The sequence below is a fragment of the Neolamprologus multifasciatus genome, chromosome 3 (assembly GCF_963576455.1).
Source record: "Neolamprologus multifasciatus chromosome 3, fNeoMul1.2, whole genome shotgun sequence".
Taxonomy (NCBI): domain Eukaryota; kingdom Metazoa; phylum Chordata; class Actinopteri; order Cichliformes; family Cichlidae; genus Neolamprologus; species Neolamprologus multifasciatus.
In genome coordinates, this window is record NC_140441.1 from 30,095,420 (window position 1) to 30,167,508 (window position 72,089).

The 72,089-nt window shown below is 38.7% G+C and overlaps 3 protein-coding genes across 11 annotated transcripts in view; all 3 read left to right on the forward strand.

Moving 5' to 3' along the window:
- The first annotated feature begins 7,705 nt into the window (after nt 1-7,705).
- On the forward strand, nt 7,706-44,665 carry LOC146522501 (adhesion G protein-coupled receptor F4-like). Of its 9 annotated transcripts, XM_085144497.1 has the most exons (30): nt 7,706-8,050; nt 8,171-8,482; nt 13,416-13,445; nt 14,188-14,343; nt 14,440-14,607; nt 15,396-15,425; nt 17,622-17,777; nt 17,877-18,044; nt 18,338-18,367; nt 18,756-18,794; nt 26,187-26,342; nt 26,439-26,606; nt 28,911-28,940; nt 31,192-31,347; nt 31,444-31,611; nt 32,641-32,670; nt 33,000-33,017; nt 35,122-35,492; nt 35,596-35,648; nt 37,183-37,304; nt 37,401-37,613; nt 39,169-39,372; nt 39,529-39,660; nt 39,779-39,972; nt 41,520-41,696; nt 41,781-43,154; nt 43,250-43,291; nt 43,845-43,895; nt 44,015-44,081; nt 44,387-44,665. In XM_085144497.1, exons 7-30 carry the CDS (start codon nt 17,627-17,629, stop codon nt 44,443-44,445), a joined length of 4,173 nt encoding a protein of 1,390 aa, XP_085000623.1. In that variant the 5' UTR covers nt 7,706-8,050; nt 8,171-8,482; nt 13,416-13,445; nt 14,188-14,343; nt 14,440-14,607; nt 15,396-15,425; nt 17,622-17,626; the 3' UTR covers nt 44,446-44,665. The 9 variants fall into 9 exon arrangements, with proteins under 9 accessions (XP_085000623.1, XP_085000632.1, XP_085000639.1 ...); XM_085144506.1 differs by lacking the exon at nt 33,000-33,017; XM_085144513.1 differs by lacking the exons at nt 31,192-31,347; nt 31,444-31,611; nt 32,641-32,670.
- Nucleotides 44,666-45,985: 1,320 nt separating this feature from the next.
- LOC146522502 (uncharacterized) lies at nt 45,986-48,345 on the forward strand. Its single transcript, XM_085144579.1, has one exon. The coding sequence runs from the start codon at nt 46,020-46,022 to the stop codon at nt 46,809-46,811; it is 792 nt and encodes a 263-aa protein (XP_085000705.1). The 5' UTR covers nt 45,986-46,019; the 3' UTR covers nt 46,812-48,345.
- A 15,353-nt stretch (nt 48,346-63,698) lies between these two features.
- The window catches only part of LOC146522503 (uncharacterized), a 36,778-nt gene continuing 28,387 nt past the window's right edge, over nt 63,699-72,089 (forward strand). The window contains exons 1-4 of the mRNA XM_085144553.1: nt 63,699-65,281; nt 66,610-66,630; nt 67,678-67,833; nt 67,930-68,097. Coding sequence (XP_085000679.1) covers nt 65,224-65,281; nt 66,610-66,630; nt 67,678-67,833; nt 67,930-68,097 — 403 coding nt within the window. The 5' untranslated portion in view covers nt 63,699-65,223. The remainder of the gene's footprint in view (nt 65,282-66,609; nt 66,631-67,677; nt 67,834-67,929; nt 68,098-72,089) is intronic.

Consider the following 72,089-nt stretch of genomic DNA (forward strand, 5'->3'; position numbering starts at 1 on the left):
CTGTGCAAGAACCACACTGTAGAATATTTGAATGGTAAAATGTTTGCATCTTTCTCTTTAAACGCAGCTCAGATCCAGAGAGCTATACATTACTTTTTAAATAACTTATAAGATTAGAGATTTCATTTAAATACCTTAAAGGAACATTTTAATAGTTTCAAATGAACATTTATGAGTGGGACATGGAAGATATTTTCAGAGAGGGAAAGTCAGCCTGACATCTGCGTGTGTGTGTTCCTGTCTAGCTATCTTTGTGAGGACCGACATCTTCATTCTACTACACTTGTGAGAACCAACAGTCACTTGTGAGGACACACAAACCGGTCCTCAAAAATTTGAAGGCTTGTAAAGGCATTCTTGATGCTCAAAATGTGGTTTTAGTGTCAGGGTTACAATTAGGTTATGGTTAGGTTTAGGGTAAGGGTTAGGGTTAGGCCAGGGTTCGGCAACCCGCGACTCCGGAGCCTCATGCGGCTCTTTAGTCTTGATTTTGCAGCTCTGGGTGGTTTGGGAAATTAAATTAGAAGTATTTAGCTGAAGTGTATTTTATTTGTGTTTAGTTCTTTTTTTAACTTGTAGTTCTAAATTGGAAGATCATTGTGATTTTGAAATAAAAAAATTAAATTATATCTTATTATTTTTTTCATCGCTCAAAATAAGCGTCACACTCGCGGAAGCCGGTATACCCGCCGAAACGCCGTGCATTTATCGAGACTTTCGACCCCAGGTAGGCCAATTATTGATCTTCTGATCCTTATTATGTCGTTAGCTGTTCTCCACCGTGAACTATGTTAAAAACAAACACCGCTCACGCCTCACAGATGACAGTTTACAGTCCTGCATAAAGATGAAAGTGACTTCGTACAGCCCCAATTTGCAGGCACTGTGCGCAGAGGTTCGGGACCATAAGTCTTATTGTAAACATATCACTGCAGACCCGACGATGTTTGCATGAACATGCTTTTCAGCATCTCTTTATCGACCGCTTTTCACACACGGTTGTTGTACGCATACAGCCGGCTGTAGCTTTTCAGTTCACAGCCCGACAACACAACAGCAGAGAGAGCACAGACTTTGAGGCGGCGAGGCGTGATTGCAGGTGCTGCTCAGGTGAGTTCGACTCCCATGCAGCGGCACTGCAGACCACGCCCCGCCACACACATTAACCAGGTAAAATACATATTTAGGCAGAATTATGCAAATATCTATTTTTTTTTTAGCAGCATAGTGCTTTTTTTCCAAACATTTTTTAAAAGTCAGGTTAAGGCTCCAAAAGCCCAAAGGCGATATAAGGGTGGCAGCTCACAACAATTTTTGTTTGCTACATGGATCATTTTAGTTCAGCTGGGTGTCTTTCCTTTTGTTATATTTCTTTAAGAGTTCAAAATGTGTTCATTACATAAATAAAATGTAATTTTCTCTGTAGCACTTCATGGAGTTCATAAGCAACATGCCTTAGTTGCTCTGTGGATTCTTTTAAAAAGCAGTTAAAAAAATTTCTGTTCAAACAAGCCTTTTGTTGATCTACGTATTTTATATTCTTTACATTATTTACATTTGATCTTTACATTGTGTATAATGTCTACTGATTGTATTGTTTATTTTAATATTTGTGTACAGCGCTTTGAGACTGCCTGTCTGTGAAAAGCGCTTGATAAATAAACTTTACTTACTTACTTTAGTTGTTCACACAAAGCATAAAGGTAAAAAAAACAATATATACAATGTTATCTTCATTTTAGATGTAAAAAAGTATTTGCGGCTCCCAGTGTTTTCTTTTGCGTGGAAACCGGGTCCAAGTGGCTCTTTGGGTGTTAAAGGTTGCAGACCCCTGGGCTAGGGAAAGCATTATGTCAATGAAGGTCCTCACAAAGATTGCTGAACGGGCTTGTGTGTGTGTGTGTGTGTGTGTGTGTGTGTCTGTGCGTGAGTGTGTGTGTGTGCGTGAGTGTGTGTGCGTGTTCAAGGGAGACCATACCCCTGAAAGATTTGATAAAATCTGCAACTTGAAGTTTTCTAGTTCTTTTCAGGTCTTGTAATTGAAACAATTCAAACAAAGTCTCCTGCTTCAACTTTCTTAATGTGGATGTTCTGCAGTCCTCACAAACTCTGTCATAATACAAATTTGGGAGCTGAATGTCTTTCTAGGTCAGGAGTGAATCCATTGGACCTTTTATAGACTGTTTTATTAGTGTTAAAGCTGTGTGGACTGACAGTATTACACCTTTCAGTTTACCGTTCTGCTATAACTTGGAATCTATGGCTGGAAACTGAAAGTATTCTATGTTTGGTCCCCTTCATATCATCTCTATGTTTTGTTTTCAGCTGTGTCCATCATTTTAACTGGATCTGGATCGACTCGATGTTCTGGAAGAGTTGAAGTTTATCACAATAACAGCTGGGGAACAGTCTGTGATGATGGCTGGGACTTAAATGATGCTGAGGTGGTTTGCAGACAGTTAAACTGTGGGTCGGCACTGGAAGTTCCTCAATCAGCTCACTTTGGTGCAGGAACTGGACAGATCTGGCTTGATCATGTGACCTGTTCAGGAAGTGAAAGTTCTCTAACTGAGTGTCAACACAGTGGATTTGGATCAAACAGATGTGAACATGGTCAGGATGCTGCTGTCATCTGTTCAGGTGTGAAAACTGCTGGATCAACATGATATTGCAAGATAGTCTTTTTTTGAGGTAAGGCTGTATTTAACTGTTTTTCATGTTCTTTGCCTTTTAGATCTGATCAGGTTAGCTGGTTCTGGATCGAGCCGATGTTCTGGCAGAGTTGAAATCTTTCACAATAACGTCTGGGGAACAGTCTCTGATTATAACTGGGACCTAAATGATGCTGAGGTGGTTTGCAGACAGTTAAACTGTGGGTCGGCACTACAAGCTCCTCGATCAGCTTACTTTGGTGCAGGAACTGGACAGATTTGGCTCAGTGGTGTGAGCTGTTCAGGAAATGAAAGTTCTCTAACTGAATGTCAACACCCTGGATGGGGAAACTCCTACTACTACAACTACTACTACTACTACTACTACTACTACTACTACAATAGACATTATTCTGATGCTGGTGTCATCTGTTCAGGTGACATCACTTTTTGGCATGGAACATACTGCATGTTAATGTATTTTTGTGTGATATGTATCTTTGTTTTCTTTAAGGGACATATATTAAAACATAGTTTGTGTCACGTGTTTTTCATTAAAAGGTCCAATCAGATTAACTGGATCTGGATCAAGTCGGTGTTCTGGCAGAGTTGAGGTTTACCACAATAACAGCTGGGGAACAGTCTGTGATGATGGCTGGGACTTAAATGATGCTGGGGCGGTTTGCAGACAGTTAAACTGTGGGTCGGCACTGGAAGTTCCTCGATCAGCTCACTTTGGTGCAGGAACTGGACAGATTTGGCTTGATAATGTGACCTGTTTGGGAAATGAAAGTTCTCTAACTGAGTGTCAACACAGTGGATTTGGATCAAATGGATGTGAACATGGTCAGGATGCTGCTGTCATCTGTTCAGGTGAGATATTCTTTTGATCATCTGATGAATGTTAATCACTGTAAAAATAACTTTTTTTTAGACTTCCATCTTCCACTTATTAGTGTGTTTTATAATGAAATACAGTGTAAACAGTCAAAGTCATCTGTGCAAGAACCACACTGTAGAATATTTGAATGGTAAAATGTTTGCATCTTTCTCTTTAAATGCAGCTCAGATCCAGAGAGCTATACATTACTTTTTAAATAACTTGTAAAATTAGAGATTTCATTTAAATACCTTAAAGGAACATGTTAATAGTTTCAAATGAACATTTATGAGCGGGACATTGAAGATATTTTCAGAGAGGAAGAGTCAGCCTGACATCTATGTGTGTGTGTGTTCCTGTATAGCTATCTTTGTGAGGACCGACAGTCACTTGTGAGGACACATAAACCGGTCCTCAAAAATTTGAAGGCTTGTAAAGGCGTTCTTGATGCTCAAAATGTGGTTTTAGTGTCAGGGTTACAATTAGGTTATGGTTAGATTTAAGGAACGGGCTAGGGAAAGCATTATGTCAATGAAGGTCCTCACTAAGACTGCTGAACGGGCTTGTGTGTGTGTGTGTGAGTGTGTGCGTGTGTGTGTGTGTGCGTGAGTGTGTGTGTGTGTTTTTAAGGGAGACCATACCCCTGAAAGATTTGATAAAGTCTGCAACTTGAAGTTTTCTTAGTTCTTTTCAGGTCTTGTAATTGAAACAATTCAAACAAAGTCTCCTGCTTCAACTTTCTTAATGTGGATGTTCTGCAGTCCTCACAAACTCTGTCATAATAAAAATTTGGGAGCTGAATGTCTTTCTAGGTCAGGAGTGAATCCATTGGACTTTTCATAGACTGTTTTATTAGTGTTAAAGTTGTGTGGACTGACAGTATTACACCTTTCAGTTTACCGTTCTGCTATAACTTGGAATCTATGGCTGGAAACTGAAAGTATTCTATGTTTGGTCCCCTTCATATCATCTCTATGTTTTGTTTTCAGCTGTGTCCATCATTTTAACTGGATCTGGATCGACTCGATGTTCTGGAAGAGTTGAAGTTTACCACAATAACAGCTGGGGAACAGTCTGTGATGATGGCTGGGACTTAAATGATGCTCAGGTGGTTTGCAGACAGTTAAACTGTGGGTCGGCACTGGAAGTTCCTCAATCAGCTCACTTTGGTGCAGGAACAGGACAGATCTGGCTTGATCATGTGACCTGTTCAGGAAATGAAAGTTCTCTAACTGAGTGTCAACACAGTGGATTTGGATCAAACAGATGTGAACATGGTCAGGATGCTGCTGTCATCTGTTCAGGTGAGAAAACTGTTAGTTAGTCTGTTCATTTGTGTCTTCCATTAAGTCTTTTTTGATGTAAGGATTTATTATAATGTTTTTCATGTTCTTTCCCTTTTAGATCTGATTAGATTAGCTGGTTCTGGATCATCTCGATGCTCTGGCAGAGTTGAAGTTTATCATGATAATGTCTGGGGAACAGTTTCTGATTATAACTGGGTCTTAAACGATGCTGAGGTGGTTTGCAGAGAGATAAACTGTGGGTCTGCACTAGTTGCTACTCCATCATCTAAATTTGGTGCAGGAACTGGACAGGTCTGGCTCAGTGGTGTGAGCTGTTCAGGAAATGAAAGTTCTCTAACTGAATGTCAACACACTGGATGGGGAAACTACTACAACTACTACTACAGTTTACATTCCTATGATGTTGGTGTCATGTGTTCAGGTGATAACACTTTTTCATATGAAAAAACTGCATGTTAATGTATTTTTGAGTGTTATGCATCTGTATTTTCATTAAGATATGTATTGAAATATAGTTTGTGTTATGTCTTTTACATAAAAGGTGTGATCAGATTAACTGGATCTGGATCAAGTCAATGTTCTGGTAGAGTTGAAGTTTATCACAGAAACAACTGGGGAACAGTCTGTGATGATGGCTGGGACTTAAATGATGCTGAGGTGGTTTGCAGACAGTTAAACTGTGGGTCGGCACTGGAAGTTCCTCAATCAGCTCACTTTGGTGCAGGAACTGGACAGATCTGGCTCGGTGATGTGACCTGTTCAGGAAATGAAAGTTCTCTAACTGAGTGTCAACACAGTGGATTTGGATCAAACAGATGTGAACATGGTCAGGATGCTGCTGTCATCTGTTCAGGTGTGAAAACTGCTGGATCAACATGATATTGCAAAAGAGTCATTTTTGAGGTAAGGCTGCATTTAACTGTTTTTCATGTTCGTTGCCTTTTAGATCTGATCAGGTTAGCTGGTTCTGGATCGAGCCGATGTTCTGGCAGAGTTGAAATCTTTCACAATAACGTCTGGGGAACAGTCTCTGATTATAAATGGGACCTAAATGATGCTGAGGTGGTTTGCAGACAGATAAACTGTGGGTCGGCACGACAAGCTCCTCGAACAGCTTACTTTGGTGCAGGAACTGGACAGATTTGGCTCAGTGGTGTGAGCTGTTCAGGAAATGAAAGTTCTCTAACTGAATGTCAACACTCTGGATGGGGAAACTCCTACTACTACAACTACTACTACTACTACTACCACTACAATATACATTATTATGATGCTGGTGTCATTTGTTCAGGTGACATCACTTTTTGGCATGGAACATACTGCATGTTAATGTATTTTTATGTGATATGTATCTTTGTTTTCTTTAAGGGACATATATTAAAACATAGTTTGTGTCACGTGTTTTTCATTAAAAGGTCCAATCAGATTAACTGGATCTGGATCAAGTCGGTGTTCTGGCAGAGTTGAGGTTTACCACAATAACAGCTGGGGAACAGTCTGTGATGATGGCTGGGACTTAAATGATGCTGGGGTGGTTTGCAGACAGTTAAACTGTGGGTCGGCACTGGAAGTTCCTCAATCAGCTCACTTTGGTGCAGGAACTGGACAGATCTGGCTTGACAATGTGACCTGTTCAGGAAATGAAAGTTCTCTAACTGAGTGTCAACACAGTGGATTTGGATCAAATGGATGTGAACATGGTCAGGATGCTGCTGTCATCTGTTCAGGTGAGATATTCTTTTGATCATCTGATGAATGTTAATCACTGTAAATAACTTTTTTTTAGACTTCCATCTTCCACTTATTGGTGTGTTTTATAATGAAATACAGTGTAAACAGTCAAAGTCATCTGTGCAAGAACCACACTGTAGAATATTTGAATGGTAAAATGTTTGCATCTTTCTCTTTAAACGCAGCTCAGATCCAGAGAGCTATACATTACTTTTTAAATAACCTATAAGATTAGAGATTTCATTTTAAAAATCTTAAAGGAACATTTTAATAATTTCAAATGAACATTTATGAGCGGGACATGGAAGATATTTTCAGAGAGGGAAAGTCAGCCTGACATCTGTATGTGCGTGTGTGTGTCTGTGCGTGAGTGTGTGTGTGCGTGTTTAAGGGAGACCATACCCTGAAAGATTTGATAAAGTCTGCAACTTGAAGTTTTCTTAGTTCTTTTCAGGTCTTGTAATTGAAACAATTCAAACAAAGTCTCCTGCTTCAACTTTCTTAATGTGGATGTTCTGCAGTCCTCACAAACTCTGTCATAATACAAATTTGGGAGCTGAATGTCTTTCTAGGTCAGGAGTGAATCCATTGGACTTTTTATAGACTGTTTTATTAGTATTAAAGTTGTGTGGACTGACAGTATTACACCTTTCAGTTTACCGTTCTGCTATAACTTGGAATCTATGGCTGGAAACTAAAAGTATTCTATGTTTGGTCCCCTTCATATCATCTCTGTGTTTTGTTTTCAGCTGTGTCCATCATTTTAACTGGATCTGGATCGACTCGATGTTCTGGAAGAGTTGAAGTTTATCACAATAACAGCTGGGGAACAGTCTGTGATGATGGCTGGGACTTAAATGATGCTGAGGTGGTTTGCAGACAGTTAAACTGTGGGTCGGCACTGGAAGTTCCTCAATCCGCTCACTTTGGTGCAGGAACTGGACAGATCTGGCTTGATCATGTGACCTGTTCAGGAAGTGAAAGTTCTCTAACTGAGTGTCAACACAGTGGATTTGGATCAAACAGATGTGAACATGGTCAGGATGCTGCTGTCATCTGTTCAGGTGTGAAAACTGCTGGATAGAGGTAATATTGCAAGGTAGTCTTTTTTGATGTAATGGTATATTAAAATGTTTTTCATGTTCTTTCCCTTTTAGATCTGATTAGATTAGCTGGTTCTGGATCGAGCAGATGTTCTGGCAGAGTTGAAGTTTATCACAATAATGTCTGGGGAACAGTCTCTGATTATAGCTGGGACTTAAACGATGCTGAGGTGGTTTGCAGACAGTTAAACTGTGGATCTGCACTAGAAGCTACTCCATCATATAAATTTGGTGCAGGAACTGGACAGGTCTGGCTCAGTGGTGTGAGCTGTTCAGGAAATGAAAGTTCTCTAACTGAGTGTCAACACACTGGATGGGGAAACTACTACAACTACTACTACAGTTTACATTCTTATGATGTTGGTGTCATCTGTTCAGGTGATAACACTTTTTGATATGAAAAAACTGTATGTTAATGTATTTTTTAGTGTTATGCATCTGTATTTTCTTTAAGATATGTATTGAAATATAGTTTGTGTTATGTCTTTTACATAAAAGGTGTGATCAGATTAACTGGATCTGGATCGACTCGGTGTTCTGGCAGAGTTGACGTTTACCACAATAACAGCTGGGGAACAGTCTGTGATGATGGCTGGGACTTAAATGATGCTGGGGTGGTTTGCAGACAGTTAAACTGTGGGTCGGCACTGGAAGTTCCTCAATCAGCTCACTTTGGTGCAGGAACTGGACAGATCTGGCTTGACAATGTGACCTGTTCAGGAAATGAAAGTTCTCTAACTGAGTGTCAACACAGTGGATTTGGATCAAACAGATGCGAACATGGTCAGGATGCTGCTGTCATCTGTTCAGGTGAGATATTCTTTTGATTAATACCCTGTTAATATAAACTTTAATCGCCTCCGCTTCTCATTCATGTGCTTGCTAAGGCTCAGTGCTACTAATCCAAAATACTCAAAGCTTCATAGAACTGAAACAAACATTTATTTTTAGGTCCAATCTGCTGCTGATACATACTTTATGTTTCTGAACATTAAACTTGTTGCTGCCTTTCATAGTGTGTAACTTGAAGGCCTTGAGTACTTTCTCCCACACTGAAAACACTGGAATGATCAAATTATTTGAACATTACCTAATAAGACTGATTCAGGACAGACAATTAGTTATTCTAAACTTTCCTAGCAGTCCTTCACAAACAGGGAACAGTCTGTCTATTCTCTCCATCTGTCAGCTGCTGCTGGCTCTTCCTCCTCCTCTTCCTCACACACTGCTGAGTTTGTCCTGGTGGATCATCAGGGGTGCAAAGCCTCACAGATGATGTGCAGCAGTGGGTCCCTCAGTCTGTCCTCACTCTGGACACTTGCAGTCGTCACACATGGAAATTAAATGTGTGATAAGCTGCAGGATTCAAACACAAGTGTAACTTATAAATACATCTTCATACTTTTATTCCACAATCAGAGAGAAAGAAACAGAGAGAGAGTGCAGGACAGACAGACAGGTGACAGTCTCAGGTGTATACACTGCTACAAAACAGCACAAGAGAAGGAGGATTTAGTGTTTGTGTTATTACGAAACAAGAAGAGTTCCCAGATGGTACAGTGGACACATGTGTTACTCCTGTGATTAAAGCATCTTTCTTTCAGCTTAACGAGTGAACCGTCAGCTCGTTCAAACACACGTTAAAGTCCGTTTGGCTCGACACCACCGAACAGAAGCAGCAATATAACATAGCTAACATTAACAGTGCAGTGAATCCTGCTTGTGCCGTGATATTCAGGACTGCAAACCGAGCAGCATCACTGACTTTCAGCTTGTTGTGTTTGTGGATATATGACTGACTTTAATTATCCATAAAAGCATCACATTCTCTGTAAGATTAAGGTCAACTATTGAACGGCGTATATTTTAAAGTAAAGGCTTTAAAACCAAGTAAACACAAACATCACTAATGTCACACAACTTTGCCGACATGTGGCCAACAGTAATGTTTTAATGTTCTTCATTATTAAACGTTTGCACATAAATAAGTGACATAATATTCAGTACTTACTTTTAAAAGTTTACTCTTTGGCCACTCTGCTTCAGCCATTGCCGTTTTTTTCGGCAAAGTTATCCACACCCACCGCCGCGCTGTGAAGTCTAGGACATGTTGGGCCATGAAGGCTACACCGCCACATCCTTAAAATTCAGGGAAATGAAGGACACATTTGAAGGCCGCATTTCGAGCAGCCTTTGAATTGGGACAGCCTTCGTCGCGTCGCTGTGACGTAATCGGCCTTAAAATGCGGCCTTTAAGGCTGCAGACCCTGATTCGGAATACAGCCCATGTTTCCTCCGCGTTCCTTCCTTTTTTCCTTTGCATGTCATCCCGTGAGTTTTGGCTTCAGTTTCATTTGTTAGGTTTTCCAGTTTAGGTTATTTCTTAGTTCCTTTCCTCACCACCTCTACTTTTGTCTGTAGTTTGTCCACTCATAAATAAGAGCTCACTCACCTCATCAAAGTCAGTGCCTGTATCTTGGGTCCTAATTTCCACACCCCACATGGCTTGCCCTGGCAAACCATGACAGACATGGACACTCATCAGCGAGCACCTTTTAATAGAAAGAAACCAGTGAAGTGCGAGAGCGAAGTGCTCTAATAGGGTGATATGGTACTACAAGGTCATCAAGATAAGATGGGGCCTGATTATTTAAGACCTTGAGAGAAGCTAATTGAGTCTAATAACACATTAAATGCTGCGCTGAGGCTGTCATTTTTAGCATCTACATGGATAAATATAATTTTTTTTGTCTGAACTGAGACTGTCTCAGAGAGACCTAACATTTAACTGTTTTACTCTTTGGTGCTGTTGAGAATACTGTATTGAAAGCCAAACAGCATTTCAGCACAAACACTCAATAAGAACTGTCAAGTACAACTGTGGAAGGGAGATTATTTGGGCTTGTGTTGCAGCTCCAGGACCTGGGCACCTCGCAGTCATTAAGTCAATAATGAGCTCCTCTATTACCAAAATCAAATGTAAAGCCATCTGTCTGATAGCTAAAGCTTGGCACAGACTCTGTCGCGCAGCTCTCATGATTCAGTTTAATCCAATTATTCAATTATTTATATTAGCAAGCACCACAGAGGAAGGGGTCTGAAAGCTGAAGGCTTTTCAAAAACCTTTGGGGCTTCTTCTTAGTGGAGAGCTCTGTAAACCAATCACAAGTAAGCAACTTGTAGCTGAAAAAAATAGAAGAATTTTCAATTTGTTTGACCAAAACATTCCAGTAATGAGAAAACACTTGTGTGGTAACTTGGATTTAGCTTTAAACATTATTTGCATTATTTAAAAAACACACAAAATCATTACATTGTATGGGACCTTAGAAACAGTGGCTCAGTGTTATCATAACAACCAGCATTGTTTATGACGCTATATTAATGACAACTGGAATATTATTGTTTTAAAGGTTGATCCCCACAATATAACACAGGACGAAAAATGAGGAAGTATAAGTGAACAGTCATCTTTAACCCAGGTCAGTCACTCTGAGGGAAACACAAGCTCAAGCAGCTCTGGGTTTAGGAAACAAACTACATTTACTCATCTTGTGCACAATATTGCGCTGACATGACGTTATATCGAGCGGCAGCTGCCCAAGTTAAAGTGTGACTATCATGGGCCTGTTTCCTGAATCAGCAGCAGGTGCTTAACAGCTGACAGGCGAGTAGGATGTATGCAAGTAAACTGAGGGTCTGTCGAGCTGATCGCTGTTGTTGTAAGAAAAATGCCGGCTTGTTATTTATGTTGCAGAGACATAAAACCAGGCAGAAATCTTCAAGAACATTGGAGCACTTTAGCAAAGATGTTCTATGCTGACAACCTGACCTGATATGTGAAGATTATGCCACTACATTCGCAGCTAAAACATTAAAAGTATACCAAAACTTAAAATGACAAAACTTTTTTGTTAATTTATGCTCCTTTCATTTCAATAAATGATCATTAAAGGCACCACAAACAAATAATATCTTAGTACCGTATTTCCCGGACTACAAAGCGCACCTGAATATTAGCCGCACAAGCTAAAATCAGGGGAAAATCATGTTTTGTACATACATTAGCCGCACCTGACTAAAAGCCGCAGGTGTTTCAATGTTGACACACCCCTTTTATTAATATTTTGAAAAACAAGTTAGGGGTACATATTTGCATAACTTTTTAGGGTATATGTACAAGCAGCGGTAATTACAAGTACAAAACATGTACTGTGCTTCATAAACGAGTAACAAATGTAGTACATAACAATAACCTACAGCACACCAGAAAAATAGATTCAGCCTACGTTTTAGGTTCAGGTGCAGTGACACGGCTTTAACAAGAAGAAAAGTCAGTCATTCACCACCATCTTTCTCTTCTTCCTGCGCACTAAAACCACCAAAGTCCTCTTCTCCAGTGTCGGATACGAACAGGCTCAGGATGGCTACGTCATCCACTCTCCGCTTCTCTCCTTTGTTGTCACTTTCAAAACCAAAGAAATCCTCGTTGTCAGTGTCAGAGTCGAACACCCTCAGAAGGGCTGTGGCGGTGTCCTCCTCTCCATCATGCAGCAGTCCAGCCCTTCGAAATCCGTTGGTGATCATGGATGTTTTCACACTTTTCCACGCTGTCAGAATCCACTGGTCGAGTTGAGCATAACTTGCTTTTCGCAAGTTTATCGCCGCTCGTCATCCACGCCTCCCGCTGAATGCGTAGCGCTACTTTGAAGTTTGTTTTTCGCGCTACTTCGTACGGCACTACGTTGCCTGGTGGATGGACATGTGACCAACATACCACTCTTGAACCCCGATCCTTCCGCCAGGCAACGTAGTGCCGTACAACAGCGGAACAAACAAAACAAATCGTCTTACGATATCACAAAAATCATAACAATCCATAGAAAAGCCGCACCTGACTAAAAGCTGCAGGGTTCAAAGCTTGTGCAAAAAGTAGCGGCTTACAGCCCGACAATTACGGTGTAGATTTTCCCAAAAATATTGTATACAGTACTGATAGACCTACATTTCCTTACACTGAAAATCTTTCTGTACACTACCACCATAAAACATCACACCAATTTCTTTGTTCTATAAAAGACTCGTAATTCCTAACGAAAAATCTGCATTTTCTATTTGTTACTAAAGGCTCACTCATGGCTATCACTTCAAACTGATGAGTTAATGTTTTTAAATAATTTTTAGTTTTAACAATAATAATAATACTTCTACTATTTAAATGCAAGATATAAATAGCATCCAAATTTATATTGTTAAATTGATTGTTGGAATAATGTTCGGAATGGTTTGTATCATTACAATAAAAATTTGCATCAAAATCACTGTTCAGTTCTGTTCAAAATCATTTATGTTCAGTTGGATCAGCTGCAGCTGCCCAGCCAAGGAAACCGATGTCTTTGAGCTCATGCCAGAGAAGGTTTGGACCTCTGTAGTTAGTGAATTAGTGAGCTCTTTAGAAAGATCCATTCTTTCATAGATGCTATTTTTAACAATTTTAACAATAGATGCTATATGCTATATATATATATATATATATATATATATATATATATATATATATATATATATATATATATATTATTATTATTATTATTATTTTTTATTTTTTTTTTTTAAATCAAGAGATATGGGCCTGTACTTCTGTCCAAATAGCAAATTCTTAAGATGATGTATGTAAACCATTATTGTGTTGTTTTCCTGGGTATTAAAAATAAATAATTAAATGTTTTATCTTGGTTTACAGGTATTTCTCCAGGTCCAACAAACCCTCCTGGTATGAAAAAAATCCATTTTCTTCTAATTACTGCTTTTACTTTAAATTTAACAGGGTGGGATAATTGTATGGCACCAATCTTCATTCACTTTAGAAAAAACAAGATGTGTGTGCATATGTTTGATTTTTTTTTTTTAAATTTGCCTAATACGGAAGTTTGCTATGAAATATGTTTCAAAAATTCTATAGCTGTAGTGACAAATATGTTGTGTATGAGAGTGATCACCATATGTTATAACACATTTAATTTAACCTCCTAGGACCTGGTGTCCACATATGTGGACATCACATTTTGGGTTGTCTAGACCAAATTACTAAATTTTGCTCTACAAGGGCCTGATATCCACTTACAAGGACGTTATACTGCCACTGTTCTATCGGAATTTAAACCGAATGTCCTCATATGTGGATCTCATTTTCTCAGAAACAAAAATCAGGTTAAAAAAAAAATCACGTAGTTCTTTGTTTTTAAATTCATCAGGTCCCAATCAGCCCAAATTGCAAAGAGAAATTAAAAATGCATGCCACGAAAGAGTTCGGGTCTTGGGAGGTTAAAGCACGAGTGTCTATTTACCACAGATTACTGTAACATGACAGCTTTTTCAATAGTCGTTAACATGTAAAGTCTCAATAGAAGTAGAGACATGTTAGATAAATGTGATATAAAAATAAAAAAATTATGTGAAATTGTTTCTCGTAATTGTGAAAGAGTTTTGTGATTTTCTCCTTGCCTCCTCTACAGTGCCAGTGAAGTTTATTGTAGACTTGACCTTGCTCTTCCCAAGATCCAGTCTGCCCCTAAATTTCATTGATCTATTCAGAGGCTATGTGAGAAATGTGTCCTTCCCCCAAACAATCACTGAGTCTTTAATACTAGAAGACTTGAACTTCACCACATGTAAGAATTTTGTGCTCAGTCACATTTAAATGTGTTCATACTCTGGTGCATGATTTATGAGCTGTGTTTGGTCATTCTCTTAAATGTCTTTATCAGGGTGCTATCCAAACTCCACTGGAGGACTGCAGTGTCAATGTGAGGACCAGTTTGCCTGGTCATGTGACAAATGTGGCCTATACGGTGCATGCAGTAATGTCACCTCCCAAACCTGTGAATGCATCAAAGGGCTTCCTCCTGGTGGAGAGTTCTGTGAACCAATCACAAGTAAGCAGCTTGTAGCTGAAGAAATAGAATAATTTTCAAATCCAATCCTCTGAACTGCTCATCTTAGAGGAGACGCAGGGAATACAAAAGAGTGTCTCTGGGTGCTCTGTTTTTTATGCTCTGCCAAGTGCCTACTCACCTTCCTCCTCTGTCTCCCCCCATCTAGACATCTAATCATGTTGGTTACATAAAATCATCCAATGTCCAGCCACACCCTATCCGTCTCTCTATATCTATCTCCATCCTCCCAGTCTAAACTCTAAAATCACTACATTACATTTTTTATGTTATTCTTCACATAGAAATTCCACCACGTCAACATTCAGTCACATATGGTTATACTCTATCTTTAGTACATTCTCAAATGAACAGTCATTTTAACGTAATCTCTTTTTAATCCAGAAATCGTTCTTTTAATTTTTCTCTTTATAACTGTGTATATATTATATAAGCCAGACATTCTTTAGTGGCTCTTGTGTATAGCTGCCACCCATTCTCCCACAATGATATCTTTCAAGGCTGTTTCCAGCCAGACTTTTAGTGAAAGGCGTGTTATTGGAATCATCATCATGGTTTATTTTTTGTTATTCTTTATAATGTTTTTAACTTAAACCAACTTATTTTTTTACATAACTGATTGCATTCTGAGCAGTACTGAGTATAATGTGTGGCAAAATGCTTGTGTCCATATTTAATATGTTTTAAATCTGGTGCTGATTATGACTGAAATTACCGTTTTTACAGGGAGAAGAAAATGAAATATTTAAATGTTTTATCTTCATTCACAGGTATCTCTCCATGTCCAACAACAACTCCTGGTATGACAAACATCTTGGTTATTTATGCGTTTATTCATTTATTTATTGCAGGGATAAAGTTCGACCAATTATGTAGTAATAAAACTTACGAAAGATAAGCATTACAGTTCGTTTATGAATCAATTATTTGTAGTGGTGCAACCGATTACGGTTGATCCGTAATCGGAACCGATCCCGCTCCACGGTTCGGCACGCACGTGATCCGAAGATTCGAAAAAGAAGAAAAAAAGTATGTGTATGGTGCGCGTGGTCAGTCTGTCAAGTGATAATTATGGCCAGCGCTAGCGGTCCAAGTGGAGAAGCAGAGGAGTTTGCGGTATTTAAGCAGCCCTTTGCTACCCAATCCGACCGGGCTAAAGCTATTACAAAAGCTACTGGGGTGTTTAGCTGCAGACGGGAGGCCGTATTTCATTGTGCAAAACAAGGGGTTTAAACTATGATGAACGTGCTTGAGCCACGCTATGATATCCCGTTCGCGTCCACTTTAGTGGCAATATCGTTCAGACCTCCAGAGCAATGGAAGTGCGATATAATGAGCGGTATGTATTATAGACCCTGTGCACGAGAAAATGCTAAATTCCTGGTTTGAGACCGGATATAGGGTTGTACATTTCTGATAGCTTTACTTTGCGGTCAATCGCTACTAAGATATACTCCAAAATCATGTCCAAAACTCGAAAACGGAAAGATCGTGTTAAGTTAAAAAGAGCAGAAGGTGGGAACACTCACCACTGTTGTGTCATAAAAAATCTAATGATCAATTTTGACGTTTAAAGAGTTTAGATCGATCAGTTGTTTACATCACTCAACACAAGCAGAACTGCATCACTGCAGCAGAAGACACATCGTCCACATTCAGAAGCACATCTCTGTATAGTGACTGGTCTTATGATTTAAACAGGCAAATGTTCAGCATTCAAACTACAGGTGAAGAATAGTCAAACCAGATGTTTCCCTGTTATGTCGATATCAGCTAGTCAAGTACACACCTACACAGCATGTTAACAAACCGTGAAAAAAAAGCCACACAAAAAATGAATGATTGCTGGTAAGGGTTTCTATACATTAGTATTTACTAAGGGTATGTTGTGACTTACCTTCAAAATTACAGCGGTCCCTCGCTATAACGCGGTTTACCTCTCACCTCGCTGTTTCGCAGATTTTTTAGTGCAAGTTTGCATGCTTATTTTTTTTACGTCACATTGTGTCCTGCGTCCTGATCGCTGCAGACGATCTCCGTGCCGTCTCTCCTGTACAGTACAGAATCGCTGCATCGATCCCTGGCAGTGTGACTCTGAAGTGCAGTACTGTATGTCCACGATGTCCACGAAACATTTTGCACCGTCAAAAAATAAAATTGGCTACTTGATTTCACCTATCGCTGGTTATTTTTAGAACATAACACCTGAGATAAACGAGGGACAGCTGAGAAATATAACATTTGAATCCCTTTTCTCTTTTGCTCTGAGGCGCCGGGAAAAAATATCGACAAGTCGATGAACATCATTTACAGATATATTGGGTAAATGCCCAAGACATCTATAGAAATGTAAATCGCTGCTTGATTCATTCATTTGCTTAACTTGTATTGGACCGTAAACAAGGCGCGAGTAGGACACCGGAAACAAAGCTCCCCACAGGAGTTTCCGCACCGGAAGTAGCATATGCTAACGTGCACATAGTCTATTGTAGGGTCTACCTTACAATATAAAGCGCCTTGAGGCGACCGTTGTTGTGATTTGGCGCTTTATAAATAAAATGGAATTGAATAGAATTGAGTGGTAGATACAAAGACTGTACTGCCCTATATTGTACCATAATTTTTTTATATAATTGCGTGGACTGAGTCTTGAGTTGAATGTTTTAACAGGCAAAAAATACTTCAATAATTAAATGTTAAACTTTTGTCTTTTTTCTTTTTTTGCTGATCCGAAAATTGATCCGATCTGTGACTTAAAACCTTCATCCGATCCGAACCGTGAGATTTTTGATCCGTTGCACCACTGCTTATTTATATATTAGGTTGTCTCATGTAACGAATGAGGAGAGCTGACTGGAGTAAATTATTGGAAAACAAATCTAAACTCCTTGATAATCTGACATATACACGTCTTAACACAATATCTTATATTAAATGACATCTCCCATCATTGTAACAGGTCTATGTGATGAATTTTCCCCTTTTTTCCTTCACAGCACCAATGGACTTTGATATAGTCCTTGAATTACACATCCCAGCATCCAGTGTGGCCCCAGATTTCAGTGATGTACTCAGACACATTGTGAGAAATGTCTCCCTAACCCAAACCATCACTGAGTCTTTCACACTGAAAAACCTGACCTTCACCACATGTAAGGACTTGATCTTAATTGACTTTTGTACTCAGTCATATGTAATAGTGTTCATGTGATCCTGTATGACTTATGAACTGTATGCGTTGTCTTAAAAAGGGTGCTATCCAAACTCCACTGGAGGGCTGCAGTGCCGGTGTGAGGACCAGTTTGCTTGGTCATGTGATAAGTGTGGAGTATACGGTGCCTGTGGTGATGTCATCTCCCAAACATGTGGGTGCATAAAAGGACTTCCTTCTACTGGAGAGTTCTGTGAACCAATCACAGGTAAGCACTGAAATCTTCTAGCTGTTGCTAGAGAAAAGTGCTTTCACCAAAGACCTTAATAAATGTATCTGACCAGCATGTGTTCATCAACATATAGCTATGGTTATGGTCATTATGATCATGTATTAAACATATGCTTCACTGTAAACTTTCTGTTGTTAGAAACAATGCTGTGTTCTTGTTTCCTTTTTTGTCACTTTGTCATTTGTGTTTTTGGTTTTCTTTTTTGCTGTTAATCACTTTTGTCATTGACTAGAAAATGAACAGTTTAAAACCATAATTGTCCTCCACAGATATTGCTCCATGTCCACCATCAACTCCTGGTATGTGAACATTCTTCTTGCTTCATTGTTCCTTCTTTAAAGTATTGTTCTGCAGTAAATGTCATTACAAAAAGATGTGTAGTCACTGTACTTACAAACCTAAAAAAATCTTTCAACAGTTCAAATTGTGTTAATAATTTATAAATGTTCAAATATAATTTTAAACTTCCTTTTATGACCAAAGCTTATACAGTGATAATATATAACCACGGCACATTAAGTGTTCTGCTTCATGTCCTTAAAGCAAACACTTGATATTAAAGACATAATATGTAATGTTGCAAGGATGATGTACATTAGACTCTGTGGCTGCATTTGAAAATATTAATTTGAAATATCAAAAAGTATGCTATAATCTAACTGCTGTTTTTTTTTCCTGTTTCCATAGCCACAACACCATCAACAACATCACCTACACCAACATACAGTAAGAAGTTTGTAATGTATAGTGAAGAATGAAGGTCTTTGTGTGAGCTCCAGATTATGACTTGCACTTAAAAATGTAAAGAAAAATGAATCACTTTTGTTGCAACAATACAGCTCTTTAAATCATCTGGGATGACATCTGTTTGGCATGTGAATCAATTAGCTGGGAGTATTTAAATTTTCAGTTTAAGTGGTGGTAGTCAATAAGGTTTGACAGTACCAGATTAGAACAGTGCGGACTGATTTGTAGAATCTATTCGATTCTGATTCACAAGGTCCTGATTCAATTTGATCCCCGATTTGATTCGATTAGATTTGAATCAGAGAAATTTTGCCTCTGTCAGAAATACTTATAATTTTGATAATTTATCAGTACTGACACTTTTGAGACTTCATCAGACGTGTAAATGTCCCAACATTACCCGATGCTGCTAAAGTAAAGCAGAGCAGAGTTACATAGGTTTTATTAGATACACAGCTAAGTGTTTTGCAGTTCTGCATAAATTTTAAAAAGTTTAAATTTCTTCAGTATTGAACAACAAAAATTACGTTTCCTTGTCGGATTCCATTTTTGAAAAAAACAACAACAACAACAAAACAGCAGCTGACAGCACTGAACACAAACGGTAAACTGATACCTAATAAGCAAGTGAACAATGCAGAAGAAAGATTTGAGATGGGAATCTGTTCTTGAAGTACACGGACAGAGAGAGCTCTGCAGGAAGTGTGATTTTTCTTTTTTTTTTATCGTGGTTTAAGCAAAACAGCAAAAGTAAGAGGGAACTCATGACAATGTTTATCAAATGTGAAGCGTAGTTCTGATCTTCTTTTGCTGTTGGTTCAGTGAAATTTGGTTGGAGAGTGACGAACCGTGCAGCATCAGAGTCTGTGAAATGTGGACTTTTAGCCCAGACGGAGTGTCTGTGTATGCCGTCGGGTGAGAAAGGCAACACCTCACAGATTCTGATGTGACGCGGCCGCGCTTTGTGTTTACATCTTTGTGTGGAATCTGTTTATCTGCTCTCATTTGCTCTTTTAGCTGTTTGGCGGTTATTGAAATGAAAGCTTTAACCTGAAATTCAGTTTTTTATTTTTTGAGCAGCAATTTATTGAAAACAAGGCTTAAACTGAAACAGGCTGTTTTACTGCCAGATTCATTTTCATTTTCTGTCAGGTATTCAAACTGTCATGACGTTCTGGTGGCAAAGCCAAAAAAACTTTTTTAGCAGTTCTTTCATTAGGGCCCGAGCACTGAGAAGGTCCTATTATATCTGCTCCGTTTCTTCTTATTGTTATTCAGACAAAACAAGTGACTTTTGAGGGCCTAAACATGCTCAAAAACTCATGAAATTTTGCACATATGTCAGGTCTGGTGAAAGATTTTGTACTATAATGGTTTCACACATGGGCCGTACAAAATGGCTCTGGAGTGTCACTTATACGTTGTTAAATTAAGTCCTATGAATACACAGTTTGAACTACATGAATGAAATTTTTCCCACACGTGTATCATGCTGAGAGAAACAAAAAAGTCACTGGGCCCATTGACGCAAACCCAACAGGAAGTCCACCATTTTGGATTGAAGGTGGCATTTTGGCTCTGATTTTGCCATTTCCAGGCCTTGTACTTTTGCAAACTCCTCATAGGAATTTGATTGGATCAGCTTCATATTAGGTCAGTCTCAACTACACACCTGGGTCATATTAAATTGCGGAGCTTTTGAGTTTTCACTCTAGGGTGTGGCCGTGGCGCCACGGCGTATTTTGATCATTCGCCATGAGAATGTTATTTCCTCTCTTTCCCATATAAATCTTCCGATCTGGACCAAACTTCTGACATATGATAAGGCTCTGCTCCTGAACACATTTCAACTGATATATTTTACAACGGTGACAATGCCACCTAGTGGCAACAGAAAATGTCATGTTTTACTCTTTGGAGTACAGTATCGAGGTGGGTGACCCATGTAGCCTCAGATTTATCCAGGAAAGCTTTAAGGTGTTGGTCTTGGCAATACATTGAAAACTGAGTTTTCGCAGAAGGGCGTGATCCCAGCAGAATGTTGAACATTGATGTTTTGCTGTGAAGAACGAAATTGCTATAACTCAAAGAAATCCAGTCTGGTAGTCAATCACTACCAAACTTTACAGACATGATGACGTATCCGTCCTGAACAGATTGATATACCCATTGTCAGGAATAGTACGAGTGCCACCTAGTGGGAAAGGGAAATATCATGTCTTACACTTTGATATACTTCTCCTGACAGGTTGATCAGATCAACCTGAAAAGCAGTGAGAATAAACATCAGTCCCTCATGATGAAAATTGTGAGTTTAAATTGAACGGCGCAACCTGGTGGCAAGGTGATTCACTATGAAACAGGAAGTAGCTTTTGAGGGGTTTGGAAAGCTCAAACTTTGCACACACCTCAATGTGAGGTAGGCTTTCTTGTTATGCGACTGTTTTCATGGAATATTGCAAAATGGCTCCACAGCCACCCCTACAAAATTTCAAACAACCAGCCCCTGCCCTATGTTTCATTTATGAGTCTGAAACTTGGTAAGCTTACGTAAGATATCACAATGTACAAAAAAGTCTCTTGGAGCAATATCCCAAATCCAACAGGAAGTCAGCCATTTTAAAATGTAAGTGGCCTCGTACTTTGACAAACTCCTCCTAGGGATTTCATCATATCGACATGATCTCCGGTGCATGGAATCTAAAGACCTTTGTGACGTTAAATTGCAAAGCTTTTTATGTTTGCTGAAACCAGGTGGTCATGGCGGAACGTGGAGTTTCAATAAATTGCCAAAAAGCAGAAATCTGCTATCACTCAAAAACACAATGTCCAATCTTTCCTAAACATGGCAGGCATGAGTCAAGAGTCAAGCTCGCAAATGTTTGATATGCCATTTGTCAGTAATGGTTAGAGCGCCACCTAGTGGGACGACTATAATCATCATTGAACGAGATGAAATTTAGCTCGTGGTATTATACATAACTTCCATCAATGTGACATCAGACGTGCTGGGTGTAGGTGTTGGGCATGACTCGATGCACTGGGGTGCGAGGGCCCTCTTAACACTGCTTTCAGCTTTAATTTTAAATGGATCTGGATCAACTCAAAGATTAGCTCTTTTTGACCACAGCAGGTAGCAATTCTTGAAAAACGTCAACTCTACAAGACCATTAAGCATTCGATCTAGGTTTTAACTATGACCTGATATCATGAACTAGGTGTTGTGACTGAACAAATTAGATTGTAGATATACGCAGAAATAAGCGGCTTATTTTATTGTGTCTGTAGTAATAATAATAATGGACTGCATTTATATAGTGCTTTTCGAGACCCTTAAAGCGCTTTACAATTCCACTATTCATTCACTCTCACATTCACACAGTGGTGGAGGCAAACTACAGTTGTAGCCACAGCTGCCCTGGGGCAGACTGACAAAAGCGAGGCCCCTTCGACCCCTCTGGCCATCATCAATAGAAGATACTTGCTTATTGATAATAAGATGAAGTGTCTTGCCCAAGGACACAACAACCAAGACAGACAGAGCTGGGGATCGAACCGGCAACCCAACAAAACAAAACATTGGAGATCAGGAACAGTCCCTACAGAGTTCTGCAGTCTGACCATGCAGAAAGCCGCGGCGGCGATAAAACAGAGATGGGCAGCACAAATGTCCATTCTTAGGTAGTTATGGAAACCGACCACATGCAACGTAGGGAAGGTGCTTGTGTAAACATGATCAAGAATCCTCCGGTGACTTGGCAGGCACAAGCATGCTGGGTATGACGGCGGCATGGGAACCGCGAATGATGGAGCAGCAGATGATGACAAGGGAGCCGTGAATGGTGGGGCTGCAGGCGACGGTGAGGGATCTGTGAAGGGCCGGGCTTTAGGTGAAGGCAAGGGACCTGTGAATTGTGGGACTGCAGGCAATGGCGAGGGAGCCGTGAATGATGGACTTGCGGGTGACAGCGTAGCAAGACCAGCAGGCGCGGAGACCTCTAGCGGAGACCACTGGCTGGGAACTTCTCCTTGGCCTGGCCTAGCTCCGAAGCTGAAGAGATCCACAACAGCCCCAGACTACTGCGGAGAATTGCCTCCATGTCACTTAATATCCGCAACTTTGTCTGCATATCCGAGGTGCCAGACACGAAACTCCACAAGCCCATGTGAGGTGAGCGAGACCTATCTAAGAAACAACATCCGCTGAGCATCCATATCGCGGCATGGCGTGATGTCATGGCGTGATGTCATGGCGGGGAACGGCAATGTTTTAGAGTTCAGGACCGAGAAGCAGACGCTGAGAGTGATACTGTGGTTTTCAACAAAAAATGAGCCTTTATTTGGGCTGATGGCAACAATGGTGAGCATAACAGATGACCTGACCATGAGTGAACGGAAACACACAGACTAAATACACACTAGGGGTAATGAAGGGGAGTGGAAAAACATGAGGAAACAATTGTAGTAGCCAACAATTGTACTAGCCAACTAGCCAACTTATTCTTACAAAATATTTATTGATATCTTCAAGAATTTTTAATATGTTCAATTCTGACATTATCACTATTTTAAAAATAACTTAAATGTATAATTGTAACAATTATTCTAAATAATATTATTAATTATAGCAATTCCCACTGCTTCTTTTACATTCTTGTTGTTATTTATTATTATATGACTTCATCTGTAACTTCAATATAGTTGCTAATTTTACTTTTAATTTATATTTTACTTATGTAAAAACTTCTTATAAAGTTAGTGTTTTTACTTGCCTTTTGCGAAACTTTATTCATTGTATTTTGTAAAACTTTTTTTCTTTCAACCAGCATTTTCAAGGTGGTTTACTCACACATTAAATGAACAATTAACATCTGAATTATGTATAATCCAAAAAACAGGAATATGATAACTTCCATCACTCAAAAGCAATCCACTTGTTATTGAAAAATGAGCATTTGGAAAAACCATTTTGTGAATAAGGGTTATACTTTCTTTAGTAATCTGACTAGGTTTACTATGTCAATTGAAACCGATGATTTAATGTTTTTTAATAATTTCCAATTTCAACAAGATTTATATGCTTCTACTACATAAATGCACTATGTAAATACCATCCAAATTTATACTACTAAATTTCTTCTTGAATATCATTGAGAATTGCTTTTATTATAATAATAAAAATTTGCATCAAAATCAATGTTGTTGTCAAAATTAACTAACTAAATACTCATGTCTTTAAGCTCATGCCAGAGGAGGTTTGGACCACTGTAGTTATTAAGTTAGGCTAGATCCACACTAATGTGTTTTTGGTTAAAAACGCATAGTTTTCTCTCCGTTTTGGCCTCCCGTCCACAGTGAGACAGCGTTTTCGCTCAAGGAAAACAGCGTTTTGAAAACGCTCTCGAAAACGCATGCATTTGAAAACGGTGCTTTCACGTCGCAGTGTGGACAGCGAAAACGATGACACATTGTAGTCGTGTGATGCAGTCAAGCGACCAATCACTTTTGTTTGCTCTCAATTTTGACAGCCCTATTAAAGATTGACATGAGTTTGTACATGCTTCAGATAGCTTTTCTTCAAATTCTTTAATTCTCACTTGCTTTTGCAACTTTGTACTTTTGTGTTACTCACAGCAACAACTCCACCTCATTGTTAGTCCATTTTAAAAACTCGGTGCTTTTCCTCGACATTTTGCTGCAACGTTTCAAAGAGCCAGAAAGTAAATAAACAGCAGACAGAAATGAGGGAGATCGAATCGTCTTGCGTTTCACGCATGCACAGTACTGGAACGTAAGCATTTTTGGCCGTTTCAATGTGGATGCACAACTCCGTGAAAACGACTGAAAACGCTAGTGTGGATGGGGAGCATTTTCAGATGAAAACGCCGTTTTTAAATCTGTCTGGGCTAGTGTGGACCAGGGTTTTAATAGTTTTGCAATTTTCATTAGTTTTATTTTTATTTAGTTTTGACTTCAGATTTTCAATTTTATATCAGTTTTAATTAGTTTTTACCAATTGTTTGCTAGTTAAGTTTAGTTTTTATTTTTTTGAAAATCCTTAGTTTCAGTTTAGTTTTGATTAGTTTCAGTTATAGTTTTAGTTGTGTTTGCAATAATTAAGTGTAACAAAATCCCAGTTTCATCATATCAGTCATTCTCTTCTGCTTATCCTTGGGTATGTTGCTATTCCAGCTACCATACTGCACCCTGGACAGGTCGCCTGTCTGTCGCAGGGCTAACATGCAGAGACAGACAACTCACATTCCCACCTATGGGTTCTTAAAATAAATAAATAAATAAATAAATAAAGGCAGATGAACAACCATTGATACCAGGCAACTATAAAATGTATATCTTGGCCCCAATGAGACTATTAACTCTCGCAGTACCAGGTGTTCGTAATTTTGGTTCAAGTGAATCGATAAACTCTTTGAAGGCAATTGACTCACACAGTTGTGTAGATATCCCAGTCCTGTTGTCTCGGGATGCATCACGCTACATTGCCTGGGGTTAGCTTCTGTTTTCTGGGGATGAGGTAAGCTAGGTTAGCCTTCTTGTGTGAGCTTTTCAAGTGCACTTTAAGGTTTGTGGGATTTTTTTCCCTTTAGAAATGTCCCTCATAATTTGTCTCTTTCCACTACAAGACACTTGCTTTATCCAAAACACAGTCATATTCAAAGTAATCCCAAATTGGAGTCTGGCGCTTTCTTCCGACTTTTCCTGACATGATTCTGCGAGAGGACGGAGCAGCAACACAGACGACTCGACTAACGTACTTGCCACCTGCTGGCATAATGAGACAGCAAGAAAAAAATCTGTAAACTAAACTTCATTTTCACCCTTGACTATTGTATGACACGCACACATCAATGAAAACTAAACACATTTTTGCTATAAATTCTGTTAATTTTAGTTAGTTTTGTGAACACTCATTACAGTTTTAGTTAGTTTTCCTTTTTTTGTTTTTATTTTTATTTCCGTTAACGAAAATGTTTTTTCACTCCTAGTTTTCGTTATTTCGTTAGTTTTCGTTATTTCGTTAGTTTTCGTTAACGATAATAACCTTGGTGTGGACGTACCCTTAGTGAGCTCTTTAGAATGATCCATTCTTTCATAAATGTTTGGAAAAAGGTGGACTGCATGGCTAGGTGCTCTTTTTTACACCTGTCACAATGGAGCTGAAAAAATCTAAAATAAAAATTTAAGAAGTGTGGCCCTTCACTTCTGTACTTCTTCTGGTCCTGTACGTCTCAAAAGAAGTAGAAACATGTTAGATAAATGGGATGTTTGTTCATAAACAATTTATGTAAATGTTGTTTCTCATAATTGTGAAAGAGTTTTGTGATGATTTTCTTCTTGTCTCCTCTACAGAGCCAGTGGAGTTTAATATAGACTTGAACTTGCTCTTCCCAATATCCAGTCTGCCCCCAAATTTCATTGATCTATTCAGAGGCTATATGAGAAATGTGTCCTTTCCCCAAACAATCACTGGGTCTTTAATACTAGAAGACTTGAACTTCACCACATGTAAGAATTTTGTGCTCAGTCACATTTAAATGTGTTCATACTCTGGTGCATGATTTATGAGCTGTGTTTGGTGATTGTCTTAAATGTCTTTATCAGGGTGCTATCCAAACTCCACTGGAGGACTGCAGTGTCAATGTGAGGACCAGTTTGCCTGGTCATGTGACAAGTGTGGCCTTTACGGTGCATGCAGTAATGTCACCTCCCAAACCTGTGAATGCATCAAAGGGCTTCCTCCTGGTGGAGAGTTCTGTGAACCAATCGCAAGTAAGCCTCTGTCACGGCCAGTTTCTAACTCTTTGCTCTGCAGCACAGACACCCCCAATATTGCAAACCAACCAAAAATAATTATTATACTGGTTTGTTTTTTAAACTCTTTTTACAGTATGGCAAAAAAACAAAACTTCAGCTTCAACTTCTTCTCTCCAGTCCTCTCTATCTTGTGTTTTTCTCTATATTGTTTATTGCATATTAAGGTTCCTGTTTACTCTCCATAGAAAATAGAGAAACGGTACATTTGCAATAGCAAGATACCCTATGATCCAAACTCCACAGACAAAATTTGTGTTTGCTTATATTTGTTGAGCTTACTTAAAATTTCATGACACCTAAACAAAATAACTCCATTGTCACGGCGTTATGGACGGACTCACGCGCAGACAGTTCTTTCTTTGAGAACAAAAGGAGATTTATTTACAACAGGGATCACCTCAGTGCTATATATATATGTACAGTGAGTTGGGAGGGGGGTCCAGGGCTCCAGGGAGAGAAGGGGGGGAGGGGGAATCCACACACACGCTTCCTCTTCCACACAGTCACCGCCACAGCTCCTCCGCACACACGCACTCCTCTTCAGCCGCACTCGCTCCAAAACTCCACACACGCTGCCACACCCGGGCAGGTCCCGTGATTTGGTCCAGAAGAGGGATATCTACACACAAAAGTTAACGTTACTTCCACAGCAAAATACACACAGGGGATTCTTTTGATAATGCCGAGAGCACGAACTCAGGAGGTTCAACGTTCCAGCGGTGAGTTGCTCTGTGCCACTGCCTTAAATAGCAGTTTGGGAAATCAGCCAGATCAACAGCAGGTGGACAGTATCACATAGGTGCGTGGGCCAAGAGAGAGAGCCCGTAACGAGCTCCACTCAGGCAGAGAGGAGGAGGAGAGACAAAGAAAACAAAAACAAAAACGAACAACAACAACAAAACCTGTAGCCAGCGTGAGCCAACCAGAGAGACGGGGACCGTGACATCCATTGACTCCCATTTCTCTTCAGCAATACTGCTAAACGCCTTAATTTTCACCATGGCCACATAGCCATGATGGGACGGACAAAAGGGTTGTTTCTGAGGGTGTACACGGGCCTGTGGGATGGCTTTACTTTCTTGTTTTTAAGGAGTATCTCCAAACCTTCCACCACAAACAATTCCTGACTGGCGACAAGAAAGAATTAACTAACAGTTTAATGAATTTATCTCGTACAAATTTAATTTAATAAACTTCTAAACCAAACTTAATTTATACTGTTCCTGATTATTCCCATCCAATTTAAAATATTCTAAGGCCATTTCAAAACAACTATTCCTAACTGTCAAAAAGGAATATTTTAAAGTTAGAGAGAGAGTGTCTCCCAAATCCAAACTGGGAGCTGGTTTTATGCTTCCACTGAGGAGGAGTCTGAAAACTGAAGGTCCTGCCTCCCGTTCTCCTTTTAAAAATCCTGCACTCTGCAATAATGTCTCCTCACAAACCTGCAAGTACATAAAAGGGCTTCCTCTCACTGGAGAGTTCTGTGACCTGATCACAAATAAACTACTTGTAGCTGAATGCATCCACTTTGTGATATTACCACTTCCAGATATCATGAAACATAGAGAAGAGATACAATTTCTTAAGTAGACTTGTTTATTACGACCACAATACCACCCTTTCTAGAATTCATGAGCTTTTCAGAATGACCCATTCAAACATTTTAAACCGAGTAGCCTTGCAGGTTGAGTCCTGTCAGCCACACTTGTTAATGGAAGCTCCCCCTGAGATTGGTGCATTAGTTTAATTAACTGGGTCAGTTTTAGTGGCCTAAAAGTAGGTCTCAAAGGAATACCACCTACAAATACACCAATACAGATGTACACATCCAGTCACATTGTTTACTTAAAATCATCCAATGTCAAGCCACACCATATCATTCTTTCTATATCTATCCCTACCTGCCCAGTCTAAACTCTAAAATCCCTTCCTTACATTTTTATGTTATTCTTTACATAAAATTCGATGATATTTCCGTCCTTCTAATGGAGAGTTTTGTAAACCAATCACAAGTAAGCACTGAAATCTAGCTGTTGCTACAGAAAAGTGCTTTCACCAAAGACCTTAATGAATGTATCTGACCAGCAGGTGTTCATCAACATATAGCTATGGTTACCAAGGATCATCTATCAAACATAGGCTTCAGTGTAAACTTTGTTGTTAGAAATAAGAGCGTGTTCTTGTTCTTTTTTCCTTTTTTCTCTGTTAATCATTTTTGTCATATACTAGAAAATAAACCCTGAATTTCCTCCACAGACATTTCTCCATGTCCAACAACAACTCCTGGTATGTGAACAATTCTTGCTTTCCTTGTTCCTTCTTTAAAGTATTGTTTTGCAGTAAATATCATTAAAAAAAATTGTAGTCACTGTATTTACTAACCTAAAGTCTTTCAACAATGTCATTTGTGTTAATAATTAATTAACACAAATTATTTATTATAAATAATTACTTATAATTATAAATTATTATAAATTAATTAACACTAATTATTAATAATTTATATAGTCAAATATAAATAGAACTACCTTTTATCACCGAAGCTTATATAGTGATACTATATAACCACAGCACTTGTTGTGTTCTGCTTCCTGTCCTTAAAGCAAACACTTGATATTAAAGACATAATCTGTAATGTTGTAATAAAGCCTGGACACAAACAGTGCGCGGTCGCTGGACAGAAACAAAAACACAGGCCTGGGGACTCGAACCCCAGGATTTTCCCTCCGGAGACTCAAACTCCTTTATAGGAATGAGATAAATCATTTTTGGAGCATGCAATTTATTGAAAAAAACTGAAACAGGCTGTTTTACTGCTGGATTCATTGTCATTTTCTGTCAGGTAGTCACACTGTAATTCCGATGGCCAAAGACAAAAAAGGTTTCTTTTTTTAATGTAGTCGGGTTGTTTAACTGCATAAGCAGGATCTCTCACAGCGCACCATCGCTGCTGGGGTGGGCCGTAGTAAGACAGTCATTTGAAATTTCTTAAATGATCCTGAGGGTTATAGAACAAAAAATTCAAAGCTGTTTTGGCTGTCGCCATTACATATTCAGTTTACCATTCTGCTATCCCTGAGTATCTATGGCCGAACACTAAAACTATTCTGTGTTCTGTCCCCTTCATATCTTCTCTGTCTTTTGTTTTCAGCTGCGCCCATCATTTTAAGTGGATCTGGATCAACTCCGATGTTCTTGTAGAGTTGACGTTTTTTTAGGAATTGCTACCTGATGTGGTCAAAGCATTCGTTCCTTAAAGCATTCGATCCAGGTTTTAACCATGAGTTGTTGTCATGAACTCTGTGTAGTGACTGAACAAATTAGATTGTGGATATTAGCAGAAATAAGCTTATTATTTTAGTGTGTCGGTAGAGTCTCTCTCTTAGCAAAATAGTGAGGATTTTGGAAATTACTCACCAAGCTCTACTTGGTGTAGAGCTGCTGCACCAAGTTCTTAAATCAACTGCAGCAGGACTATATTATTATTATTATTATTATTATTATTATTAAGCAAGTAAATCTGAGCTGTCCACTTTGTACTTATTCTTACAAAAGATTTTTTGATATCTTCAAGACTTTTTAATATTCAATACTCTGACATTCTCACTATTTTAAAAAATAGTTTAAATTTCAACCAGCATTTCCTAATTATACATTGTATGCTTGACGTGGGTCATCAATATGGATACATCATCCTAAATTTCATTTATTTGATCAGTCTTCAATGCCATAATTCTTTCTTGTGTTCTTAGGCTGACTCATTTTTAAGGTGGTTCACTCACATTAAATGAACACTTGACATCTGAATTATGTATAATCCAAAAAACAAGAATATGATAACTTCCATCACTCAAAAGCAATCCACTTGTTATTGAAAAATGAGCATTTCGAAAAACCATTTTGTGAATAAGGGTTATACTTTCTTTAGTAATCTGACTAGGTTTACTAGGTCAATTGAAACCGATGAGTTAATGTTTTTAAATAATTTACATTTTCAACAAGATTTATATAAATGCTTCTACTATTTAAATGCAATATGCAAATACTATTGCATTTCTTCTTGAATAACATTTAGAATATTATTCATCATTATAATAAACATTTGCATCAAAATCAATGTTGTTTTTTAAAATTAACTAATTTATGTTCGATTGGATCAGCTGCAGCTGCCCAGCCAAGGACACTCATGTCTTTAAGCTCATGCCAGAGGAGGTTTGGACCTCAGTAGTTATTGAGTTAGTGGGCTCTTTAGAATGATCCATCCTTTCATAAATGTTTGAAAAAGGTGGACTGCATAGCTAGGTGCTCTTTTGTTTTGTTTTTTTACACCTGTCACAATGGAACTGAAAAAAATCTGAATTAAAAATTTAAGAAGTGTGGCCCTTCACTTCTGTACTTCTTCTGGTCCTGTACGTCTCAAAAGAAATAGAAACATGTTAGATAAATGCGATGTTTGTTCATAAACAATCTATGTAAATGTTGTTTCTCCTAATTGTGAAAGAGTTTTGTGATGATTTTCTTCTTGTCTCCTCTACAGAGCCAGTGGAGTTTAATATAGACTTGAACTTGCTCTTCCCAATATCCAGTCTGCCCCCAAATTTCATTGATCTATTCAGAGGCTATATGAGAAATGTGACTTTCCCCCAAACAATCACTGGGTCTTTAATCGTAGAAGACTTGAACTTCACCACATGTAAGAATTTTGTGCTCAGTCACATTTAAATGTGTTCATACTCTGGTGCATGATTTATGAGCTGTGTTTGGTGATTGTCTTAAACTTCTTTATCAGGGTGCTATCCAAACTCCACTGGAGGACTGGAGTGTCAATGTGAGGACCATTTTGCCTGGTCATGTGACAAGTGTGGCCTTTACGGTGCATGCAGTAATGTCACCTCCCAAACCTGTGAATGCATCAAAGGGCTTCCTCCTGGTGGAGAGTTCTGTGAACCAATCGCAAGTAAGCCTCTGTAACGGCCAGTTTCTAACTCTTTGCTCTGCAGCACAGACACCCCCACTATTGCAAACCAACCAAAAATAATTATTATACTGGTTTGTTTTTTAAACTCTTTTTACAGTATGGCAAAAAAAAAAAAACTTCAGCTTCAACTTCTTCTCTCCAGTCCTCTCTATCTTATGTTTTTCTCTATATTGTTTATTGCATGTTAAGGTTCCTGTTTACTCTCCATAGAAAATAGAGAAACGGTACATTTGCAATAGCAAGATACCCTATGATCCAAACTGCACAGACAAAATTTGTGTTTGCTTATATTTGTTGAGCTTACTTAAAATTTGCAAGTATGCTGCTGTTAATAAACTATTACTGCTTCTATGGGAATTAAGATGGTAAGAGCAGTGTTGCTGTTTAAATAAATACCTTAAATACCTTTTGTGGAAATGCACAAAAGGTCCATTATGGTCCGTGGTGAATTTCACTTATTGCAAAGTGGAATGCATCCAATTTCTTAAATAGACTTGTATATTGCAATTACAATACCAGTACACCAATACTGATCTACAGATCCAGTCATATTGTTTACATAAAATCTTCCAATGTCAAGCCACACCACATCATTCTATCTATATCTATCCCTACCTGCCCAGTCTAAACTCTAAAATCCCTTCATTACATCTTCATGTTATTCTTCACATAAAATTTGATGATATCCTTCTAATGGAGAGTTTTGTAAACCAATCACAAGTAAGCACTGAAATCTTCTCGCTGTTGCTACAGAAAAGTGCTTTCACCAAAGATCTTAATGAATGTATCTGACCAGCAGGTGTTCATCAATATATAGCTACGGTTACTTAGAATCATCTATTAAACTTCAGTGTAAACTTTCTGTTGTTAAAAATAACGGTGTGTTCTTGTATTTGTTTTTTTTTTTGTCTCTTTTCTTGATTGTGTTTTTTTTGTCTTCTTTGCTGTTAATCATTTTTGTCATATACTAGAAAATAAACATTTTCAAACCCTGAATTTCCTCCACAGATATTTCTCCATGTCCAACAACAACTCCAGGTATGTGAACAATTCTTGCTTTCCTTGTTCCTTCTTTAAAGTATTGTTTTGCAGTAAATATCATTAAAAAATTTGTAGTCACTGTATTTACTAACCTAAAGTCTTTCAACAATTTCACCAAGGCTTATATGGTGATGATATGTAAGCACAGCACTCCTGTCCTTAAAGCAAACACTTGATATAAAGACATAATATGTACATTGCAAGGATAATTTAAATTAGATTCTGTGGCTGCATTTAAAAATATTAATCTACAACACAAAAAAGTATGCTGAAATCTAAACTGCTGCTTTTTTCTTGTTTTATGGCCATAACACCATCAACACCAGAAACTACAACAACAAATGGTATGGCGTTTGAAATGTAAGGTGAAGAATGAATGTATGTGAGCTCCAGATTATCACTTGCACTGTAAAATCTAAAACATGAATCACTTTTGTTGTATCAACACAGCTATTTATATGGCTGCATTTAGAAAAGAGAAGTTTGAAATATAAGAAAAGTATGCTGAAATCTGAACTGCTTTCACAGTCACAACACCAATAACAACAATACCTACTACAACATATGGTATGATGTATGAAATGTAAAGTATAAATGTTTTTGTGAGCGCCTGATCATGACTTGCATTTTATTTGATTTTGTTAATCAGTTCTCTGTTAATTTTTTATATATTCATGTACAGTCCCAATCAAAAGTTTAGGACCCCTTGAAAAATCTCAAAAAAATCATATTTTGCATGTTTGGATCTTAACAAGATTTCAGATAGAGCTTCAACACGCAACAAGAAGAAACGGGAGTGACACAAAACATTTTTTGAACATGAATTTATTGAAAACAACGCTTAAACTGAAACAGGCTGTTTTACAACTTAAGAAAAGTTTAGGACCACTTGCCGTTAAAATGCCTTTGCAAAAATGTGGATTCACTGTCATTTTCTGTCAGGTAGTCACACTGTCATTAAGTTCTGATGGGAAAGGCAAAAAATGTTTCCCTTTTTCAACATGCTCGGGTTGCTAAACACTATAAGCAGGGTCTCTGGCAGTGCACCATCGCTGCTGAGGTGGGACAGTCATTTGGAATTTCTTAAATGATTCTGAGGGTTATGGAACAAAAAAGTCGAGTGGAAGAAACAAACAATTTCTCCTGCAGTGAGCCACAGGATCCAATTGGCTGTCCCTCAAGACACTGGACGATCCGCGACCCAAATTAAGGCCGTTACTGCAACTGCAAACCCATAACCATCAGACGGCATCTGAGACTGAAGGTCTTCAAATATAAAAAAAACATCTTCAAAGGCCTTGTGTCCTGGAACGCCACAGAACTCACTGTTTGGACTTTGCAAGAGAGGACCAAACACTGGACATTGAAAGGTGGAAGAAAATTTTATTCTCTGATGAGAAAAAATCCCTGATGGTCCTGATAGTTATAACTTTATTGGCAAGCAGATGCTACTTCAGATGTTTTCTATGCACCACAGTGGTGGTGGCACCATAATAGTCTGGGGTGCTCTTTTTCTTCAGTGGAACAATGGAGCCTCAGGAGTTGCAGGGGTGTCAAACAGCCCCTGGCTATGTCCAGATGTTGCAGAGAGCATCCCTGATGACTGAGGCCCTCGTCTGTGTGGTAACGACTGGGATTTTCAACAGGACAACGCTACAGTACACAAGGGCAAGGGACTTCTTTCCGGAGAATAACATCAGTCTTTTTTGGACCATCCTACGTGATCCCCTGATCTAGATCCAATTGAGAACCTTTGGGCATGGATGGCAAGGGAAGTTTAAAAGATGGACAACAATTCCACACAGTAGATGTCCTTTGTGCGGCTGTCTTCACCACTTGGAGAAATGTTTCCACTCACCTCCTGGAAATGCTTGCATCAAGGATCCTGCAATAATTTTTTGAAGTGATTGACAATAACAGTGGAGCTACTCATTACTGAGATCATGTTTGGAACTCTGATTTTTGTTCTTTTGATCAGCTGTTAAACAGCCTGTTTCAGTGTAAGCATTGTTTTCAATAAATTGCATGCTCAAAAAATGAATTGTCTTATTTCCATTTCTTCTTGTTGCACGTTAAAGAACATTGTGAAGACCCAACCATGCAAAATATGGGTTTTTTTTGCCATTTTTAAAGTAGTCTTAAAATTTTGATCAGGACTGTATCAATTTAAAGTGCTTTTGTGTCAAAGCTCACACAGTGTTAATATTAGACCAAATCACTTCAACTGTCAATAAATATGTGTGTCAACATGTCTGCTCATATGTTGATTGAAAAGATTTTAAGTGTTCTGTTTCATGTCCTTAAAGCAAACACTTGGGTTTAAGATATAATATGTAGTGTTGCAGCATGTACGTTAGATTCTCTAGCTGCATGGGAAAAGAAAAAATATACATTTTTAAAAGTATGCTAGAAACCTGAACTGCTGCTTTTTTTTCTCTTTTTTTACAGTCACAACACCATCAACAACAACACCTACATCAACAACATCAACAACAACACCAACATCAACAACAACATCAACACCAACGTCAACAACAACACCAACATCAACAACATCAACAACAACACCAACAACAAACACAACATCGACGACAACACCAACATCAACAACAACATCAACACCAACGTCAACAACAACACCAACATCAACAACACCAACAACAAACACAACATCGACGACAACACCAACATCGACGACAACACCAACATCAACAACAACTACACCAATGACACAGACATTTGAAATAACTATGGATGTTGAATTCAAGGAAGAATACACTCAACAAACCAATGACTTTCACAAAATTGTTAGCAACACCGTAAGTCTTTGCCTTTTTTCTTTGTTATTTAGTTTTCTCTTTTTCTCATTCTACTAGCTATATGGAATATTTATTCCCTGTTTTTTGCCACTGTCTCAAACAGATCAGAGAAGAAGGACTGAAGCAAGGAATACAAGCAAAATTAATTAAATTCCGGTAACTCACAATGTCTTTCTTTATCAACTACACTATTCCTAACAAGGTTTTTTCTTCACTCCTTTTATGGTATGGTTATTGAAACATTCCACTTGTTTTTGCAAAGTCCGTTCACAATAACGGACTTTGCAAAAACGTTATGCAAAAGTGTTATGGGGGGAATATCATCATCCCCACCCTATGAGATTAGTTACCAACCTCCAAGAACAGCTGGTGTGTTGAAGGCACTGAATGAATTGAATTGAATTGAAGAAAGAAGTACACAAAAGAGTAAAGAAGTAGAACAAGCTTTACATACCTGGGGCCTTAGAAACTGCCATTTTTATTCCAAATGCACCCTGAGATAACTTCCTCCATTATGAGTAAAGTCACCCTATCCATCTTAACCATGTGTGGCTCCACACACAAATGTGAGTTTTCTGCACAGTGAACTTAATCAAAACTAAATATCGGTCCAGGCTTGAAATAGGCAAATGAGAATGGGCCCGACTCCATTCAAGCCCAGGTTTAAAATCCTGGCAGCAAAAGCGAGAGCTTAGTTAGTAGGGAAGTTGATTAAAAGAGGGGGAGAAAGTGAGCCCCAGCTACTCTATAGTTATTAAGACTTAGGATGAGATATATATATATATATATATATATTGTGTTTACACTCACTCTTTCAGATGCAAGTAAAACACAGCAGAAAATAAATAAAGTCAAAGACTAGCGGTCCTTTTGCTCTATTTTCACCTGTAAAGCAGGAGTAGAGTAGGCGGAGGTTTATCCTGGTGCAGGTGTGCCGCAGCGGTCAGTGGAAGGATACCGCAGTTTCTCTGTGAGTTTCTCATTACGACGTAGCTACTCGGTGCTTGCTTGGAAGTTTAGGGGTTTTTTTTCTTCCCACGCACAGCGGACACTAATGTTTTTGTCACTTTTTACGGAATCAAACTCAAAATAAGGTCAGTACTTCCACGCTTTAAACGCTGCACGCTCATACTCTCTCCCGCACTCGATATATGATCCATTGTTGATCTGCACACAGCTGTTGTCACGAACATCACACTCGCTTACGTCACTGTCATGAGACATTCTCGCAAGAAAATCACGGTTTTAGTAACGCAGTAACGCAGCGTTCCTACGGAAAGTAACGGTAATCTAATTACCGTTTTTGCAATAGTAATCCCTTACTTTACTCGTTACTTGAAAAAAGTAATCGGATTACAGTAACGTGTTACGCGTTACTGTCCATCTCTGAAAGTGACTGAGGGAAAACTCAATATACAGTAAAACTGTGTCTACTACTCATTCTAAAAACATATAATCTGGAAATAGTCTGACATTCAGTCTTTACTCAGTAGAGAAAAAAAATGAATTTGATTAATTTACTGCAAATTAATTATTTTTTGTCATAACTAAGGGGATTTGATGTTTGTTTTAATTTGGCATGAGACTTGTTTGGGCTGTGTGAGTGAAAAAATACATCATATGTGAGAACATAACAGTTGGCAACACTTTTGTGGTTAAATTTTTAAAGGAATTTTGTTCTCTGTTGCAGGAGTGGAAGTACCATTGCCCAATATCAAGTCAGTGCTCCCCTTTCTAATACAACAGACTTTCAGACATTAAATTTAAAAATATCTAACAACCTGGCAAAATTATATCCTGTAATATTTGAGGGTAAGGTAGTCTTTTACATTTATGCTTTCAAATGTTGTGAATATCTATTGGTCCAGATAGTTGTTTAATAATTGTGCGACATTTTTGTCCTTTAAGCCTCGGGTCCCCTGACATTTTCGCCAAATGATGGATTTTATGAGCAAACAGTGACTGTCACATGTGGCCCTCCACCAGGGAATCTCAATTTTGGCAATGTCTCAGCAGCAGAGTGGAGACGTAATACGGTGCTCATATCTGAAGATGAAGAACACAGAATTTCAATTAAGGATGGAACCTTAACCGTGTCAAGGTTTATTAGCTTTGACAATGGTAAGAAATGGGTTTGTGCATTTAATAGGAATACATTTTAATATAATTTGTTTAATTTTAATATTAATATTTTAGTTTTAATAAAATTAAAATGTAAGTTCTGCATCACAGTTTTCTCTTAGTACTCAGGCAAGAGCAACAGCAAAATTCTGATTGGCTGGGTAAAATTCATCTTACAGTGCAACACAAGCATTGTCAGTGCATCAATCAGTCTGACCTGCTTTTGAAAAGAACAGATTGCAGAGAAAGTTTCACCCCAAAATAATTATAGTGCAGCCTGTCTTAGTGTAGTAAATATACCACTACAATTATTTTATGTATTGAAGAGGTATCCAATGGTTGGGCCTAAGTCTCTCACAGAAAAGCTAATATATATATACCATTTAAATACAGTGCAGAAGAATTCTGCCATGTTACTGAACCACCACAATAAACTCTGATGAGAGCAAAATGTCTGGTGCGGAAGACTCTGTATACAGTATATATGTCCAGTGCAGATAGATATATAGTGTATAGGTATTCATGTCACCCAAAAAAATCCACAACACAGATCAAACAAAAGTAACATAGTACAAAAGCTAAAAAATGTTTTCCTTTGCTGAGCTGTTACACTTCATGTGAGCAGTATATGCATTTTAACCAGTGATTTAAGGACCACAATAGCATCTAAACAAAGGGACGTGACCTTTATAGGTACACTAATATTCTGATATACAGTTTTTCCCAGTTTCTATGGCTCACTTCTCAAATAATAGTTTAGTGATGCAAAAGAGTACCGCCATTGGTTGGGGGCAGACAAACAGTTTCCCCTCTTGGGTTTGCAAGCACATTATAACGGGTGTGCAGTTTATGACAATTTGTGGCCAAACAGAGTATTCGTTCTTTTACTGTACTATTTTATTATTAATGAGCTGATATTCTTCTTTTTAGTTCTGTGCAGTCCAGGTTTTTTTTCCTCACAATACATTGTATAGAGTCCTTTCATTTCAATACAGAATGAAATATGTTCTGCTTTTAAGCATTTAAGCTATATTTTTACACAATCGCAGTTGGTTATTCCCAGAAAAATTAGGGTTAGATAAGATAAGGAACTCACTTTTAGAGTGCCATTCTAAAACTGTGTAGTATCAGTTAGTATCTAAAACTTGACCACCCCAGTTAACACAATGTCAAAGGAACTAGCGGCTTAGTTAACAAAATGTTAGGTATTGTATTAGCAGCTTAACCAGTGTCTTACTGAATGTATGAGCTATTTTTAAAATGCATGTTCAGAGCTAAGAAGTTTAAAAATATTTGGAGAAATGTGGCAAAGAAATGGAGAAATATTGTAACTGGAGGTGACTAACCAATTTGAGAGGGAACTTGCAAACTATCCTTTAGTTAACGGATTAATATTTTATAGACATTGTTGTTTTAGCCTTGGATTGCTAAAAAGTAAAGTTTCAGTGTATGAGGGCGGAAAACCAGGAGTATTCCAAAAATGTTATTGTTGTTATTACAAATATTTTATACCTCTTTTGTTGGTTTAATTTGAAAATTTCACTTTTAATTACAGGAGTTTATGAATGTAGGCTGATGCGCACAAATGACAAAGCATTTTTTCGTCAGAAATCTGCAACATCATTCAGTCTGAAAACAAAACCCACAATCACAGTCTCACCAATCAGACAGTATGTGCAATGTTCCGGAGGAAGTGTGAATCTGGAGTGCAGTGTGAGTGGTGGGTATCAGGTTGAGTTTCCGGACTTTCCTATAGCAGGTAAGCCTGACACAAAAACACAAAAATCAATCAATCATCACAGCATTTTTCACAAAAGCATGTTTAATGCAATTAATATTATTTTGTAACTTTTCGGTCTTGCTATTGTTCTACTCTCTAGGATATTTTTAACTTACCTTTATTGTTGTTGTTTAGGCACTGGTACTTCGATTACCTATAATTATCCTACACCTCAAGGTTGTCAACAAGGGGAAAAGACAGTCAACTGTCGGTTAAAAAACGAATCTTCAATTACAAATGCAATAACACTACAGTTATCCTCACAGAGTGAGTATTACTTAATACATTCAGATATTCACAAGTATGATCATGGACATGCATTCATACATACAAAATGAAAAATACATATTAAAACTGATGATGTATTTGTTCTCTCTCTGCATAGGTGCTTACTGTATAAATGACACATTTGGCCAAGGAGATCTAGGTTACAAAGCTGCAGTGCCCTGTTATCCAAAATTAGTGGGACCAAATAAGGTGGGAAAAATAACTGCAGTGTGTAAGGAAAATAGGAAATTTGAGGATGTTGAAAACAACTGCATCCTGTTGCCAGTTCAGGAGCTGCTTGACCAGTCCCAGGTAACCTAGCAATCTGGTTGTTTCCAACAACAGATAATGAATCATTGATTCAATTAAGGCAACACAATGCAAGTCAAATCAAATTACTTTTATTGTCACATCACAATATACTGGTACACTGGTACAGCACATGCAAGTGAAATTCTTGTGTGCAAGCTTCAAGCAACAGTCTTGTGCAAAATGCAAGAAACAAGAGAATTACAAGAATAGGAATATGAGAATTATAAGAATAAATATATGTACAACTATAATAATGTATGCACATCATTAAGTGTGTGTGTGTGTGTGTGTGTGTGTGTGTGTGTATAAAATATACAGAGGTCAGATGTAATAATGGTCTGAGCCAAACCCTAATTTGGCAACTGTGATGGAGTTGGTGGGAGGTATTGTCCTGTTGTGAACTTATCTTAGATAACATCCTACTCCCCAACACCACCTAAAATGGGTACAGCATGCAACATCACAGAGGAAAGCACTGCCCACAACAGATTCATAGAGTATTATCCAACAGATGTTAAAAGACCTCATCTGCCTCAGAAAATAGAGAAAACTCTGGCCCTTCCTGTAAAGTGCAGTTGTGTTTTTAACCCACTCCACTTTATTGTCAGTGTTCTCTCTGAGGTATTTATGTTGTGGTGGTTTCATGGTCCTCCTAAAGTCCACAGTCAATTCTTTGATCTTTCTCACTTTGTGGAAGAGACAGGGTACAGTAGAAACTCAGCCACAAAATAGTAAAATCATATGGTCACTGGATGTGCAGAGGTCATTAATCTTTGGCAGAGTAAATCACTACCTTCAAACTTTATAAGGCCTCCAGATTAGTTAAAGAACAGTTCATAAGGAGCTTCATGGAAGCAAGCTGTAAATATAACTTCTGTCACCAATCTCTAGGTCTTGTCTTAGCTTTTTATTATAATTATTAACAAATAATTATGTCCATCCATCCATCTTCTTCCGCTTATATGGGGCCGGATCGCAGGGGCAGCAACCTAACCAGAGAAGTTCACCCTGCCCGGGATAGGGTTACTGGGGTCCTGCCCCGGAGCCAGGCCTAGGGAGGGTGCCCAAGGGCAAATATCTGGTGGCTGAGCCTTAGTCCACAGGGCCTGGCCAGACACAGCCTGCAAAATGGACATGGGCCCATCCTCCTGTAGGCCCACAGTCCTGTAGGAGGTGCCATAGGGGTCAGCTGCAATGGGTGTCGCACGTCAAATGGGAGCAGAGGCCCTGGCAGACTGATTCCCTGGTACCAAGACTAGCAAATAATTATGTGTAATAATAATTATATATCAGTATATTGGCTGTATGTAATGAATGAATATCTGTACTGTTGATGCACAGTGGTCCTGTATGTGTGGTCCAGTGTTCTCCTTAAAAAGGGAATGAGAAAAATGCATCAGAAGCCTCATATGTGATTTTAAAGCAAGTGCATCACTTGTGCTTAAACCGGCAGTAAAACTAGAAGAAAGTAAAATAAGTAGAATACATAAAATTATTAAGCAGAGTTACCATGTAACATTGTTCTTTCCTCTGTTCAAATCTCACAGTTCTTGACTGCCACTACATTGCCAGTATTTTTGGAACAGCTCAAGAACGTCACTGTCAATTTTACTGAAGAAGTGATTACATCTCCTCCCAACATTAAAGCTATAGTGAGAATACTCATCAATGTCGCCAACAAGTCTTCATCCCTCGATATCTCAATTAGCAGAGATTCAATGAAGGTATGTTGATTAAATTGCAGACGTTTTCACATTCTGAACAGTTAATGTTTTTAATCTAATATCATTCTTTTCTCTTTACTATAGAATGTCTTGATAACAGCAGGGGTTCTCACCATCAATGGAACAAAGCAAACATGGAACTTTCTGAATAACAATGACACCAAAAGCATCTCAAACAACACTGATGTTAAAAGTGTTAGCTCATTATTTTTGGACTCCCTTGAAAAAATAACATCTCAACTTGTCAATGCAACTTTTGACATTATGACAGGCTTTATTCAGTTAAATAGAACTACATTCACAGACACTTTCAATGCTGAATTTAATTCTTCAGTGACAATACAAATACCAGAGTCTAAAGGAGATAACAAAACAATCACTATGATAGTATTTAACTCGTTAGATAATGTACTACCTGCAAGAGATGAGGCCAATTCATCGCTCAAGTCCATAAACGGCAGGGTTGTACTTGTTCAGTCTAGTGGCCAAATCAATAATATCTCTTTCACATATGATATTTTAAATGATACACTGGGAAACCCTGAATGTGTCTTCTGGAACTTCAGCCTCTTTGATGGTCTGGGAGGATGGGACAGCAAGGGCTGCAAGTTAGTGTTAAACATAAATGAAACAGAAACTGTCACCTGCAACTGCAACCACCTGACCTCATTCTCCATCCTCATGTCACCGAACAGTCCGAAGAAACTCTATTTGGACATTATAACCTACATTGGAGTTGGCATTTCAATGGGATCCTTGGTCATATGTCTCATCATTGAAGGCCTCATTTGGAGAAAAATAAGAAAGAATGAAACCTCTTACTTGCGTCATGTTGCCATTGTTAACATCGCCGTTTCCCTCCTGATTGCAAACATTTGGTTTATAATTGGAGCGGCCATTTCAGATGCAGAAGTTAAAAACCCCCCAGCATGCACTGCAGCTACCTTTTTTATCCATTTTTTCTACCTAGCCCTGTTCTTCTGGATGCTGGCCTCAGCTATGCTGCTGCTCTACCGTACAACTAATGTTTTTGGTGGGGGTTTGTCTAAAGCATCTATGCTGGCCATTGGATTTTTTCTAGGCTACGGCGCTCCTCTCATCATTGCAACAGTAACTATAGCTGCAACTGCACCTGACAACGGATACATTCGAGAAAATACCATATGCTGGCTCAACTGGGATAAGTCCAAAGCTCTGCTGGCATTTGTGATTCCTGCACTTTTAATAGTGGTGATAAACCTCATTATCCTGGTTGTGGTTTTGTACAAAATCATAAGGAGAAGGGTTGGAACAACTGCTGCACAAGCAGAGGAAAAGCACGTCTTAGTGGTTATTGCCAAGAGCTTGGCTGTGCTCACACCATTTTTTGGCATAACTTGGGGTTTGGGAGCTGGAATTCTGGCTAATCCAACAAATGAAGGAATCCATATTGCATTTGCATTCTTCAATTCGCTACAGGTACAAATTCATTTTTTTCTCTATCTGTATACCATGATAGTAGCATCTTTAATCACTGAATCCTTGATAACTCATGTTACTCTGTTTTTAAAAAGGGTTTCTTTATTTTGGTATTTGGAACACTGCTGGACGGTAAGGTACGTACAGCTCAATTTTAGTGCAGGTCATTTCAAGGAAAAATAATAATTTATATATGAATGATGTTTACGAATGAATATATGATTATTCCTGAATTACTTAAAAATTAAAGGTAAATGATATCAATTTGGTTTAACAACCAAGTGTGTACTGGAAAGAAATGTAGTAATTGTCTCCTGATCTTAACTGACAAAAGACTAAATTGTAATAATATTACACTAAAATCGTCCTTTGTCAAGTCAAACTTCCGCCTTTACATTTCTTGAGATTTCTTAGTTTCTCTGTAAGTCCATTCAAATGACTACTCAGACTTGAGGATGAAAGTAGTACACAGGAGACAGGCCCACACTTCAATAACTAACAGTTATGTGTATGTGGTCGCATTCCACACAAGCACACAAAACAGCACAATGAACACCTTCACAGAAGTGCAAAAATACAAGATGGTTTGCTTGTAGTGTTTGGCTTGGCCACATGAATAAATTAAATTTTAACAACAAATTTATGTGACTTCCATTTTAGTAATCTAACATTTGACATTTCATTTATCAGGTGCGGTCAGCAATAGCATCATGGTCACAACCCTCCAGAAGTGGGACAGGGGTAAGAACAGGTTTCCTAGTCATGGGATTCATGTTCCTTGTTTTTTTCCTTTCTTATGAATCACAGCTAATTTGCTTCTTGTTAATATTGTATGATTTATTTTTATTTTGTTTTTTTAGAGCACAAGTGCTGGAAACTCAACATCAAGTGGACTTCGATTTCTAAGGAACTGGAGACGTGGAAGAGGTAAAGAACCATCAAGGAAATTAATCAATTAAGGTTCCATATAAAAATTAAGTGAAAGCTGTGTGTTTTTAGGTGTGCTTGTACTTTGATCAGGCAGTCCAACTGGGAAAATAACAATTAGATGGGTGGCGCATCAACACATACAAAATGTCATTTTTATTCATACAAGTATTTTAACTGCCACCGAAACTACAGCTTCCTGGTGTAGTACTGTTCCTACTGTTGTATTTTTTTTTAATTCACACAACACAGAATAACTGTTCTATTATTGTTCTGCTTTTTTTTGTTTGTTTGGTTTTTTTTAGATGGCTACAACATGACCTCCAGTGCATCCAGTGATGTGCATTCAGCTAGCAACACATAATCTATGCAGAAATCTGTGGTTATTCAGATAACCAACAAGAAGTCAGCCCCCCTCTCACCTTTTTCCCTATTTGCAATAAATTAAACTGTGATGGTTTTATTTATATCTTACATAATATTGAATCCTAGAAGAATCTGGCTTGATTTAAAAAACAAACAAACAAACAAATAAAGAAAAACATATGTGAATGCTACACTATTTTTTGAATGGTGTGATAAATGTTGGAATCATAATTATAACGTTTTAAATTTTTTATTCATCTTTGATTTTGATTTGAATGTATGATTATCACATGTCAAAGAGTACATATTTGTAGTTACTAATACATTATGAATGTATGTTTAAACTGTTTTAGAAGAAAAGTGTTAAGTTTACTTATTCTAAAGAGTGAGCAGATTTGATTTCTGATGCAAACATGAGTTAAACATTGCACTTGCAACATCAGTGCATCAGCGAATCTTGGTTGCTAAAAAAATATTTAACATTTTCTACATGTATTCATTATAAACTAATTTTAAATACCAAACAACCTTTGTTAAAGAAAGTTTTGGTGTTAATCACTTTATAAGCTTGGCTACCACTTAGTTGTAGAAGGAAATCTGTCTCTAAATCTTGCGGTTTTAATTCCATCTGAATGTATTATAGTGCATGATCCCAAAATTAATCTCATGAAAATAATTAATTTAGCTTTAATAATATCATTAATTCTTACCAATCGCTGGTATTTTTTTTTCTGTATATTTTATGCTGTATAATAATAATTTCTTAATAATTTCTCATACATCTTACTTTTACCCATACTTTTTTCTTTCCTGACCACAAAATAGTTATACTAACTAGCACTTTCATGTTATAGTCACTCTCTTCTGGCTACTCAAAATAAACTAAATATGCTTTTTTTGTGCACTTATTGTCGTAAATTCTTGCATAATTTTGCCATGCCTTAATTTTGATCCTGTTTAATAATGCATACAACTACAATTTGCTTTCTATAACTAATTATGTCCTGAATTTGTAACATTCAGAATTATGATTAAAATATTTTAAAAACCTAACCTTGTGTCCAGTGTTGGGACTAACGCGTTACAGTAACTATGTTATTATTGTGGTAACGAGCACGGTAACTAGTTATTATGCCAAAGTCAGGAACGCGTTATTCGTTACTGATATTTAGATGGGGTTGTTATTCGTTACTTCATGTGATGGCTATCGCGGAGCTTCCACAGATTCAGTAACATTAGCAAGTGGTGGAGGCCAGCAGGTGGATGAGGGAAAGGGGAGGAGGAGAGACCTGAGGCGGCTGCCGGTCCGAGTGTCAGGTGAACTGAACTTCAGGTAAGAAGTTATGACCTAGTTATGACATAGGCATAGTGGGTTCTGCGTGCTGTCACTAGGTGGCACGGGGAGGAGGTAAGTGACGGACAAGGTAAGCGACTCATGTTGTAAGTATTACCAAATATATTTATCAATTGTCTTATAACTAACAACATTTGTCTAAATCATCTCCAACACCCTGGAGAACAACGGGGAGAGTTTAGAGGCTCTCCAAGATTACATTGATCAGTGCTTCCAGGATGATGAAGAAGGCCCAGAGTGCAGCTTCCCCGGCCAAATCTGAGACGCCATCGTCGAAAAGACTTCGCCCGGCAGATTCCCCCAGCACAACATCGCCAGCCGGCAAAGATATTGTCGACATACTGGAGTCAATCGACCAACGATTGTCCAGTTTTGATGCAAGGCTGTTCTTGGTGGAGATTCTTCACCGGGAATTTAAATCCTTGCGAGAATCCCTGGAGTTCAGCCAGCAGCAGGTGGCAACGCTTGCTGTTGAAAATGCCACGCTAAGGGAGTCGGTGAAATGTCTCACAGACAATGTTACTCAGCTAAATAGAGAAAAAAAAAAAAGAAAAAAAGAAACAGTTATTGATCTACAAGCTCGTAGCATGCGTGATAATCTGGTATTTTCTGGTATTCCAGAAGCCGCTGGAGAGGACGTGGAGACTACAGTAAAAAGCTTCATCAAAACCCACCTGAAGCTGCCGGAGGACACGGTGAAGATCGTCTTTGATAGGGTACATTGCCTCGGCCCCATGCGGGCTGCGACCGGAAGACCACGTCCTATTGTGGCCAAATTCGGCCACTTCAAACAAAAGGAACATGTGAAAAGCCGCGGCAGGAAATTAAAAGGAACGGACTTTAGCGTGAATGACCAGTTCCCCAAAGAGATCCTGGAACGACGCAGGGTCCTCTTCCCAATCCGATGCGGCTTCATCCAGAAGGGCTCCCGCACTGTCATCGCTTTGGACCAGCTGTACGTGGACGGACAGCTCCACTGCGACCCCAACATCACTCCGTGGCTGTATTAACTTCACACCAGATAAGAATCTGCTACACCCTTTCCCTATCCACTCACACTAACTTGCATTAACATCTGTTTAACTTACCGGTATCAAATCGCATCTTAAGTGTGATATGATAGCAGAATTAACACAGTCACTCTCCGTCAATGGTTTGATTGGAATGTTTCCGGTTTTTGTTTTGTTTGTTTTTTTCCTTCTCGTTTTTTCCTCCCCCCCCCCCCCCCCCCCCCCTTGTTTTTATGCTGCTCACCCTTGTCCTTGGTTTCTTTCTTTATTTCTTTCACTGCTTCGATCACCTGCTTCCACACTCATCCACAAACAACATCCCTTATTTCGACACATACGCACTGCACGATCATGCACAGTCATGCGCTCAACGGCAGCACATTTACATCAGTCAGACAGCGCACACAGTCGTATAGGATACACACACTTAAGCCAAACCTAGTCATATTACTAAATATGCACACACAGTCAGATTCAGGGAGCATCTTGCCACACATTTTTTCTCTCTCTCCTTCTGTTTATTTATGAACAATTGATGTATTCTCTCCACCTGTCTAAGCGACACACACAGCATACACCCCTAGTTATACACAGACATCTATGGGTGCACTAAGGTTTGTTACAAGGAATGTAAATGGAGCTGGCTCCAGAGAAAACAGGTTAAAAATATTTAACCAACTCAAAAAACTACAGGCAGATGTTGTCCTTTTACAAGAGACCCAGACCTCTTAGAGGTTTGAATGAACATAAAACACCTGAGTTTCCCAATGTGTTCTCAGCTTGTTATAATTCTAGACAAAGGAGAGTAGCAATTTTAATACATAAAAATATTAATTTCACAGTACTCGATACAGTTATAGATCCAGAGGGCAGATTCTTAATCATTAAACGACCTATACGTGATAAAAAGCTATGTATTGTAAGTGTATATGGTCCAAATGTTGATGATCCCTCATTCTTTCACGGTTTTTTCAGTGCACTTTCTGAACACTTAGATGGCACACTTGTTCTTGGAAGTGACCTCAAGCTTGGACTAAATGAAGAAATGGATAGGCTCAATACAGCAGGAACTCAGCGTAATTGGCAATCCACAAATATAATCAAACAGTATATGAGCGACTTTGGTCTTTGCGATGCATGGCATTCCCTTCACCCCACCAGTAAGGAATATACTTTTTTCTCACATGTCCATCACTCCTTCTCTTGTCTGGATTATTTTTTGGTCAGCAGCTCACTGGCTGAGTGACATTTCAGACACTGAGAATCACCCTATAGCTGTCAGCGATCATGCTCCTGTATCTTTAACACTAATACACAAGAATAATACTACGCCAAGTAAAAACTGGAGATTTAATACATCACTACTTAAAGATGAAGACTTTATTAAATATTTTAAAAAAGAGTGGACTTCATATTTAGACTATAATGACACTCCCGGAACATCAGCTTCTGTTCTATGGGAAGCAGGGAAAGCTGTGATGAGAGGTAAAATAATTTCTTTCTCATCACATAAAAAGAAAGAAGAAAACAAAAATATTCAGGAATGAGAAAAAAACATTAAATCACTAGAAGAAGCCTACGCATCCCACCAAGATCAGGAAACATTGAACAAAATACGCAAAAAAAACCTAGAATTAAATGAGATAATTGATAAAAAAAACAAAAGACTACGCTTACAAAATTATGAACATGGTAATAAATCCGGTCAATTTCTAGCAAACCAGCTAAAAATAAATAAATAAAAAACAACTATATGTGCTGTTCAAGATTCATCTGGGAACACAGTATATGACCCGAAACAAATAAACAACATTTTCAGGGATTTCTATAAAAGATTGCATTCACCACAAATAAACCCATCTAAAAAGGAAATTGATCAGTTTTTAGAGAACATAACTCTTCCAAAATTATTAGACACTCAAGCAATGGCACTGGATTCGCCACTGACATCAGGTGAACTCCAGGAAGCCCTGATAAGTATGCCCAATAATAAGGCTCCAGGTCCAGACGGCTTTCCTGCAGAATTCTACAAAGAATTCTGGACGATTCTAGCACCAGTTTTCTACAGAACGTTGTTGGAAATCAAAGAAAAGGGCAGACTTCCATCAAATATGAATTCTGCAAACATTAATCTCCTGCTAAAACCAGGCAAAGACCCTGTATATCCCTCAAGCTATCGTCCAATATCCCTTATAAATGTAGACCTTAAAATAATCTGCAAAGCTCTCTCAAAGAGATTAGAGAAAATAACCCCCCTCTTAATTCATCCTGACCAAACTGGTTTCATAAAAGGTAGGCACTCATCAACAAATACACGTAGATTACTTAATTTGATATACTACTCATACAGTAAAAACCTTGAAACTACAATATTTTCTTTAGATGCAGAAAAGGCGTTTGACAGAGTTAACTGGAAATTTCTATTTGCAACTTTACACAGATTTGGTTTTGGATCCTCTTTCATTAACTGGTTAAAAATATTATACAATTCCCCAACAGCTTGTGTCAAAACAAATGACCAAACATCCTCCAGCTTCCGTCTCCTGAGGGGCACCAGGCAGGGATGCCCACTCTCCCCTTCACTGTTTGCTATTTTTATCGAACCACTAGCAGCAGCAATTAGACAGAATTCAGTAATTAAGGGCATAAAATGCAAGAACGTGGAACATAAAATCAGCCTTTATGCGGATGATGTGTTACTCTTTCTCCAAAATTCACAAACCAATATCTCTGGGGTGATTGCATTGATAAACTCTTTTGCAAGAATATCAGATTACTCAATTAACTGGTCAAAATCTACAGTCCTTCCAATTAATTGCTCCTTCCATAATTCCTCTTCTACACCACTGCAATCGGGAAATATAAAATATTTAGGTATTAATGTTTCTCCCAAGCTTGCAGATCTAACTAAATTAAACCATATCCCACTTTTAAAGAAAGTAGAAGGTGATCTGGCTAGGTGGAAATGTCTACCCACATCACTTATGGGAGGGTTGCCGCTATAAAAATGATGGTTTTACCAAAAATAAATTATTTATTCTCAATGATCCCAACTAAACCGCCACAAGATTGGTTCAGATGTCTAGATTCATGTATGTCCAAATTCCTTTGGAAAAATAAACCCCCACGTATAAGCTTAAAAACACTACAAAAGACCAAGGATAAAGGAGGATTAGAACTACCTAACTTTCAGCACTACTTCTTAGCCAACAGGCTTCAGTTTATCTCAGGATGGCTAAAACCCTCTTAGATGAACCTTGGCTAGATGTAGAACAAGCACTTTCAGATCTACCATTTATCAGCTCAAACATCCAACGACATGAATACTTCAAAAGCATCAGCATCAGCTCTTCTCTGACAGCATGGTGGGAGTTTCTAAAATTGACGGAGTCTTCATTAATCCCATGCAAACGTACACCTATCTGGAACAACCCTGACATATTACAAAACAATAATATGATAAACTTTTCAGATTGGAGTGGTAAAGGAATCAAATATTTAGAACATATACTAGAAGGCGCAGGGTGCCGCCGGTGCATCGAGCCACCTGGGGTGCTCTTCAACTGGTGGGGGAGGCTGTTACATCTTGCAGGAGGTCTCCTCTCTTCAGGAACTCACTCTGCAGGAGGGGGAGATACAGGAGAGGTGGAGGAAGATCTCAGCCTGGGCGTCTATTGTCTTTTTCTCTGTGGTGGGGTCAGGTGGGCTGTCCCGGGCTCTGTGGGGCCGGGCGGCGCTGCTGTTCTGGGCCCGGGCCGGATGGGCCTGGGCCCCCTTTCCCTGGCGGATTGCGGAGTATGGGGGTGCCTACTGGGGTCAGCGGGGGAGCTGGCCCCAGGGAGGGGTCACTTGCCCCTCCCTTCCTTCCCTCCCTATCTCCAGCTGCCTCCCTCTTCCCGCTCCACCACAATCACCCACACATGCAGGGCCTTGGGGTAAAGGTGTGTCACCAGGGTGCAGGGGAGGCATCCCCCCCTCTGTCCCCTTCTGGCTGCCTGTGCCTCAATTTTATCTCACAACTTAGACACTCACATTACTCACACTCTCATAACACATACATATAGGATCTTGGGGGTGGGCACGCTACACGGACTCCAAAAAGACCATCTGACTGGGGTCTGGAGTGTGGGGCCTCCCTGCTGCTGCGGAGTCGGGGCGGTCTGCTTCTCCCCACCGCAGGGAAAAGGGTAACACCACCTGGGTCTGGGTGCAGTTTCCCCCTCCAGTTGCAAGGGTACCTAGACCCGGTTCTTAGAGTACGCTTGGGGAGTGTGATTGTGTGTACAGTGTCTCTCTATGTCTGTCTCCATGTTGGGTGAGTGTTGAGTAATTGCATATGAGAGCATGAGGGTGGGAATGGATGTTTGTATCTGTGTGTGCCTGTAAATGCGTTACTATAATCTGATTACTTTTCTCAAGTAACGAGTAATGCAAGGGATTACTATTGCAGAAAAGGTAATTAGATTACTGTTACTTTCCCGTAAGCATGCTGCATTACTAAACTGTGATTTTGTTTGAGTATACAAATACCTAATACTATCCTATTAGGTCCCATTGGAGAGCTCGTGGCTCTCCAATGGGACCAGTGTTGGACTGTAGAACTGCTTTGAAATTCATATGAGCTGTTTGCACTAAAGTAAAAAATTAACATCACTTCATCCGGATACCCTCTCGGCGCCAGCTACAAGGCCGGAGCTGAACAAAACACTCTGATAACGACTGTGTTTAGTCTGTTCCTTCCCATTCCATGCAAGGCCACCTGGGTTGGCTGGAAGACTGTTTACTTAGCCTGGCAGGGCGAAGGACACTGTCTCAGCTGAACTATCGACACGCACACACATACATATACTGATACTGATAAGCACTCACTGACGCATCACCCTCCCTACCCCGGATCCAACGCCACCTCCAACGCTTACTTCCCCTCTGATGTGGACATCGGGTCAGTTGGAGGCGCAGTCGAAAGATTGCAGCGGTCCCAGATCAGATGTACACACTGGAACTCTTTCCCATGTTGCTTGTCTGTGTTTATTGTGCTATGGTGTGTTGATATCTGTGCATTCCTGTATTATCCTTTTGTGTTACACATTTCGATGTTTTTTTTCCTCGCTACCTAGCCTGACCTGTCTCCCCAATGTGATGTTTGTGTATTGTATGTACGGTCGGCAAGGTCTGTCATCTCGGTTGTGGGCAAAAGACCTGCAACTGACAAATAAAGGCTATCTCATCATCATCATTTGTGTGATTCTCAAATTACAGTAAATGAATCTCAAGAAAGAAAGTGAAAAAAATAACCTTGAACCCATCCATCCACTTATCCTTTCCAGGGTCGCGGGGGGTGCTGGAGCCTATCCCAGCTGTCATAGGGCGAGAGGTACAGTACACCCTGGACAGGTCGCCAGTCTGTCGCAGGGCTAACAAATAGAGACACAGACAACCAATCACACTCACATTCACTCACAGATTTAGATTAAGGTACCCTTTAATCTAAATTAAGGGTACCCCTTAGCAAGGTACCGTCCCTACACACTGCTCCTAGGGGTGCCCAATGGCTGCCCACTGCTTCACTGAGTGAATGGGTTAAATGCAGAGAGGAATTTCCCCAAGGGGATCAATATAGTATAAAGTAAGTTAAGTATATATATCATGTTTTACCTGAGTAGCGAAAGACCGCGGTGACCTGAAAATGATGTGCCGGAGGTTTGCCGTTCTCGCTGGCTCAAGTCACCATTGAACCCCCCGGCTAGCTATCGAGCTGGTGGGTGACTGATGTCTCCGAAAAGGTTGGAGCACTTTTGCAAATATGTGATGTCTTGATAAACTGAGCAGATATTTAAAGTTTACACACATACATTCTCGCTTGGAAATATGTTAAAAGTTTATTATGTGACCCACAAAGAGTAATAAGAGTAATATTAAAACTGAGTAGCGGCCACCATTGTTGGAAACTGGAATTGGCTGGGCCGTGCTATGAATTCTGGAATATGGTGGGCCATGAAGGACACACCCGACCCATCCTTCAAATTCGGGGAAAAGGAGGACGCATTTGTCGGCTGCATTCGGAGGACGCTATAAATTTGGACAGCCTTTGTTGCGTCGCTGTGACGTAATTGGCCTACCAATGCAGCCTCAGGAGGCTGCAGCCCATGAATTTGGACACCCCCTGCATGTTGTTCTCTAAAACACAAAGAGAGCCACGTGCTCACACGATGCTCCCAATAGCTGCAGATCCTGATGCTGTGGTGAATATTTGACACACTTTTTGTTGAAATTTTTGTTTTTTTGCCTGTCCCATTCAGCAATCAAAATTGTTTTCTGAAGGCCAGGAAAGATGCTCAACGGATTTATTTTTTCAAGTGGAGAAAATATGCAAATGCCTTATTGTTCCACTTGAATGTTCCACTACTGTTAATGCTATATAGTGACACAGCTCCTGTAATCACAAAGAGAACAGAATAATCACAAACTGTGAAATATAAAGTTTATTAGCTATTTATTAAGAAAAAGAAAAGCCTAATATACTAGCAAGTTTCCAATATAATATTTACCTTTGAGTTGTTGGTGCTTTTTAAATGGAGATCTCCAAAGATGAGACGATGGAGCGGGTTTCAGTCCTGGTTCAGTCTGCTCCTGCGTGGTGGTATTCAACAACATATGGCGATATTATCAGCATTGTTTGAGCTGCTGCCCAAGTATTGGACAACAAATATTATTAAAATTATTACTCTCACAGTTGTACAGAATACTGCATATGTAACTTTTTGAACAATACCGCATTAAAAATCATTCTGACCGTTTTTAAAAAAAAATCTGAATACATGAAACAAACTCAGTAAAAAAGACAATTGTACAGAGTCAGTGCTAAAAAATTAAACATACATTTTTGCTTACCTGCCAAGCGGCAGTAGTTGGTTTCAGTGAATAAATATTGGGCTTTGTTATTTTAATAATGATTAATAAGGGGTTACTAAATTGCAAACTTTTCTTTAAGTTGGTGTTACTGTCGTTACAGATGCTGCTGTTTGCACATATTTAATAATTACTTATGCGCAAGAGCTGAAGGGGTGTCTAGCCTGTTGCTCTTACAGCATAATACTCGTAATAAAAGTACGGTAACTGTAGTTAGTTAGTGACTGAGCAACCCGGTGCATTTCTCCTGATTTCTTTAGTCTGGATAAATTGATTCACCTCCACAGATTAGCTAAACGAACTTCACAAAACAAGTTTCCCCACAGCTGAGTCCTAATCTTAGATAGCTAGCTAAGGATGTTAGTTACAGATTAGCTTACAAGCACATTTAACTTACAGCAAAAATTGCGGCAGGACCTTGGGTCCTTCTGGTCTGGTTCTTCATTAAATTGGTAGTCCATTTTAATGAAGAACTCCTCGTGCCGTCAGTTTAAAACAGTCAGTAACGTAAATGCTGGACCTCCTTTCTGTGTCTCCTCTATCTGCCATGGTCTGGAGTCTCTGGCCATGTTTTGTGTTTATTAATATCCAGTGTTTTAGTGCTCTATGTGCCTGCCTTGTGTTGTGTCTAGTGTTTTTGGTTCTATGTTCATGTTTTCTGTTTTGCTTCCTCCCAGTCTCGTCTGATTAGCGTCAGCTGTGTTCCCTGCCTGTCTGCCATTTCGTCATGTGGGTATATATAGTGTGTAGTTCCCTTTATTCCTTGTCGGGTTGTCTGCATTACTTTGGCGTCTCTCCGGGGTGTCATTCCCTCTATGTCTCAGGCTTTCTAGCTTCAGGTTAGTTTTCACAGTATAGATTACTTTTACAAAATAACTTGTATAGCATTGACCAATATATACCATATTTTGCAGACAAAGAGTTACAGGACTCTCTTCCAGATCATAGTCTGGAGCTCAGTGCACAGCAGGAACTTAACACAGACTTATACTCATAATACAATAGTGATGGGTTGTTCGCGAACGAAATGGCTCTTAGAGCCGGGTCTTTGAAGTGAACAACGCGAGCCGGCTCTTTATTGGGAGCCGTGAGGGTTTTTTTTATCCTTTCTCTCACCCTCTCTCTCGCCCTTTTTTCCGCTAAACTCCGCATGCGGCCTGTACTTTGCGCTGGGCAGAGGGGCGATAGTTACACTCGCAGTAGCACAGGAACAGAGCCAGAGAGAAAGAGAGCGAGGGACAACAACGTCACATTAGAAAGGTATAGTAATCATCCACTATTTTCAGTTGCAGATGATAAAGGATTCAGAAATCATGCAGGCCCATATGACAGAGAATGTGCATCTTCTTTTTGTTTTAATATTTTAATTTATATTTAATTGTGTTGTGGTTTGCAGTGTTTTGTGTTGTTTCACATTAAATTTGTTTAAAAGGAAAAAGCTGAAAATTTAAATAGTTAAAAGTTTAAAATGTAAATAGTTGTTTTTTGTATTATATGATTTATTTATTACATTTTATGTGGAGTGAATAAATAAAGTATATTTATGGTGGCCCTTAGAGACAAAGCACGTACAAACTCCAAAACACGTACAAACTCCTAAGCATGTACAAACTCCAAAACGCGTAAAACTCCAAAACACGTAAAAACTCAGAAGCACGTACAAACTCAGAATCACGTACAAAAGACAACAGAAGTGCTCCAGGATGCTAGGGCGCAGTGTTGAGCTTTTGTTACCTAGTGGCTACACAAGCCAGGAAGTATCAACAACCGGATTTGGTGTGTGGTAGTAACAGGTAAATGAACTTTTTTTTTTTTTTTTTTAATTATTTGAATAAATATGAGTGCTTGTCTATAAATACACAAACAATACACACATGCTTTCAATTGTGTAATTTAAGTGATCTGGGTAGCTCTGTTTTGGAAGTTCAGTAAACGCTAGAAATGTGTTTTGGAGTTTGTATATGCTTTAGAGTTTGTACGTGCTTTGTCTCTAGGGGCCATATATAAACATATATAAATAAAACCACTTTTTTTTACATTAGTAATTCCTTTTCTGCATAATTTTATATTATTGTTAATGATTAAATAATTAAAGCAACAAAACAACCTGAAGAACCGGCTCGGAGCCGAAAGAGCCGGCTCTTTTTAGTGAGCCGAGCTGAAAGAGCCGGATCTCTAAAAAGAGCCGGAAATCCCATCACTATAATACAAGTCAGCGGTCCAAGAGACCGCTCAGGGAGTTTGTGTGTTTGCTCAGACACGTGAAAAATTAGAGGGAACATCGGTCATGTGTCATATAAAGTCAGTTGCATGACCAAAAATAGTTTTTAAATTATTTGTCAAATTACTTGTCAAAATGTTTGTTTACACACATATATCACACTAAACAATTCAACATTATGATAATCAGAACCTTTGCTTTGATACATTTTCTCTAACTGGACCTCTTTGCATTTTTGTAGAATACTCCTCCTTTACACTGTTAATTAGAGGCTTGCATGGAGTCATTTTGGCATTGGTAATGTTTAATCAATATTGTTATATAGTATTTTGTAATAGTTATACTATTATTGTCCAAAGACATTTTGGAAAAAAAAATGATAGTTTGTCCACTAAAAATGTTTCATCCCAAATATGACCCTAGCCATATTTAATCATAAATGACTGTCTCATTATGTCTGTAAATTATTTCTGCGTGTGTTCTCTCTTTTAAGACTCTGCTGGTCCCTGGTCTCCTGGTCGCTGCTCATTGGCCATTGAAAAAACTTCCTCCAGCATCAGTCATTACTAGTGATGGTAAATTATATTCTTTTTTCTGAATCGAGCTTGAATGAGTCACTCACCAAAATGAATCGTGTTATTTGAGCACTGAGTCAGTTGCCCATAGAGTGCAAAAAATTTACATTTTCACTCAAAATTAATTTTGAGGAGTTTGCGGCATTTAAGCAGCCCTTTGCTGCCCAAACCGACCGGGCTAAAGCTATTACAAAAGCTATTACAAAAGCTACTGGGGTGTTTAGCTGCAGACGGGAGGCCGTATTCCCTTGTGCAAAACAAGGGGTTTAAACTATGATGAACGTGCTTGAGCCACGCTATGAAATCCCGTTCGTGTCCACGTCAGTGACAAGATTGTACCCAGGAAAAGTTTAAAGTTAAGGCTAAACTGTCCCAGGCATCTTCTGTTGCCCAACTACAAATGGGTGGACCTCAAGGTCAACGGAAAGCTACGTGACCGTGACCGCTCGTTATATCACAGCGGAGTGCTAGATACAAAGCCCTGTACTGCCCTATATTGCACCTTAATTTGTATTTATATAATTGCGTGGAATAAGTCTTGAGTTGAATGTTTTTAATAGGCAAAAAATACTTAAATAGTTAATTTTGTCTTTTTTTCTTTATTTTGCTGATCTGAAAATTGATCCAATCCGTGACTTAAAACCGTGATCCAATCTGAACCGTTGCACCACTACTGCTGAGTGATTGAAAAAGAAAAACAACTGTTTTTATAGAGAAAAAAAGAAAAAAAAAATTTAAGATTTCTAAAGGAACATTTATTTTATTTATTGTTATTTTATTTTATTAGTATTTTCCTCAATTGTGTCTAATATATATTTTCTTATCTAAAAGCTCCCACTGAGCTGTGAGCCAGGGGTCGGTAATGCGCTTTAACATTGGTTGCCAACCAAGAAGAAGAAGCTGTGAGCAAGGAGGGAGGGGGTGAGTGAGTCCTGAGTGATTCGTTTATGCTATGATTCAGCACAGGAAGGGAGGGGGTGAGTGAGCCCTGAATGATTTCTTCACTCTACGATTCAGCACAGGACGGGAGGGGGTGAGTAACTCAAATGTGTTGTTAGCATGTTAGCAGAGCAATGCTACTGTGAACTGATGAGCTATTGTCTTGATGCGAGCTTTCTACTCAGGGTTTTTTATCCCAGTTCAGAGCAGAAATGTTTTTGTTAAGAAACTGGCTGTTGTTTTTTTGCCCATAATTTTAAGCTAGACATATTTCTACTAATGAAATTAGTTTGCTAACAGTAACAGGGATGAGTCAGTGAATGAGTCAGTTGGGCTTGTGAATAATGATTCACGAGTCAGTAAAGTGATTCTCGAGTATTGAACGATTCGTTCATGATTCGCACATCACTAGTCATTACTCTTGCAGCAACTGGCAGCAAACCCTTTAGTGTTTAACCCTGTGTGTGTGTGTGTGTGTGCAGGCATCTGTGTGTCTTCTGAGCATAACTAGCTTTGGTATATAGTATTGTAGTGTTCGTTTGTAAATGGCACTGACGCAGAAGGGGTAAACTGCCTATTTATTTTGTATGACGGTAGTGCTTGTTAGCAATGGCAATTCTGGCTCTTTTTAGAGAACTAGCTCGTTCAGCTCACTAAAAAGAGCCGGCTCTTTTGGCTCCCAACCAGCTCTTCAGGTTGTTTTGTTGCTTTAATTAATTTATTATTAATAACAATATAAAATTATGCACAAAAGGAATTACTAATGTAAAAAAAACCTGTGGTTTTATTTATATATGTTTATATATAAATATATAAACATAAAGCACGTACAAACTCCAAAAAACATTGCTAGCGTTAACTAAACTTCCAAAACAGAGCTGCCTAGATCACTTAAATATACAATTGAAAGCATATGTGTATTGTTTGTGTATTTATACACAAGCACTCATATATATTCAAGTAATTAAAAAGAAATGTTCATTTACCTGTTAATACCACACACCAAATCCGGTCGTTGGTACTTCCTGGCTTGTGTAGCCACTAGCTAACAAAGCTCAACACTGCCCCTAGCATCCTGGAGCACTTCCGTTGTGTTTTGGAGTTTGTACGTGTTTTGGAGTTTGTATGTGCTTTGTCTCTAGGGGCCACCGTAAATATACTTTTATTTATTCACTTCACATAAAATGTAATAAATGAATTATAAAATATAAAAACAACTATTTACATTTCAACTTTTAACTATTTACATTTTAGGCTTTTTGCTTTTAAAGAAATTTAAAGTGAAACAACACAAAACACTGCAAACCACAAAACAATAAAATATAAATTAAAATATGCAAAACAAAAAGAAGATTCACTGCATGAATAAATTTTCTGAATATTTTATCATACGCAACTGAAAATAGTTGTGGATGATTACTATAATAATAATAATAATAGCTATACCTTACTAATGTGACGATGTTGTCTCTTGTTGTCCCTGGCTCTCTTTCTCTCTTTTTCCGTCCTGCTGTGTTCCTTTGCTACTGCGAGTGTAACTACTGCCCCTCACCCCTCTGCTCAGCGCAAAGCACAAGACTCGCGTGCGGAGTGAAAAAAGTGAAAAAGAAAGAGAGAGGGTGGGAGAAAAAAAAACAAAAAACAAAAAAAAACCCACGGCTCCCAACAAGGAAATGGAGGCAAGAAATATCATGTTTTAAGAATGATAATGTCTAAGCTTATGTTGTTCAGCAAGTTTCCAGAAACACTGATGTAAAAAAAAAAAACTAGTCATCGGCAGATCTGCCAACTTAGCTGGCAGAAAAACAAGTGTCAAGTTCTGTCAAGTTCTGTCAACTTCTGAATGTCAAGTTCTGTCAACTTCTGAATACAACTTCATCAATAACGACTTTTAATTACATGACTCCTTTCTCGCTGACAACATTTTTCTACTTGTTTTAATAAAGTAGGCATTTAAGGTTTTGAGAGAATATGTCCATTTGAACAGAAAGCTTTTATATTATAAATGTACAAGTTTCAATCAAAATGAATCATAATGACTTTATTTATCTTATCTATTGTCATTATGAATATTTTAACGTAACGAATTTAGCACCTAACTCCGAACACTGATCTGTCAACACATTCTCATTTCAGGGCTTCAAACACAGCACAACAAGCTTCTGATCTTCCCCGTAGTGTCGTCGCCTACTGGTTGAATCTTTCCACAGATTGATTGCTTCTGTTCAAAGAGGTGTTGTTTTCCTTTCTTCCTTCTTCTTCTCTGATGTAATTAAAATTCTTTTATTACCTTTGGATGTAGAGGCCACACTTATCATTTTCTCACATGAGTCATGAGTTGGGTGACAGCAATGGTTTAAGTGTAACTGCTGAGTCAGGGGGGTTCAGATCAACTGGTGTTATGTAGGGCATACCAGAGTTTGTGTGCCACTGGTTGATCTCCAAATGCGCATTTGTTTCATTTGTCTGCAATAACAGTTGAACCTAGTCTATTTTTCTCGTCGCGCTTCTTCTGCCAATATCAAAGGATTGGGGAGAGATGGTGAGGGCTCTAGTCTCTACACTGCTCACACCTTCCTTAACCTCTTGGGATCTGGCGTTCTTCACCTATATGGACATCACATGTTGGGTTGTCTAGACCACAATACTAAATTTTACATACATAGGTACAAACGTGTTCTCATAGGGGGAAAAAGTTTGAAGTAGCAGTTTTGTAGTGAAATGTTTTGTGATTCATGTGATGTTCAGAAATCTTTCACTTTTTTTACTTTGTTACAGACATGCGTCTTCCTGCAACTGTTAGATGCACTTCAAAAGAGACATTTTGGAAGACGTTTTGGTTGTTGCAGTGGAGGGTGGATTCCAGTTTTTGATTCAGTCTCTCTGTTTGTCCATTTGTATTTGTTTGAGGGGTTATAGCCAGAACTGAGGTTAAACAGGATGGTGCAATACTAGGGCTGAGGTGAATAACTCTTTGAGTTTCTTAAATGTGGCCTCAGCCTCAGTTTTCCAGAGGAATGGTTTCTTAGTGCATGTGTTTGTAATGAGTGGTGTGGCGACCTTGCTGTAGTTGCATATGAAACACAGAAGTTTTGCGAAACCCAAGAAGGCCAATATTTGAAATGTCCTTTAGTCCGGGAACGCTGCGTTTGCGAAACACCGGCATAGACACAAGTAACTGAGGTGGAAGAGGTGGTGATGATACCACTGGGGGGGTTACAAGCTCTGATGGCTAAATGGCAGGCAGATTAGGCTGAGAAGGCAGCGTGGACTGAATCGTACGGTGGCTGGGAAGTGCAAAGCGCAACAAATTAAAAATCCACAACAAATTAAAAATCCACAACAAATTAAAAAACCGCAACAAATTAAAAATCTGCAACAAATTAAAAAACGGCAACAAATTAAAAATCCTTGATGGAAAGGGATTGTCTAAAAATACCGTAAGTGACACAACAATTAGCCTAATAGGGCTTTTGGAGAGTGATGTCACGAGAGGGGGCGTGGCCAGGATTTTTGGTTCAGGCGCCATGTTTCTGGGCCGAACAAAGTGCTAGCAAAAGAGGAGCGAAAGTACACGGATAACACCAGCTATGGTTCGTACTTGCTGTGCGGTCGGTTGTAAAGTTAGATCGCACGACCGGCAAGGGAATAAAGTTGAAATGGTTTATCTTTTCATTCTTTCCCCACCTGGAAGCAACATGAGGCAGCTCATATATCGGATGTTACCAAAAGAAGGCGTCTAGTCTGGATAGCAGCTGTGAGACGAGCTGATATCCAGTTCTCTTCCATCTCCAAATATCTGTTGGTGTGCTCCAGACATTTTCATTCCGGTAAGTTATAGATATGTTCATATCACTCTTTATCCGGTCTTTTAAGTCTGACATCACTAGCCGTGTCTTGGCTCAAACTCCGCTGCAGGTCCATAAATCACACGATCGCTGTGGCATCACTGAGTGTTGAAAAACTATCTAAAGTCTTTCATCTGTAATAAAATGATCAGAGTTCTGCTCTACCATGTGTAACAATTGAGTTTAACATCCAGGCATCCATGAAAATGAAATTAGCAGGAAGTTAGCTCACTAGATTCCATACAATATAGCATGTCCAAACTGAGGGACACCAAATAAAGAGTTTTGTGAATCTTTACACAATTGTAACTTTATAGTGTTGTATCGAAATTTATTACAAATGTTCTCATTTGTGGATATCATTTTTCTCAGAAACTAAATCAGGTAAAAAGATTATTCTTCGGTTTTACATTCCTCAGGTCCCAATCAGCCCAAATAGGAAAGAGGAATTAAAAGTGCATGTGAAGAAAGAGTTTGGGTCTTAGGAGGGGTAAGAAACTCAATTCCACCTTTCATCGTATTAACCCTTTAAAACCGAGTGGGCACAATCCGTTTTGCTTAACTATTTTTAAATCTCTGTAGAACTGGAACCACGTAAGGTAGCGCAATCATTTTTTTTTGCATATGAAACCGGAAGAGTTGTACTTACATGTTATACCATAAGCTTGTCCTAGGTCATGGTTTCCTTCCACATAAAGCTTTGCAAAAACTGCATAAAAAGCTCTTGCAGCAACAAAAACATTATATTACAGAAACACACTTTGCCGATCCGCCGTTCATAACACTTCCTAGGTTGGAATAGACATCAGCGCGAACTATCGTATGTCCGCCATTACCTGGCCGAAACCGGAAGTGATGTCATTTTCGCAGAAAATATAGTTCTTTACCCTCAGGGCCTTATAAGCCTATACTGGTGTTTTTAAAAGTCATGTTTGGCTTTATGCTTTTCTGTATAGTTCCTGGGATGCTTAGAACTCAAATTGCACTGCTGGAAATAGTTTATTTTGATGTACATGCTGGTTTTTTTTTTTTGAAAATTTGCATTACAACATTTATTTTCATTTTTCCTGCAGTATATAAAATTGGTGCATCTCAAAAATGAAACCATGAAGACACTCAAAATAAATTCCCTGTTGTTGGAAACTATTTTGTGCAACTTTTTTGTATTTACAGTTTTGAGCAATAAACCTCTTAAATTTCTCCAAGTAGAAATATATCTAAAAAACCCAAAAACCATTTTCAATTTTTTTGTAGTTTATTGCACTTTTTTGCAATTTATGTAGTTTCTAAGGACTTAATGCATACATATTACTGAAATTTGGGCTATAACGGTTGTATTGATGTATAGCAACTTGAAATGCTCCCAAAAGTGGCACTACAGCATGTAAAAATATAAAGATAAGCGCTGGCGGACTTGGTTCTATGGTAGGTATTAAAGGGTTAATGTCATGCACTACCTGCTCAAGAATAGATCTTATACAAGTCAGCTCAGCCACCACACTGTCTTGGGGTGAGCTCCTAACGTCAGCTCCATCAGGTGCCTTGGCCATTTTCGCTAACGAAGTAGCTTGAAAGTTGTTGACTTTCCCCACTGATTCTTATATAGCACTTTTCTACTCTAGAGGAGTATTCAAAGCACTGTATACAACATGCCTCACTCACCCATTCACACACACTCACACTCCGATGAAAGCATCGGCAATTTGGGGTTAGTATCTTGCCCAAGGATATTTGGCAGGATATTTGGGGAGCCAGGAATCGAACAACCAGCCTTCCAATCAGTAGCCGATCTGCTTTACCACCTGAGCCACAGCCACCCACAGTTGGCTGTTTTCGTGTCAAATAATGACTCTTCTGACTGCACTTGCAAGCTCTAGACCTAAGTAAAACAAGTCCATCTGGCATACCAAACCCTGGCCAATAGGTTACTATAATGTTCTTATGTATAATATATTTGTTTATAGTTGGCCTCTAAAATATATTTGCTGTTATATTTGTTGTTTATATTTCTGCTGTCCTCATGACCAGAGTGCTCTTGTGGGGATTAGAGAAATATTTTGCTGCTATTGTTAATAATCATCATCATTACCATTGCATTAATAATTAATATTGATATTGCATTCAGAGGTTTAAACATATTGGTACCCAATTAGCCTTTATTACAGGTGCAGTTATAACCACTTTAAACTGTTGAGTTAAAACAATAATCTTAAATGTGTATGTGCTGATTCTGTTGGGTTATAAAAGAAAGGCCTAACTCTGAGTACACTCTGTGCCAAAGTAGACAGGAAGCACAAGCTTTTGCAGAGCGTGTTTGTGAAAGTGAAACTAAAGCAGAGTTGTGAGTTACTTTGAGGAGCTGTTTGGATGATGCTATTTGAATAACCAGGTTATTCATTATTATCTTTTATACTTTTATAGTCTTTGATTAAGCTTTTAGTAGAGGTTCTTGATTAAAACATTTATTCAACATATTACAGATATAGTTTCAGTTAGGTTAATATGCACATGAGAATTGGCCTCTCTTCTCATAAGACAAAGTTCGTGTGAGGTCGAGCCACACACACACACACACACACGTACACACCCACACACACACAGTAGATAGACTCATTTATAGGTGAGAGGTTAATCATGTTTTGCTTGTGACTGCAAAATTATGCTTGCAAAAAAAGAACAGTTTGTTGCAGAATGTGTGCCTGATGTTCCAGACGATAAGCGAGCGTCCGGCAGCGACAGGAAGACACCTGGCAAGGAGACGAGGCGATGTTCTTTTCAAACTCTGTTAAAAGTCATTGTGGTTTTGATTTGACGTATGCATGTATTGTATCTGATGACGCATGAGGGGCGTTAACCCTGATGAATCAAAAGCAATCTGAAGTGTCTTTTTGGGCGGAGATCTACAGCTGATGTTTTGCAGTGTACATCTCCCCACGCTGCGTGTGGTCATTAAAATCAATTGTTTGACCAAGCTCTTCTGGACCATGGTTGTTTTTACTCTCCTCCTCAATATTGAACCCTTAACACTCTTAAAAGACATGTTAATGTCACTGACACTCTTTAGATGGATACATGAAGGATGTATAAAAGGCACTTTGCCAAAAACTGATTGCAGCTTGTGACAGGAATAGTGTTTGTGGCTCAAAATTGCTTTATATCATTCCTGATAGATAAGTTTGGCATATGTTTCACAGATTATAGTCCAACAAGGAAATCAACTTTTGGCACAAGACCTGTTGTCACTGCACACCGCCCCTACAAACACTGATGCTGGCACTGGCCTTTCTTAGTTTCTGTCAAAATATGCATAGACTGTGTTCTATTGACTTTGTATTGACCATGTCTCATATTTATGTTCAGAAAAAAGTTATTTCTGGAATATTATCTTTATAGTTCTATCATCAAGCCATTAGGAGGCAAGAAACAGGTATAACAACTACAGCCTGGAAAAACCCGAAGCTTTACCTGCCGGCGGCGCTACGTAGTGAGAACAGCCAGCCAGCAACTTCCCGAGAAGAGAGAGAGCAATGCGTGAAACTAAGATTGGGAGTGGACCCCAGGAATTGCTGGGACCATGACTATCCAATACAAGTTGCCAAAACCACTGACAATAAAACTAAACTAAACCTGCATAATAATAACAACAAAACAACAGAAACACAAATAATAACAAAAAAATCATAGCTGAATCATAGCTTAACAGATTACAGTCTGTCAGGGAGCCATGTGGAGAAATGTGGTCCAACTGGCTTCACAACATTACAGTGAATGCATTCTTTAACCACAATAAGAGACAGCAGGAAGAGCATTGTGTATGACTTGGTCCTTTTACTCATAAAGCTGATAATCATTACGGTAAAGAACGTCATGCGTGGAGCATATTTTTTAGGAAAGTAAGTGTGAAAGAGGTGTAGTCAGCAATGGCTCTCCAACAACTTGTGTGCTGGTTCAATGTGATTATCATACTTTTTTGCAAAGGTGAGAAACAAAGATTTGTCTTCAGTTATTTTTTTCTCATTAGCTAGTTTAATTAAGATTAATTAGAGCTATAAATGTAAACTATTTGAAACATTTTTCTGTCAATACTGTGATAAATATCTAATATTATAATTTATAAAAGTACATTTAAACAGTTTAAAATCTGAAATCATCGGAAATGTTCACAGTGTGAAGACGTCTGGGAATACTAATGTTTTTGAATCTGTTTAGCCAGTTTTTTTTCTTTCATTAAAGAAGGTTCTATTTGTGGAGTATATAAATTTCAGGTTATGAGTAGTGGTGTGCTATTAAAATATTGATTCCTCCGATACCAGTTATTTATGTTCTGGAATCGATTGTCATATTAAAGTATTGATATTTTAGTAATTTGGGGTGAATATGCAGTTTATCATTAATAAAATAATAAAACACTAAGTTTTTGTACAAAGTATTGGTATCGGATCAGTATTGTCGATACCACCCTGCTAATATGATACAACAGTGAACCTGGAGGTGGTACAAATACTTTTGAACTTACAATTCAAAATGATAAATAATAACTTTTTCTCTTTATAAATGATGTTGACTGTTTGACACCAAAGCATATTTAGATTAGGTCTAGGAAACATTTAGTTTATGATCCTTTACTATATTAACCCTTTACACTGATACACTATTGGGGTGTGACAGTACCAAGGACAAAGCACACATCATCTGTGAAATGCTTTGAGAAGAGAGCTCTGTTTGATTACCTGAGTGAGTAAATCTCGCTGTAAATCTGTGACAATAACACTTTTTTATTAACAAATCTATAATATAAAAAATAAAATAATTGTTCAGCTGAGGTTATCAAAATATGATTAACATAATTATTACTACAATACTGAACAGAGTGACCTAAAACAACCATAAATAATTGTAGCGTAGGACCCCCAAGGTGGAGCACATAAACTCCACATAAACTAGCACATACGCTTTATTGTGTGACAAATAATACTGTGGTTTCGGCCCTAGGCTCCGGACAAAGGCACTCTGTCTTGCTGCCACACCTTCCCAGCTAGCTCTCACTGTCAGAAAGCAGACAGTCAATTTATGTACCTATTCTCCCCGCCTCCGTGCCGTCCCATGAGCTCGCTGTGACGCTTTCTCCCCCGCAGCAGGCCAAATACCACACCCCCGCCACAATGATATATTATTTTTTATGGAATAATTATTGACAAAGATCAGCAATTTTTGTGAAAAATGTTTTGATTTAAGTTTCATATGTTTGCTTTCTCACAAGCACAAGATATCTTCTCTAAACTGGTTTTGTCTTTTTCCTTTTTTAGGTTGCCACTCACAGTTGCCTGGTGAGCAAATGAAGGCATTTTGTTAAAAATTCTTCAAGTTTTTTAAACATGTTTGATAACAAGACAAAAACACCATCATCAGTTACATTTTATAATATAGACTCTGACTAAAAAATCTCTTAACTTTACCATGCATTTTTCATATAATTTTGTGGCGCTATGGTGTAATTTTAATTTCCTGAAAATACTTAGCAGAACTTAGTTGTAAGGATTTGATTTTAGTAGGAAAAAACAAAGTATACAATGTATTTTTTTTTTGGACACTGGTGTCATCTTTTTAGGTTACAAAACTGCTCAATATGGAAAAACCTGCATGTAAATGTGTTTTTGTGTCATATGCATCTGTATTTTCTTTAAGGGACATACATTAAAGAATAGTTTGTGTTATATCTTTTTCATTAAAAGGTCTGATCAGATTAACTGGATAGTACAGGAAAGTACTGTTTTTGGTAATCTGACTAGGTTTACTAGGTCACTTGAAACCGATGATTTAATGTTTTTAAATAATTTCCAATTTCAACAAGATTTATATAAATGCTTCTACTATCTAAATGCAATATGCAAATACTATTAAACTTCTTCTTAAATAACACTTAGAATATAATTCATCATTATAATAAACATTTGCATCAATATCAATGTTGTTTTCAAAATTAAATAATTTATGTTTGATTGGAGCAGCTGCAGCTGCCCAGCCAAGGAAACTCATGTCTTTAAGCTGATGCCAGAGGAGGTTTGGACCTCAGTAGTTATTGAGTTAGTGAGCTCTTTAGAATGATCCATCCTTTCATAAATGTTTGAAAAAGGTGGACTGCATGGCTAGATACTGTTTTTTACACCTGTGACAATGGAGCTGAAACAATCTAAATTAAAAAACTTAAGAGGTGTGGCCCTTCGCTTCCCTACTACTTCTGGTCTTGTATGTCTCAATAGAAGAAAAAACATGTCAGATAAATGTTGTGCTTGTTCATAAACAATATATGTAAACATTGTTTCTCATTATTGTGAAAGAGTTTTGTGATGATTTTCTTCTTGTCTCCTCTACAGAGCCAGTGGAGTTTAATATAGACTTGAACTTACTTTTCCCAATATCCAGTCTGCCCCCAAATTTCATTGATCTGTTTAGAGGCTATGTGGATAATGTGACTTTCCCCCAAAACACAACTTGGTCTTTAATCGTAGAAGACTTGAACTTCACCACATGTAAGAATTTTGTACTCAGTCACATTTAAATGTGTTCATACTCTGGTGCATGATTTATGAGCTGTGTTTGGTGATTGTCTTAAATGTCTTTATCAGGGTGCTATCCAAACTCCACTGGAGGACTGCAGTGTCAATGTGAGGACCAGTTTGCCTGGTCATGTGACAAGTGTGGCCTTTACGGTGCATGCAGTAATGTCACCTCCCAAACCTGTGAATGCATCCAAGGGCTTCCTCCTGGTGGAGAGTTCTGTGAACCAATTGAAAGTAAGCTTCTGTCATGGCAAGTTTCTAACTCCTTGCTCTGCAGCACACGCACCGCAAAAGTGCAAATTAACCAACCAAAAATAGTTATACTTTGGTTTGTTTGTTTTTGTCTTTTTACAATATGACAAAAGAACTTCAGCTTTAACTTTTCTGTTCCAGTCCTCTCTTAGGTCTTTCTCTCTATTTTATTTTTTGCATATTAAGGTTTTTTTTCTCTTCATAGGAAACAGGAATGGTATATTTACCGTAGCAAGATACCCTACGATCCAAACTGCACAGACAAATTTTGTATTTGCTTACATTTGTTGAGCTTACTTGAAAATCTAATTTCACCTGAAAAAAGTTACTCTATTGATTCTCACTTCTCTTGAGCAGTGCTGCTAAATGCATAGTGTTGACTCCAACTTTATTAATTTCCACCATGACCACATAGCCATGATGAGAAGGGCAAAAGGGTTGTTTTGAGGGTGTACACAGGACTGTGGGATGGCATTACTTTCTTATTAGGCAAGTATCTCCAAGCTGTCCACTGAAAGCAAAACCAGACTGCAGACAACAAAGAGTTAAATAATAGTGCAATTAATTGATCTTGCACAAATTTTATTTAATAAACTTTGTGCCCAAGCTTCATTACTGATTGTTCCCATCCAATTATAGTTATAGGTCTGAGGTTATTTCAAAACATTAAGACATGAGTGTATTTTATTTCTTCAAAAAGGGAGCTGGTTCCATGGTTTCACTGAGGAGGAGTCTGAAAACTGAAGGCTCTGCCTCCCATTCTACTTTTAAATATCTTGCACTCTGCAGTAATGTCACCTAACAAACCTGTAGGTACCGTATTTCCCGGACTACAAAGCGCACCTGAATATTAGCTGCAAAAACTAAAATCAGGGGAAAATCCTGTTTTGTACATACATTAGCCTCACCAGACTAAAAGCCGCAGGTGTTTCAATGTTGACTTATCATATGTAAGAGAATATGCACAAAGGGAATTGTCAGGAAAAAGATGGCTGTTTGGAGACACACCCCTTTTATTAATATTTTGAAAAACAAGTTAGGAGTACATATTTGCATAACTTTTTAGGGTATATGTACAAGTAGCGGTAATTACAAGTACAAAACATGTACTGTGCTTCATAAATGAATAACAAATGTAGTACATAACAATAACCTACAGCACACCAGAAAAATAGATTCGGACTACCTTTTAGGCTCAGGTGCAGTGGCACGGCTTTAACAAGAAAAGTCAGTCATTCACCACCATCTTTCTCTTCTTCCTGCGCACTAAAACCACCAAAGTCCTCTTCTCCAGTGTCGGATACGAACAGGCTCAGGATGGCTACGTCATCCACTCTCCGCTTCTCTCCTTTGTTGTCACTTTCAAAACCAAAGAAATCCTCGTTGTCAGTGTCAGAGTCGAACACCCTCAGAAGGGCCGTGGCGGTGTCCTCCTCTCCCTTCGAAATCCGTTGGTGATCATGGATGTTTTCACACTTTTCCACGCTGTCAGAATCCACCGGTGGAGTTGAGCATAACTTGCTTTTCGCAAGTTTATCGCCGCTCGTCATCCACGCCTCCCGCTGAACGCGTAGCGCTACTTTGAAGTTTGTTTTTCGCGCTACTTCGTACGGCACTACGTTGCCTGGTGGACGGACATGTGACCAACATACCACTCTTGAACCCCGATACTGTGTGTCTGATCACATGCCCTTCCGCCAGGCAACGTAGTGCCGTACAACAGCGGAACAAACAAAACAAATCATCTTACGATATCACAAAAATCATGGACAATCCATAGAAAAGCCGCACCTGACTAAAAGCCGCAGGGTTCAAACCTTGTGCAAAAAGTAGCGGCTTATGACCGACAATTACGGTACATAAAAGGGCTTCCTCTCACTGGAGAGCTCTGGTTTTTTTTGTTTTTTTTTTACTTGTTTCACTAAAACATTGCTGTGATTGTGTTTAATCATGTGTCAAATGTATGGACAAAGGTCCTAGATCACATACACCCACGGACTTTTTAACGAGTGGAATACATCCAATTTGTTATAAAACCACTCCCAGATATCATAAAACATAGAGAAAAGATACAATTTCTTAAAAAAACTTGTTTATTACTATCACAATACCAGCCAATCACAGGTAAACTCATGAATACTCATAAAGCTTGATTTCTATGTTAGCTAAGACAGATTATTATATATGGTTACAAAGTGTGCTGTGCAAGCCCATGATGTTGTCGTTATCTTGTGATGCCAGGTGGCTTCCTTCATTGAGTGCAGTTTGTTCTTCTCAAGGCTTGTTCCCTTTATGAAGGTCTTTCACGTGCTCATGTGCGTAGGTTACATAGGAAGCAAGCCAAGCCATTTTAGCTTTTTAAATAGCAGCCTATAACATTTTAACTCTAACATTCCTTCGTGTTTGACATTTTAAAAGCTTGTCTTTCGTTCTTCAGTATAACATCACTTGCAAATGCATTGCACCGATACTGGTATCGGGTATCGGGGCCGATACTGTAAAATGTGTGTGTACTCATACTCGTAAAAGTTAACCAATACCATGAACCGATACCAACTTATTTCATTAATCAGAGGGTGGCTTGTCATTTCTGTTGTAGTTTTTTAGATTGGCCACTAGGGGGACATCCCGCGCTAAACAGGCACGGGGTTAGGCGAGTGAGACTGGCGGCTCCAGATAAAAAAGAGAAACTGGAGGCTGCTGTAGCTAGGCTAAACAAAATGTCAGCAGTGTGGACCGGAACAGCCAACTTTAACTCAGGTTTTGGAAAAGCGATGAAAAATGTCAAGAGAAAATCCACGAGCAGTTAAAATAACAGAGGCTCTGACTCATTTTATCGCTCTGGATGATCAGCCAATGCCGGCCGTGGAAAACATAGGATTGCACCGTCTTCTCAGCATACTCGAGCTGCGATATGAAATTCCCAACCGCCCAGACAGTGCCAATAGTTCAGTGATATTTTGTAAAATTACAATGTGGAGACTCTCTCATTTTTATTAAGATTTTATTTTTTTCGGCAGGGAATATAATATAATAAAACCTGTCTTCCAATTGTATTTGTGTGTGTGGTAGAAGTATCGGTTTTTGTACTCTGTATCAGCAAGTACTCAGATCCAAGTATCGGTATCGTATCGGTTTGAAAAAATTGGTATCGTTGCATCCCTAATATACATCATTTAAACACAATCTTCTATGTCGCTCAGTGGGTCCTCCTTTGCTAACATAGTAGGTAAAGGTATTAGTAACCATCCTCTCTATCATGCATTTTATGCAGGGAAGAATACAGGTCACAGCAATAAATATCAAAACTAAAACAACAAATACTGCGGTCAAAATCTTCAGTAGCATGTGCCACTAGGGTCCAGAGGTCAGCTATGTCAGCCAGTCCTGTGACGAGGCTCAAGGCGTATGATCGGCCACATACTTCTGCACTGCTGTTAAGTTCAGTAGGGCCTAATAGACGTCGTCGCCTTTCGAATAGCCGTCTGGGATGAATGTGCAACACTTCTCACCAATCAACTTACACACTCCACCTTGGGATGCTGTTATCAAGTCCAATGTTAGTCTGTTTTGCAACACTATCGTACATGTCGCCTTCTGTTCCTCTGCTAAGGCTGTTCCCAGAACCTTGGTAAGACAGATATGCAGGAGTGCGTATCTGTTGATTTCCACGTGGTCGTGGACTTTGTTTATACCTATGTGTGGGACTAGGCTGTGGAGCACCTTAGCTCCTGTGCTTCATATGGGATATTTTTCTGGTACCCCGGTGCCCTCGAATGATCCAGGCTTATGTATCAACATGTCACGGATGTTCCGTATCTTCAGGTGATTTTCCAGTCTGTCCATGAAGAACACATGGTCACTCAGTTTTACCAAGGTACACAATCCTCCCCAACCTTCTGGGAATGACAGGTATGCTTTGTGTCCGCACGGGAAATATCAATTTGCCAGTACTCTCGTTCCTTTCACACCTG

Excerpts from the sequence above, each read along its gene's own strand:
- LOC146522501 (XM_085144497.1), top strand. The coding sequence starts at position 17,627 with ATGGACTTTGATATAGTCCTTGAATTACACATCCCAGCATCCAGTGTG. Across the intron at positions 37,614-39,168 it reads GTTTATTAGCTTTGACAATG|GAGTTTATGAATGTAGGCTG; the intron begins GTAAGAAATGGG and ends TTTTAATTACAG. Across the intron at positions 39,661-39,778 it reads ACTACAGTTATCCTCACAGA|GTGCTTACTGTATAAATGAC; the intron begins GTGAGTATTACT and ends CTCTCTGCATAG.
- LOC146522502 (XM_085144579.1), top strand. The coding sequence starts at position 46,020 with ATGATGAAGAAGGCCCAGAGTGCAGCTTCCCCGGCCAAATCTGAGACG.